A 62,267-nucleotide genomic window follows, 5' to 3' on the forward strand; every position below is an offset into this window, starting at 1 on the left:
AGACAAGCTAATTATATTTCTCTATGAATCCCTCCACAAGGGGGAGGTCTTTCAAATAAAAATACATCTGAAATGAACTTCTCAGAAACCAATCCAAAATGGCACCCAACAGTTAATCAAGTAAGAGAAGAGAACTCTGTTAGTACTCTCTGACATTGGTCCTGAGAGGTCTGCCCCCATCGTTTCAGCATTAGGTACTGGTGCATAGGGGCTGATCTCTGAAGGGAAGTGTATCTTCAGGTGAGGATGAGGGGAATCAGATTTCCCAAATGAGTTCCTCTCCCCAGAGGAGAAAGATCAATGTGCTCACCAAAATCAAATGTGTCACGTGCTTAATTTTTATATATGTGTGTACATAAGTATATATACATAGTTAGATTGTGTATATGCCACACACACGTACATGCACGTATGTATGCGTGCACACACAATGTATATTTTTGTTTCTCCTACTGTTATCAAGTTGGAACTTGCTTTGTGATGACAGTCTTGGAAAATGAAAAGTGCTGCAACTGTCGAAATAAGAGGTAATTAATATTTGTCAGATAAATTGTGAATTGTCTTGCCATCAATAAACTAATGCATCGATGTGTTCAACTAGAGGAAAAACATAGCACATGAGAATATCTCCACGTTATATAAAAATATATATAATATGTACATATGTGTGTGTGTGGATGCACATGTGTGGCTTTGGCTCCATGCATACACATGCTACACACTTTACAGTGGTGCTTGGTGGAAGATCGCTTAGTTACCTCACAATACCTTAAAGGCGTTCATGTCCCTGGATTATAATGTATGGTCTTTTATTTGCAGTGAAGTACTTGTGACCTCTGTCCCAGACAGATTTGCAGTGATCTCCACTGTGTGTATAATGAATGAATGTATGGATTCTTTTTGCATCATAGAATAGCATTTTTTCTCTTGTGACATTCCTGTAAAACAAGCCGAGAAAGACACTTCCCTTTGTGTGTGCACAAAACCAGGGGAACAGGAGCCTGTTTCCATCCGTAGCCATAGAGGAACTATGCTTGGTGCACAGTGGAAGATGTAGCTTGTCTTAGTGTTGCCTGCAGCCAGCCATGGTTTTCCAGGTGTGTACACTGCAATTCCCTTTCTTTCCCTTGTGCCCTTCCCTACTTTTCCCTCTCCTCTCCTTCCCTCCCTAACCCCTAACTCAAACCTTCCCCTTCAATTAGAATGCTCCTTTAAAGGTTAGGGCCTTTATTTCCTCCTATCTTGTTGATTTCCATTCCATGGTCTTGCCCTTTCTTCACACCCTCCTCCTTCCATAATTCCTTTCTCATGGACTGTTGTTCCAGCAATCAAACCTCCTTCACAAAAGTGCATTTCTCCTTTTTCTCCCATCCTAACCAGGTAGCATCACCATGCTCTTGCTTGGAGAACCAGAGTGGAACCTTGATTGAGAACACCCTGGGGTTTAATTCTACCTCAGTGATCTCTTGACTTATCTCGGGACCTGGACCTACTTGGTCCAAGAAGAAAGTGGATCTGTTCCCTAGAGGAAAGCCTCAGGAGAAACCCCTCAATATCCCCAGAAAGAATGGTTTACAAATGCTAAATCCAAATAGGATAGAGAAGGGCAAAGTGGATATCTTTTTTAAAGATGATCTCAAGTCAAGTTGGTGATTTTCCCCTCGTATGGACTAAGGAGAGAGGTTCCAGTTTGAACAGGGTCTTCAGTCTTAGGGTTCTAGGATGGCTAAGGTAGACTTCACAGGGAGTCAAGATCAACAATAATTCCAGGATTATAAAGTTTAAAGAAGTGTTTAGGGAATGAAACCACAACCAAAATTATCTAATAGAACGTACAAGAGCATAGTTGGGGAAACCTATCAAGGGTAACATAAGAAAGTAAGTCAGTAGTCCAAAACATTAGAACTATAGTCATGTACTCCAACTGGGGTGGGGGAGCACTTGACCACCTCGGTTATCCAGTAAGCTTGTAACTTTTTCTTTGAATGGTTTCACAACTGTCATTTTCACCCCTAAGCCAGCCTCTCTGTTCCCTCCATCATGTCACAAGAGTCTTTAATATACATTAAGCAGAAGCTCCTGTCATAGAGCCGCGCCAGAGCATAAGACTAGATCTGTGCTGATGCTGACACGTCACTCCTCCCTCAGATGTATTCATTACAAGTCAGACAACAAAGATAGGATTCAAGCTTCAGGTAGGGTGCTCAGTGATCTCTTAAGGTCCCTCCCTGCTCTGAGATCCCATTGTTCTATGACATATATGGGAACTAGGGAAAAAAAATCAGATCCCCAAGAAGAAAAGAACTCAGAACTTGAAAGCCTTTGAATGATATTCTAATTGTTCACCTACACTGGCCTTGAATGAAAGGTAGCTGGCTTCCAAATACTGAAGTTAAAGACATGGCCATAAAGTAATGAGACCTCCTCCCCAGGCCACACATGAAATTGGTTTCGTTGCATCGCAGCCAGGCATTTTTATGTCTCATCCTATGGGATGAGAGACAGGCAAAAAGGAGGAGATAATGTCGCCTTAAAGGACTGACTGAAATGTTGAAAAGTAGACTAGGTAAAAGGGGAAAGATTATCAGAATATCTTGACCATGTTGGTACATTGTATTCTAGGATAATTCAATGGTAGCCACAGGGTTTGGGGGTTCTAGAATGCCATTCCCCCAAAGAAGGAAAATACTTTACTGTCTTTTATTTAAATGATCCCTCATATATTCCTACAAGAGAAGAGGAAATAGATATTGTAATTCTCCCCATTTTACAGATGGGAAAACTGAGAAAGAAGAGTGAAGTGGACCTGCTCAGAGTTGTATGTCAGAAGTAGCTTTGGTCTCAGAAGCTAGGACTCCTCATTCTTCATCCAGTGCCCTATTTATATGTGTATAATCAGGGCTATGGATTTCTATTCATAAGATGTGTCTATGTGTATTATATACCGTATACATATTTTAGAGCCTTATGCTTGGGGTAATAGGTGGAAATAAAGTCTTATAGTCATTTCTTCATCCAAATTAATAAATAGGAATCTGATTCTACTCAGCACATCTGCATAAGTAGGGAGATAATACAAGAGAGATGTAGACTACTGCATAGGAGGGAGGCTTTCCAGGACCATTCCGATATCCCTGAAGGTAGTTAAAACAGATCAGATGACCCTCAACATTGACCAATGATCGAAATATCTTACTGATGTCAGAGTGAAAGCAGCCTGAAGCTTGTGGATGTTTAAGATTTGGACAGCTTTTGTTTTATGATAAGATGTTTCTAGATTCCAACCATCTTGGAGTGTACAAATTCACCTGACTCTGAACCCACTTTAAGCAAATTAACATAGTTGAGCATAAGTCAGCCCCAGGAGAGGGAGCCAGGGCACCATCACGGTAGTTCTATAGCAGTGTCAAGTCATTGTTTCCCCTAGCATGGACATTAGTCTATACCTTGATGTGTGAACTGAGGAGCTTTGAGTCATCTTCTTCCTTCACTATCTTCTTGCCTCCTCCCTTCATTTCCTTCCTCCCAATCCTCTCCCGTAACTTGGCTGGCCGTTGGAAACTCTGATGGTGGCATGTCCGTCTCTTACTGGCTCAGGAGGTACAAGTGGCCATATTGACTTTCCATAAAACTGTGTAAAAAAAAATGAAGACTTAGCATGTTGGTCAATCAAACAATAAACTGTCTTAATTCTCAATATGTCTCCTTGTCTAATATTCCTAAGAAGCCTAGACACAGAAAAGTATGGTGAAATTTTTAATTATACAGAAGCTGACTTTATTTCCCTTTTCTCCTCACTGTAAAGGAGAAATGGCCCCCCTTTGGCTATCAAAGGGCTTCTGTTAGCCCTCATCAGCACTGAACTCTAGATGTGGGCAGGGGGTAACCTAAAGGTCATTCAAGGGGGTAGCTGGGTAGCTCAGTGGATTGAGAGCCAGGCTTAGAGATGGGAGGGCCTAGGTTCAAATCTGACCTCAGATACTTCCTAGCTGTGTGACCCTGGCAAGTCACTTGACCCCCATTGCCTACCCTTACCACTCTTCTGCCTTGGAACCAATATACAATATTGACTCCAAAATGGAAGGTAAAAGTTTAAAAAAAAAAAAAGAACATATTCAAATTATTTTTTGTAGGGAGCAGCTGGGTGGCTCAGTGGATTGAGAGCCAGGCCTGGAGATGGGAGGTCCAAAGTTTAAATCTGGCCTCAGACACTTCCTAGCTGTGTGACCCTGGGCAAGTCACTTCACCCCCATTGCCTAGCCCTTAACATCTTCTGCCTTGGAACCAATACACAGTATTGAGTCTAAGACGGAAGGTAAGAGTTTTAAAAAATTATTTTTTGTTAATAGTAGCTCTAGTTGAGGGGGAAAGGGGTTGGTTAAAAAGGAAGGTGAAACTTTCAGTTTAGACGAAGCCAAAAGGTTAATTGTGTGTATAAAGTGTTCCCGCTTTCCCCATCAGGCAACATTAAAGGGATTCAAGCTTCAGGGGTGAGCTGGATTTCCTCTGAGGGATCTTCTGGCTTTGGGGTTCTATTATCTCCCATCCCCACAAAGATGCCAGAGTTAGCTGCACCTCCCTTCTTCTAGCATGTCTATAGAATTCCATCAGCAGCAAGAATGTAAGATAATAAGAACTGACAAGCTACCTGAGAGGTAACATGATAGCAGTAACATTTCTATACTGCTTTAAGATTTTCTAAATATAATACGTATCAGTATTTGCAGATTTATACACACACATACAAATAATCTCATGTGACCCTTACAACAACTCTGTGAGGTAGGTGCTGTCGTTTCCATTTAACGAACAAGGAAACCAAGGTTGATAAAAGTTGAGTGATTGAAGATGTTAAGGTCCTAAAGTGTCTGAGGGAGGATTCAAACTCAGATCTGGTTCCAAATCTGGCACTCTGTCCACTACTCCATGAACATCGTAGGCAAAGCCACCCTATCCCCTCAGTCTATAAGCTTAGAAATTGGTCCATTCAATTCTGAGGGACTTATGAGAAAGAACACTCTCCACATCCAGAGAAAGAACCGTGGGGGTAGAAACACAGAAGAAAAATATATGACTGATCACATGGTTCAGTGGGGATGTGATCAGGGATGTAGATTCTAAATGATCACCCTAGTGCAAATGCTAATAATACGGGAAATAGGTCTGGATCAATGACCCATGTAAAACCCAGTGGAATTGCTTGTTGGCTACAGGAGAGGGAAGGGAGGAGGGGAGGGAAAGAATACAAATCATGTAACCATGGAAAAATATTCTAAATTAATTAAATAATTAATTAATTAAAAAAAAAGAAATTGGTCCATTATCAACCCAGAAATAGAGGGTGGGATTCATTATGAAAGTAATCATGGATGGTGTGGGGAGAGAAGAGGGCCGATAATCTGTAGCATTCCTGAGAAATACAGCCCAGCCGCGGGCCACCCTTCTTCTACCTCCAGGTCAGGGCTCTTCTGAAAAGCTATTTTGGACACTAGGATCCACATAAGAAATAAAGCCCTGGGAGAGTCAGTCCCAGGATGCCTTCATGTTCTGATTGTCCTTTTTAGATCGGTGCTTTATCAGCCTTTTGGGGCTCATGATTCAGTAAAAACAATCTTAGGGCACTCCCCAAGATTGCATTTTTCTAGTCAGAATCCACCAACTCCTTTTTTTTTTTTACCTCCCTCTCTCCTTCCCTCCCTTCATTCTGAGAGATCTTCTCTAACAACACCCCTTCCAGGCAACCTGAACAAATGGAGGCAGAATGTGATCACCGAGTCACTGTAAACCTCCCCTGCCATCCCAGGGAGGCAGCTGGCCAGATGTGATGCAAAGGCATGCCAGGGACCTGGGATGGGTGAGAGAAAGAAAGAGCCTGTAGGTAAATTCATCTGGAACCAAAGTTGGCCTACAGTTGCTACAAAATCAAATTAATGGCTAGAGTATATCTAATAAATATTCATGAAGGGTTAGCAAAGTACCAACTTTGGCACTGGGGATATAAAATGACCATCTCTGTGCTCGAGGAGTTTGCATTATATTCAGTGTAAATCAAGGGAAAATAAGACAATAATGAAATGATAGCAATCTTCCCTGAATGGGAAATTAATTAAAATAAGTTTTTAAAATGGAATAAAGAGTTTCTAATCTTAGGATTTATTACCGTAGCTCTGTCTTGAAGCTGTTTCCTCTCCTTTAGGATATGATGGAGGGGACCACATGCCCAAGATGTTAATGATGAAAGGCACCCTATGGGTTAACCCCACATATGTTCCCTTGACTCCAATTCACATTGTATCCCAATGACTCATGGTTTCTTGGGAGCCAGTGTGGCCAGTGTTCCTGCCCTTTACATATATATCTTAGTACCCAGCATGACTCCACATCCTCTGTTCTAATGCCTCACATACTCCAACACAATAATAAAAAGAATCACTGATATTTATCTTGTGCTGCTTTAATATTTACAAAGGATATTAGTTTTTTTATTTAAAATTTTGAACTTAATGAACACCAAAAATAGAAAAAAAAAACCTGAACATTTCCATGTATCAAGTAGAACACAAAAAGGGGAGCATATATGAAACCACGAATTTCTCATCAATACAATTTACTTTTTAAAAAATATGCAGTACCATGGAAAATATTCTAAATTGATTAATAAGTACATTTTTGAAAAATAAAAATAAAAAAAAAATAAACAGTAGGGGCAGCTAAGTGGCTCAGTGGCTAGAGACCCAGGTAAGAGATGAGAGGTCCTTTGTTCAAATCTGGCCTTAGATACTTCCTACTTATGTGACCCTGGGCAAGTCACTTAACCCCTATTGCCTAGCCCTTGCAATTCTGCCTTGGAACCAATACACAATATTGATTCTAAGACAGAAGGTAAGGTTTTTAAAAAAAGAATCAATTAGGAGGGGCAGCTAGGTAGCACAGTAGATAGAAAGCCAGGCCTAGAACTGGGAGGACCTGGGTTCAAATCTTAGATACTTCCTAGCTGTACAACCCTGGACAAGTCACTTAACCCCCATTGCCTAGCCCTTACCACTCTTCTGCCTTGGAACCAATACTGCTTAGTATCAATTCTGAGACAAAAGGTAAGGGTTTAAAATGAAGATATTTCAAAATTGTCTTGCTTGTCAGTGTTTCTTTCTCCACTTCTCTGTGCATTCTTTAAAATGCTCCAATGCCCTTCCACTTCTTTCTTTTCTTTGTTTTAGCTCACTTGAACCTCCCAACAATCCTGGAAGGTAGGCATTTCTGGTGTTGTCATTCCCCTCTTCGAGATCAAAGAACTCAGGCTAAGAAAGGTGAAAAACAGTAAAAACAACACTGGCTCTTGAGCCCGAGGACCACAGTTGAAATTCCACTTTCCATATTTACAGAAAACATGGCAGGATGGGAAAGGCAATGAGAGGACTTGGGTTCCAATCTGGCTCTGCCACTTGCTACCTGGGGAATCATGCACATGCTGTGGATCACATTTTCCCCATCTGAAGAACTTGTTTATCGTTGAGGTGCCTTCTAGCTCTAAATCTAAACCTCTAAGGTCTCTCTTACAGTTCTAGAACTGTGATGAAGAGGCAACTTAATATAGTAGAGGATGACCTGAGAGTACAGAAGACCCAAGTTCAAGCTTCACCTGCACCACAAGCTGCCTATGTAATCCTGGACAAATCACTGAGCCTCTGAATGCCCTGAACTAGTGGGGGCAAACTCAAATAGAAAAGGGAGTCACTGCACTCTATGTAAAGGTTCCTGGAGACCATATACTGACTTGGGAAATGACACATTTTAATATACGAATTTGTTAAATATTTTCCAATTACATTTTAATCTGGTTCAGGCCATACTCGGGAGTGTTGTGGGCCATATGCACCCAATGGGCCATATGTCTGACACCTTTGGGTAACTCTCTAAGGCTAGAAGTTTTAGAGGAAAGGAGGCATCCTACAGTGGTGAAATCATAGGTCCAACTTTTTAAAATGCAATGAAAGTCCATCTCTATTTTGTGTGATCCAACCATTCTGGATGGCAATTTGGAACTATGCTCAAAGGGCTATAAAAGAATGCCTGCCCTTTGATCCAGCCATACCATTGTTGGGTTTGTACCCCAAAGGGATAATAGATAAACATTGAAGAGAATGACAATGATGAGACATCCTACCAAACTCTGTGGGATGCAGCCAAGGCAGTACTCAGGGGGAAATTTATATCCTTGAGTGCATATATTAACAAATTAGGGAGGGCAGAGATTAATGAATTGGGCATGCAACTTAAAAAACTAGAAAGCGAGCAAATTAAAAATCCCCAGATGAAAACTAAATTAGAAATACTAAAAGGGAGAAATTAATGAAATCGAAAGTAAAAGAAATATTGAATTAATAAATAAGACTAGAAGCTGGTGTTTTGAAAAAGCAGAAAAAAAACAAAGTACTGGTCAATCTAACAAAAAAAAGGAAAGAAGAAAACCAAATTGACAAGATCAAAGATGGAAAGGGAGACCTCACCTCTAATGAAGAGGAAATTAAGGCAATCATTAAAAACTATTTTGCCCAATTATATGGCAATAAATATAGCAATCTAGATGATATGGATGAATATTCAAAAATATAAATTGCCTAGATTAACAGCAGAAGAAATAGAATACCTAAATAATCCCTTATCAGAAAAAGAAATTGAACAAGCCATCAAAGAACTCCCTAAGAAAAAATCGCCAGAGCCTGATGGATTCACAACTAAATTCTATCAAACATTCAAAGAGCAACTAATCCCAATACTATACAAATTATTTGATATGATAAGCAAAGAAGGAGTCCTACCAAATTCCTTTTATGACACAAATATGGTACTGATTCCAAACCCAGGGAGATCAAAAACAGAGAAAGAAAACTATAGACCAATCTCCCTGATGAACATAGATGCAAAAATCTTAAATAGAATACTAGCAAAGAGACTCCAGCAAGTGATCAAGAGGATTACTCACCATGATCAGGAGGGGTTTATACCAGGAATGCAAGGATGGTTCAACATTAGGAAAACCATCCACATAATTGACCATATCAACAATCTAACAAACAAAAATCACATGATTATCTCAACAGATGCTGAAAAAGCCTTTGACAAAATACAGCACCCATTCTTATTGAAAACCCTGGAAAGTATAGGAATAGAAGGACCTTTCCTAAAACTAATAAACAGTATATACCTAAAACCATCAACAAGCATCATATGCAATGGGGATAAATTAGAAGCCGTCCCAGTAAGATCAGGCATGAAACAAGGATGCCCATTATTACCTCTATTATTTAACATTTTACTAGAAACACTAGCAGAAGCAATTAGAGAAGAAAAAGAAATTGAAGGTATCAAAATAGGCAATGAGCAGACTAAGCTATCACTCTTTGCAGATAATATGATGGTCTACTTAAAAAATCCTAGAGAATCAACTAAGAAGCTTGTAGAAATAATCAACAACTTTAGCAAAGTTGCAGGATACAAAATAAATGCACATAAATCATCAGCATTTCTATATATTTCCAACACATCACAACAGCAAGAGGTAGAAAGAGAAACACCATTTAAAATCACCCTAGACAATATAAAATACTTAGGAATCTATCTACCAAAACAAACACAGGAATTATACGAAAACAACTACAAAACACTTTCCAAACAATTAAAACTAGATCTAAACAACTGGAAAAACATTGATTGCTCATGAGTAGGATGAGCTAACATAATAAAAATGACCATTCTTCCCAAATTAATTTACCTATTTAGCGCCATACCTATCAAACTACCAAAAAACCTTTGGGGAGTTTCTTGGCAAAGAGTATAGAGTGGTTTGCCATTTCCTTCTCCAGTTCATTTTACAGATGAGGAAACTGAGGCCAGCAGGGTGAAGTGACCTTCCCAGAGTCACACAGCTAATAAGTGTCTGAGGCCAGATTTGAACTCGGGCTAGCTGCTTAGGACTTGCTCTATGTACCATGGAAGGGAGGATTTTTTGGCATTAAAACTGTACATTTATTTATTAGAAGTGAAAAAACTATAAACTCCGCAAAAATAAGACACTTTATGGCTGTGTGATCCTGAGTAAGTCACTCAAGAAGATGAGTCCTCCTGACTTGAGGTCTGGCGCTCTATCCACTGTGCTACCTAGTGGCCCAAATCAGCTTGATATGGCTGCTGTGCCAACAATAGATACAATAGATGCAACAGATCTTGGAAAGGAAAGTACACAAGCAATCCATTCTAAGATGAACCTGCAAATTCAACCTAACAATCTCAATTATATAATTATATTTATGTATAATTTTGAAACTGAGCAGTTAGCCCATTTTAAGAGTCAAACATTTAAAATGGGACAGAGTCCATTTGGAGGAAGCAAATGGAAAGATACTCATTTTTTTTAAAACCCTTACCTTCCATTTTGGAGTCAATACTGTGTATTGGTTCCAAGGCAGAAGATGTTAAGGGCTAGGATATGGGGGTTCAGTGACTTGCCCAGGGTCACACAGCTGGGAAGTGTCTGAGGCCAGATTTGAACCTAGGACCTTCCATCTTTAGGCCTGGCTCTCAATCCACTGAGCTACCCAGCTGCCCCTGAAGATACTTATTTTAGCAAGGTAGGCTACAGCTGCCTCTTTGCTATAGAAGTTTATGTCCTGGGATGCTGCCTCCTAACCTTGCTCTTTAATATTTTGGGAGCAGATGCCATTCTATAAATGGGTGGCTCAGTGGATTGAGAGCCAGTCTTGGAGTTGGGATGTCCTGGGCTTAAATCTGGACTCAGACATTTCCTAGCTGAGTGACCCTGGGTGAGTCACTTGACCCCCATTTCCCTTATCACTCTTCTGCCTTGGAACCAGTACACAGCATTGATTCCAAGATGGAGGGTAAGGGTTGTTTGTTTGTTTTTTTAAAGGAACCTCATTTAGCCTTCCCCCATTCCACAGATGTGTACATCTTTTGCAAATATGGAATCCCCTTTCTTGTTGGGAAAAGATAATTTTTTTAAATGCCCAACCAGCTAATGGGGATATTATTGGGGATGTAGACACTAAATGATAACTCTAGTCCAACTATCAATAATATGGAATTAGGTTTTGATCAATGATACATGTAAAACCCAGTGGAATTATGCGTTGGCTAAGGGGGGTTTGGGGAAGAGGGAAAGAATGAAATATGTAACTATGGGAAAATATTCAAAATAAAATTTTAAATTAAAAAAATTACAAAAAAATTAAAATGCCCAACCAAACTTTATCCCACAGAGACACCTGGTGGTTACACACACACACACACACACACACACACACACACACACACACACACACACACACAAAATGCATCCTGTTGACCCATCAGAATGAGTTGGCTAAAAATTACATTATAAAATAACTAAATGGCTTTACTTATTTAATGCGGTTGACCAATTAAGTGCTAGTGTACACGTGCCCAATAATTGATGCTGAACTGGTCCCTATGACAACAACTAGTCAACAATCTAATGTCTCTTTAAATCTATCCCTAATACAACATCATAAGAGGATGTCATCAGTATAAAGGATAATATTCATATTCTGACTTCTGGGAAAACAAGTAACTAATTCTTCCAACAAAAGCATTACATTTTTTTTTTCTAGATCTGAGGTTTTAATGATATAGGAAACTCCCAGTGAGGAAACGCCTTCCACCAGTGGAGCCAAGTATTGTGTCGTATTATTGATTTGTCCAGTCACATACAACTCATTGTGACCCCGCGGGACCATACTGTCTATGGGGTTTTCTTGGCAAAGACACTGGAGTGGTTTGCCATTTCCTTCTCCAGGGAATGAAGGCAAACAGAGATTAAGTAATTTGCCCAGAGTCACACAGCTAATGAGTATCTGAGGCCACATTTGAACTCAGGTCTTCCTGACTCCAGGTCCAGCACTCTATCCCCTGAACTGCCTCAGGAGGTAAGTAACTATTACACAAGTTATCTTACAATTGCCTAATAAAGGAAAGGTTAAGAGATTTCCCCAGATTCATAAAACCAGAATGTATTTCAGAGGCAGAACTTGAACTCGCATCTTCCTGAATTTTAGGCCAGATCTCTATCTATTACATCATGCTGCCTCTCAGAACTGGCTAGAGACAAATGAAAAAGTAGAGTTTCTAAAACAGTCTGACTTAACACCATTGGAAACTGAAAAGGCATCTAGCACAAAATCATTACAGTTTTAGCAATGGCTTTTGAGAACAGTTCTGGAAAAATATTCCCAGCATGAAATCTGTGTTTAAGTCATGTGCTTATTAGGTTCATGCAGAGGTCCTCTCTATGGATAACAAGGCTGTAGACAAGCTTTACCCCCCCCCCCTTTTTTTTAATGAGATGAGGCAGTCAGTCATTGGGTACCTAGTACAGAGGATTCAAAAAGAGGCAAAAGCCAGTCCCTGTCCTCAAGGACCTCACAGTCTGATGGGGAAATACAATATGCAAACAATTAGATACAAACAAGCTGTAAGTGATAAACTAGAGATAATGAACAGAGGAAAGACATTAGAATTAAGGAGGATGTGGTGCGTAAAATGTCATTTCTTTAAAGAAATAATATTGGATCATTAAAAACATTCCAGAAATAAAAGAAGCCTTTTTGTTCCCCCAGGAATGGAGGATGTGTGTCTCAGCTTTGAATTATGAAGAGAACCCCCGATTCCATTTCCTCTAGCGTGTGGCTTTGAGAAAGTGCCATGTTTACAAGACTTCTTCATTCCTAGGCTCGTCTCTCTGAAGAAAATCGTATGAATGTATCTGCGTGTATGTTTGCACCGGATTTGTTTTCACTTCTTTTTTGCAAAATTTTGATAAATGTTAAAAAGCATTTTTTTTAAAAAGGCTTCTTGTAGAAGGTGGAATTTTAGCTGAGACTTTTGAAGAAAGCCAGTGAAATCAGGAGGCAGAGATAAGGAAGAACATTCCAAGCATGGAAGACAGCCAGCAAAAGTGCCGAGAGAGATGGAATATCTTTTTGGAAGAATAGCAAGGAAGCCGGTGTCCCTGGATTACAGAGTATGTGTTGGAATGTGAAGTGTTAGAAGACTGGAAAGATAGGAAGGAGCCATGTTATGAAGGGCTTTAAACACCAAACAGAGGATTTTATTTTGGATGGGGAGCCATTTCAGTTTAGGGAGTGGGAGGTAGGGGAAGGAGGCATGATCAGATCTGTGTTTTTGGAAGATTATTTTGACAGGTAAGCAGAAGATGGGCAGGAGGCGAGAGACTTGTAACAGGGTCAACCAGTAGGTTACTGCAATAGTGCAGAGGAAAGGTGATGAGAGTCTGAACCAGGGTGGTGTCGGTGTGTCCACTGTGTCAGAAGGGGCATATGTGAGAGATGTTACAAAGGTAAAGTCAATGGCATTTTGGGGGGCACTTATTAGATGGGAAGAGGTGAAAGGGGAAATGAGGAATCCAGGAAGAGCCTTAGATTAAGAGCCTGGATGACTGGGAGAATGGTGGTATCCTTAACAATTATATGGAAGTTGGGAAGACAGGCAGACCTGGGAGAAAATAGAATGAATTCAGTTTCTGGACATGTTAAGTTAAAAATGCCCGTGGGACATACAATTTAAGGTATCCAAGAGACAGATGGAAAAGAGACACTAGAGATCAGCAGAAGTTAAGGCTGGATAAGTAGATTTGAAAATCATCAGCATAGTGATGATAATTGAATCCATGGAAATTGTTGAGATCACCAAATGAAAAAGTATAGAGGGAGAAGAGAAGAGGACCCAGGGCAACGTATTACCTGAATAAAGACCCTCTCCCCCACCCCAAGAAAAGAAGAATGAGAAGGAATGGTCAGATAGGTAGGAGAACCAAAAGAGAGTGAGTGGTGTCACAAGAACCTAGAAAGAAGAGAGTATCACAGAGAAGGCAAATGACTGTCAAAGGCTGCAGAGAGTCAAGGACAAGGATAGAGAAAAGGCGATTCAGTTTTACAATAAAGAGATTATAAGTAAATTTGAAGAGAGCACTTTTGATTGAATGATGAGCTCAGGAGCTTGACTATAGAGACTGAAAGAGAAAATGAGAGGAAAGAAGTGGGGGCACCTATTATAGGTGGCTTTCTCAAGGAGTAGTCAACAGAAAGGAGGAGAGAAATGGGATGATAGCTAGTGAAGGTCGCTGGATGAGGGGAGGTTTTTTTTGAGAATGGGAGACATGGGCATGTTTGTAGGCAGGAGGTAAGCAAGCAGTAGACAGGGAGAGACTGGAGGTAAGAGACCTTGGGAATGATAAAAGAGCAGTCTATTGGAGAATACAGGATGGAACAGGATCGCTTGTGAATGTAGAGGGGTATATCTTGGCAAGGAGAAGGGTGATGAAGGAGACAATTTTGGCAAGGCAGAAAACATTTAGGTGATATGAATTGAGGAGGAGAAAAGAAGGAACTCTTGGGGGATAATAACCTCCATTGTTTTCAGTAAAATATGAGGCAACAATTTTAACAAAGAGCAATAACAATTGCCCAGTTGGTTAAACTCAGTCTTTGAACTTACTAAAGAAAAATTCAACATACCTCTTTGAAGCCAACAAACTCATCTGTGTCTGTTTCAGAAAATGGGTTAAATAATCTTTGGTCCTTACTCAGGAAAAAAAAAAAAGCAAATGCAATTAATATAAGTGAATCATGTTTAGTCATTTTTCAGTTGTGTCTGACTCTTCGTGAGCCCATTTGGAATTTTCTTGGCAAAGATACTGGAATAATTTGCCATTTCCTTTCCTGGCTCATTTTGCCAACAAATACACTGAGGCAAATAGGGTTAAGTGACTTGCCCAGGGTTACATAGTTATTATGTATCTGAGACTGGATTTGAACTCACAAAGATGAGTCTCTTGACTCCAGGCCCAGTGTTCTATTTACATTGCCACCCAGCACTTACCATATGCTGGGCACTGTGCCAAGAACTTTACAACCATTATCTCATTTAATCCTCATAGCAATCCAGATAGTTAAGTACTATTGTTACCCCCATTTTACAGATAAGATAACCGAAGCAAACATGTTAACACAGCTGGTAAGTGTCTGAGTCAGGATTTGAACTCAAGTCCTCCTGCCTCTAGGTCCAGCATTCTATCTACTGTACCACCTAGAGCTCCATATAGCTTTGTTCTGAGGAGAGATTCTGTAGACTTTAAAGGACCAAAGATCTTGTCCTGGGGACTTTATGTTGTCTGATTAATCAAATTCTTTAGCATACAGAACAAGTATGCTTATGCTTTTTGTTTGTGTCATAGACCCCTCTGGCAATCTGTTAAGATCTATGGACTTCTTCTCAGAATAAGGTTTTTTAAATAATTGAAAAAGCTAACTTTCAGCTAGAGATCAGTGAAAATAAAGATTTTTCACATATTTTCCATCCATTGTTTTCCCATACAAGTTCATAAACCCTCTGAAATGTATTCACAGACCCCCTTGGGCATCTATGGACCCCAGGTTAAGAACCCCTGATACAGACGCTCCCAATTGCTTTTGCATTCCTCCAGATTATATTTCTTTTACGCAAATTCATTTACGTACACAAAAAAGTCATAAGTTCCCTAAGGGTAGAAATTTATTTCATTCTTTTCTTTTTATCTCCAAAACCTAGCATTGTGCCTGGCATACATAATATTAGGCACTTGTTGATTGATTGGGAGATTCCTACAATCTATAAAAGATGGAGCGTCTCCAAGGCATAGAAATAGCATAGAAAGTAGCTCGCCCAGTCACAGAGGAATACGTGTGCTTCTACTGTGCCTCTCACATGTTATTATGTAGGCAACCGTGCCCCTAAACTTACAATGATTTTTCATCCCTTATAGCTGAGGCCAATGCCTCCCAGATCTTAACAGAGGTAGGTTGTAGAAGAAAGAACCTGTCCCTAGTAAACCTTTGGGTGGCTTCTACTAATTTCTATTACAGAAAGAATCGGGCGCCGTGAAAGATGAGTGTTCAGTGCCCATGAAACCTTGCACTTCAATTCCAGTGGGCTTCTCTGAAGAGGAAGGGTGGAAATTGCAAGGCAATATGATGATTGCCGTTCAGAATGTAAAACAAGTCCCATAGATTCAAGGAAAAGCCAAGAGGAAAAAGAGATGTCATCCTAGAAAAGAGAGGAAGCTACCAGGTTGGTAGAGGTTTCCATGAAAAGGAAGTAGAGCCCCATAGGAAGAAGGGAACTAGAGAGAAAGCTATTTACTGAGGGCATCACCTGGGGAAAAAGAAAAATGGAAAGAAAAAAAGGCTTATTCAAAACTAAGAAAGACATAAAATTCATAATGATCTTTCAATGATTAAAGTACTGAACACAGAGCTGGAGTTTTTTTTTTTCTTTAATTTCTCTTCATTAAAAATGATAAATATCAAAGCCCAGTGCAGGCAAGTTTCCCAATATGGCCAGCTTTAATTCCCTTTAATACCCTGCTGAAAACCATGGTTTTTAAAAACCCTCACCTCCATCTTAGAATCAATACTGTGTATTGGTTCTAAGGCAAAAGGGTTAGGCAATGGGTTTAAGTAACTTGCTCAGGTCACACAACTAGGAAGCATCTGAGCTCAAATTTGAACACAGAACCTCTCATCTCTGGCTCTCAATCTACTAAGCAACCTAGTTTCCCCTGCCATAAATTTTTTTAACTTTTATCTTATGTCTTAAAATCAATACTGTGTATTGGTTCCAAGGCCGAAGAGTGTAAGGGCTAGACAATAAGGGTTAAGTGACTTGCCCAGGGCCACACAGCTGGGAAGTGTCTGAGGCAAGATTTGAACTCAAGATCTCCTGTCTCTAGGCCTGGCACTCAATCCACTGAGCCATCCAGCTGCACCCCACTCCCACTCCCTGCCATATTTTTTGGTGAGTCTTTTTACTTAAAGAAGAAGTTGACACTGGCCAAAGTGCCTGCATAGTTAACTTTCCTGTCTAATTCACTAAAATGCAAAGCAAATGATTCTGTAAAATAGTAGTAAAAATATTCCATCTTTTATGTTTGTTGAAAGTATTGCCATTATGGTGCTACTGAGAGTTGGGGATTGGTAAAAAGACAACCACCTGTGTGACCTTGGGCAAGTCACTTAACTCCAATTGCCTAGCCTTGGAACCAATACTTAGTATCAATTCTAAGACAGAACATGTAAGGGTTTCAAAAAAAAAAAAAAGAAAGAAAAATGTCATGGGCTGCATCCTCTTCCATGACTCTTCCTTACCAGTTCCATTAATATGCCAGTTACATCATTTAATAATACTTGTTATGATATTTGTGTATTTGTTTGCAATTCAGTTTTGCTCAATAATATGCCTGTAAATTGCATATCTGAAATAAATGTAAGTACTAATTTTTTAAAAGTGCTTAATAAAACGGATTGGTACAACTCAGACCCTGAATAGAAAGCAAGAAAAAAGATCTGTATCTCAAAGAAATAACTAAAAAGTGGAAAGGACCTACTTGTGCAAAAATATCTATAGCTGCTCTTTTTTTTTTAATTTAAATGTTTTTTTAGAAAAATTTTCCATGGTTACATGATTTATGTTTTTACTTTCCCCTTCACCCTCCCTCAATATCCCACCCCCCATAGCCCACGCACATTTCTACTGGTTTTAACATGTGTGATCAATCAAGACATTTCCATATTATTGATAGTTGCATTGGTGTGGTCGTTTCGGGTCTACATCCCCAATCATGTCTGCATCAACCCGTGTTTTCAAGCGGTTGTTTTTCTTCTGTGTTTCCACTCCTGCAGTTCTTCCTCTGAATGTGGGTAGCGTCCTTTTCTATAAATTCCTCAGAATTGTCCTGGGTCATTGCATTGCTGCTAGTACAGAAGTCCATTACATTCAATTGTACCACAGTGTATCAGTCTCTGTGTATAACGTTCTCCTGGTTCTGCTCCTTTCACTCTGCATCAATTCCTGGATGTCTTTCCAGTTCACATGGAATTCCTCCAGTTTATTATTCCTTTGAGCACAATAGTATTCCATCACCAGCATATACCACAATTTCTTTAGCCATTCCCCAATCGGAGGGCATACCTTCGTTTTCTAGTTTTTTGCCACCACAAAAAGCACGGCTATAAATATTTTTGTACAAGTCTTTTTTTTTTTTAATCTATGATCTCTCTGGGGTACAAACCCAGCAATGCTATGGCTGAATCGAAGGGCAGACAGTCTTTTAGAACTCTTTGGGCATAGTTCCAAATTGCCATCCAGAATGGTTGAATCAGTTCACAACTCCACCATATAGCTACTCTTTTTGTGGTGGCAAAGAATTGGAAATTGAGGGAATGTCCATCAATTGGAGAATGGATGAACAAATTGTGGTATTTGGTGGTGATGGAATACTATTTTGCTAAGAAGAAATGATAAGCAGATGATTTCAGAAAAAATCTGGGAAGACCTACACAAACTGATGTGGAGTGAAGTAAGCAGAACCAGGAGAACATTATACACAATAACAGCAATATTGTGGAATGATCAAATGTGATAGACTTAGCTACTAACAGCATTGCAATGATCCAGGACAATTCTGAGGGACTTATGAGAAAGAATGTATTTGGGGTTTGGATTTTATATGAGTATTCTTTCACAATAATGAATAAAATGGAAATGGGTTTTGCATGATAATACATGTACAACCCAGATCAAATTGATTACCATCTCCAGGAAGGGGAAGGAAAGGGAGGGAGGGACACAATTTGGATCATATAACTTCAGAAAACTTATGCAGAAAATTATTACATATAATTGGTCAAACAAAATATCTTTACAAAAAAAAAAAGCAAGAAAAAAGAAGCAATCGGGTCCTTCAGAGCATCATGGACACAAAGGTGACTGGCTGACTTCTAGGATTCCTTTAATGGTTCAAGTTGGGATGACTGCACTGTCAGTGGATCTGGTCATCTGGGATCCCTTTTACAGAAAATTTGACTAATAAAAAATAAGTAAGAAGATGGGAAGTTCACTTAATTTAGTGTTTCCTTTTTTCTTCTCCAATTGTTTTAAAAAATACATTTTTGGGGGTAGCTGTGTGGCACAGCTAGGCTTACAGACAGATCCTGGGTTCAAATATAGGCTCAGACACTTCCTACTTGAATGACCCTGGGTAAGTCACTTAACCCCAATTGCCTCATCTTTGCTATTTTTCTCCCTTAGAACATTGGTTCAATACACAGTATTGATTCCAAGATGGAAAGTAAGGGTTTTTTAATTTTAATTAATTAATTAAACACATTATTATCTTTTGTGTTTATATCACCTACATTTCCCAATGTGTCCTCTCCCACAGAACCATCCTTTACACCAAAAAGTTTACAAGAAAAAAAAATTCAGTATAACCAACCAATGTACTGAAACGTCTGATATTCTATTCAGTGTTTCTTACCCCTAGTCTCCCCACCCATGCAGAGAAGATTTCAGGGAAAATGAGGAAGAGAAACACTATCTCATATTTATTTCAGGATGCCTCTACGATATAATAGGTTCTGGAAAATATGAGAGGAACAAAACTGTTTCTGTTCTCAAGGAGTTTGCTTTGGACTAGAAAACAAATGAAATATTTTAAAATGCAAATTTTTAAAATTCTGCCCACATGTTTTCTAGGTATTAAACCTCTCACATTGTTAAAAAAAAAAACATTGACAGATAGGATATTTATTCATTTAATTTCTAGACACTTGGTGCCTGTTTTTAGGCGAACTGAGAATGCAGCTATTAGCAGGGTATTCCAATTATGAATGCACCAGTGGGAAGAGTTGTTTGTAGAAAGTGGAGAAAGGTCCTTCCTGGCTGCTGCAAGAGAGGAGGGATTAGAATTTTTATTCTTTTCCCCTCTGAAATGCAGTTGTTGCCAGTCTCTTGCAGCCAGATTTTTTTCCATTCCCACTGGGTATGACTTATTCTCTAATGCCCATGTGCCAATATTTCTAGAGTAGAACTGGCCCAAAGCAGCTGCTTGCTCATCTCCTTTACCCTCAAGCCAGAAAGAAACTGCTTCTAGCATCACTTTTTTTGTTTAGGGGAAAAACTGAATTCATGTTTTTACTCTGCTTTGGGAAGTTATGAAATAGAAATCAATTAAGATTCTCTTTCATTTTGCTCCAGAGCCCCAACAGGGACAAATCTCAGTAATTTCCAACAGGGAGTCGATTATCTTAGTTTCATCTCTTTGTGTACCCTGCCAGTCACTAGCCCATCTCTACGGCATCTATCCTTCCCAATAATGAGATACCTGCAAATCAGAAATTGTTGTAGTTTATCATACTTTAATCTTATGCTGGCTTTTCAATATCCACTGAACAAATTAATGTGAACAAATTTTACAGAACAGTGGAGGGAAAAGGAAGAGAAAAAAAATCACCATTTCATATCTGTTCCCTCAAATGCAAAGTATAGCAATAAGCAAAAAAGTCCAGACAGACCTCTTGTCTTGGTCTAAAGTTCTTAGTTGTGGCAATTACAGCAGCTAAGCCTCAATGACTGCTTACACACTAGCCATACCACCTGACCCTCTTCAAAACCGGGTGGTTTGGGGCAGCTGGGTGGCTCAGTGAATAGAGCGCCAAGTCTAGAGATGGGAGATTCTGGGTTCAAATCTGACCTCAGACACTTCCTAGTTGTGTGACCCTGAGTGAAGAAGATACCTAAGTATATTCCTTGACATCACAACAATCTAAATAGTATAAACAAGGCCTCAGAGGTGGGAGGTTCTGGGTTCAAATCTGGTCCCAGATACTTTCTAGCTGTGTGACCCTGGGCAAGTCACCCATTGCCTAGCCCTTGCTGCTTTTCTGTCTTGGAACCAATACACAGTATTGATTGTAAGATGGAAGGTAAGGGTTTTGAAAATAAATAGATAAATAATATAAGAAACAAAACCAAGAAACTTTGGACCTGACTTTGGGGTGAGGCAAGGAGCCAAATGCTACAAACTGGTATTTGGCATGGGATAGCCTCCAATTACAACTGGAAAGCAGAGTTTGTAGACCACCTATATGAGTTATTCTTCTCCCTTCTTTTTCAGGCTCCCTTGAAATAATTAGCCTTCTGCAGGCAGCAGTAGGTAAGAATGCCAAGCTCCTAAGCATTGAGTCTTATACTCAGACCTCAACCACTGGTCTATTTTTTTATGTGTGATAATTACTAGCCCCAAACTTGGTTTTCCCTCACAAGTGCCCACCATCTTACTTTAGCCATTACCAGTCTCAGTTTTTCTTTTTCTCTTAGTCTCTACTAGAAGACTTCCTCCAATGGAAGGAGTAAATGAAAACATTTTGTACCAATGGCCAAGAAGGTGGTAGAAGCAGGAGCTGTGAAGCACTTAGAGTTTGATTAAACGTCAAAGATGAAGTCATCCTCCACATCCCAGGTTGTCACCAGTAGTCCTGACTTTTGTCCTGCCACTGGAGGACTTGGATGACCCTGGAAGAGAGAGTAAAGCTGATGACTTTTTTGCAACTCTGCCACACTTAAATACAATTCATGTACAAGTCAAGACATTACCCTGATATGGGAGAAATATACCTAAGTTGTAGCAAGGTCTCACCCCAAGAATGGGAGACTCAAACTCCATTCTATCCAGAAGTAAGAAAAGAATTGTATTTGAAGTAGAAGTGGTTTAGGGTGGTATCATAGCCTAATAGCTGGAGGACTAGTCTGAAGGCTAATCAGGTAGCATTAGGGATGGTGGATAAGTGCAGGGGCTAGTAGAGTTGCCTCTTTGGAGCTGATAGTATGGGATAGCAGCTCCACTATAGAATGGCAGCTTCCTCCAAGGAGTGGAGCTTCCACCATGGAGTGGCAGCTTCCACTGTAGAGTTCCACTGTAGAATGACAGCTTCCACTGTAGAGTCCCACTGTAGAATGACAGCTTCCACTATAGAGTTCCACTATAGAATGACAGCTTCCACTGTAGAGTGGTAGCTTCCATATCCTGTGGATCAGGGTTGGCATATTTTGGGTCTGGTAGCTTAGCATCTCCCTTTCCAAACTCAGGTGGAGGTATGTGTTGGGGTTTATTGCCCTAGGGAATAAGGAGCATGCACAAGATTGGAGGGTTCTTCTGGAATGCCAGAATCCCCAGTGTGCAGGTTCCATGTTCCTCCATTGTCTACCTTGTCATCATTTGTCAACACAGGAGAAGTCTTGCTGCCCTTCTAGAGTGGGAACATGGCGAGGGGGGGGGTGTTACATTGTACAACCACTATAAGTAATTATTTCTAAGAACTCAAAGCTGATGCCTAGTATAGAATGTTACCATTCCAGTATACAGAATGGATAATTGAACAATCTACGATTGATGCTCGACTAATGCTGAAACTATGCAGTCGATGTTTAACTAGTGCTAACCAGTGAGAAATGCAAGATTTCAGAGTATGAGAATCCCTTTCCTTTTACCACCCCTCATTGCCCACTGTCAGCCCACAACAACCCCATGATATTGTTAATTCTCTTTGAAAATGAAGGATGAACAACGACAGTCTTCAGTTTTCAGTAACAGAATCTTTCCTCTACATATGACCAAGCTGACATTCTTAAGTTCTTCTACTCCTTAGAATCTCTTTAAATTTTTTCCTTTGCCTTCCCAAGAGAGAAAAATGGATTTTATTTCCTCCCTTTATTCTCCTCTTCACCTAGTCCCCAATCCCTCTCACTCTTTGCCCCTATTTTAGCTAATATTCCCAGAACACTTTAGATTCCCCAAAGGCCTTGGCCTCTTCCCTGGGGGCTTGCTCTCCTTTCCCAGGGCTCTTTTCTCCTTCACTTAATTCTCTTTTTTTCAAAACATTTTCTTCAAGTCTGGACTTGTCCCCCAAGACTTGATATCCTTACCTATGGTCTTGCTATTCTCTGAGGATTTGTTCTTATTCTCAAGGGATTTTGTCTCCTGTTGTTTTTTTTTAAACTTCAGAAGTGAGCTTTCATGTTTGTGAAAACACTTTGTATTTCTACATATTTCTAGAGTCCCTAGGACTAAGTAGGTGGAAGGAAAGAGCAAAGAGAAAGACTCCTCTAGGGTCATATATGCCTTTAGTTAGGCCTAGAGGGTCATCTTTATGGGGTTACCCTAAGAGGTAATGTTCTCCCCCTTTCTGGAGGTCTTCAAGGGGAGTCTGGATGACCATCTGGACTTGTACAGGGGATTCTGACCTATGAGATTCCTTTGCAATTTTGAGATTCTTTCATTCTAGGTGGGTTGATATTACCAGGAAGGGTTGGATTAAATGACCTTGAGATTCCTTCCAGCTCTTAGATTCTGTTGTGTAATTAGAATTTTGTCTCCTAAGACTCCATTCCCAGAATTCCTCTTTCATCCCCACCTTACACCCTTACATTTTGTAGACAAAAGTTTCTGTAACTCCGCCCTCTCTTTGCTTCTCCTGCTATTGCGGCTGGGAAAAGTTCTCTTTACTCAGCTTTTTCTATTTCCTCAACTTCAAGTGATTATTAATAAATCTTATCAAATACTATACTTGTAGTTATTGGATATTAATTTTAATCTTACACTGTGACTATGCGATAATTTAGCAACGTATCACTTGCTATGTTATCCTGGGCAAACAGAAATTTGACAATTCAATAACAATTATCTTAGTGAGTCTGTATTATTCTTATTAACTAGTTGCCAAAAACAAGAAGCCTGCTTAGGGGCAAAAACTCTCCAGTGTTAGAGCTAGAAGGGACCTTAGAGATTATCTGATCTAGAGTTCTTAACCTATAGTCCACAGACCCTACCCCCACGGGTCAATGGATAGACGTCAGGGGATTTACGAACTTGGATAGAAAAAAGAATGACATCTTGATTTCTAGTGATATCTAACTGAAAGTGGGTGTTCCCTTTCCTTATTGAAAAACATATTCTGAGAAGGAGTTTGTTGGCTCCATCAGATCTAGGTCCCATCCAAAGAGATCCATGCTATAACAACAGTTAAATACCTATAGTAATAATTAAGCTAACATTTAGATAAATATTATAAATGTGCTTATTATTTTGTGCCAATCACTGTGGTGGGCACTTACTATAATTATTATATCTCCTTTAATCCTCATGACAACCTTGAAAGGTTGGTGCTATTATTATCGCCATTATATACTTACTGCTTGTAAGCTATTGTTATCTTTTTTGTATTAAATGCTATTATTACTGCCATTTTATCCTTACAGGTAGTAAATGGCAGAGGCTGAATTGGAATTCAGGTCTTCCTGAATCTATGCTCAGTACTCTATCCTCCTAGCTGTGATTTGATCCAATTCCTTCATTTTACAGAAGAGGAAAATGAGGGCCCTTTCCAAAGGGAAAAGTGACTTGTATAAGGCCACAAAGGAAAGTTCTTTCAACTCTTCCTGAAAGTGAAGTTGAGCAGAGGTGGATTCAAATGAAACCTTGATCTCAGATTCATGGAAAGTAATAGCTGGAAAGGAACTTGGAGGGCTATTTTGTCCTAGAGGCAGAACCAAAATGGCAGCTTAATCCTTCCCAAAAAATTTAACTTAATTTTTTTAAACTAACAAATTCTATTTTTCCTCACTCCTATTCTCCTCCTCTATTGGAAAAAGATTAAAAAAAAAAACCCAAAACCTTAGGAGCAGCTAAGTGGTTTAGTGGATAGAGATTGAGGCTGGGAGTTGGGAAGACATGGGTTCAAATCTGGCCTCAGACACTTCCTAGATGTGTGACCCTGGACAAGTCACTTAACTCCAATTCCTAGCTCATGCCCTTCTGTCTTGAAATGTTACTAAGACAGAAAGTAAGAGTTTAAAAAAAAAAAAAAAAGGTTTTTTTATCCTTATTAAATATGTGTAATCGAGCAAGGCAAATCCCTACGTTGGCTCTACCCAAAAGATGTAGGTTTCATTCTATGTTCTGAGTCCATCACCCAAGATGTCAAGAGATGAGTAACTTGCTTGCTCACCCTCTCATCTGACCCCACTTTACAAAGGAGAAAAAAGAGAGGCGGTGTTAGGGTCTCTCATTAGGGAAGGGAAGAGAACCCGTTTCTCCTGACTCCCAGTGGAGGGCTCTTTCAGGGAGGTTGCTGAAATTGGACCTGCCCCAGAGTCCCAAGCAGACAGAGTACCGGCCCTTCTGGGTTAGGTTAGCAGTCCTTGGTCTCATAGCTCAGGACAAGTAGCCAATCAGAAAGAGAAGAACTTTTGGTTCTTCCAGGCAGCCCCTGGCCCCAGAGCTCCCACGTTGCCTCTCTCTGCTTTCTGAGAAAGTTTAGATAAAGCCTGTTATCCCAGACTGCCAAGATCTCTTTGAATCCCTTTTCTGTCATTCAAATGTTTATCTGTTTTGCTTAGATTTGTGTCACTTGCAAATTTCATAAGGATACCATCTGTGCCTTTTGTTTAAGTTATTGATAAAAAATGTTGCACACCACCGTTTCCCTTGGCACTGCACTAGGATTTTCTGTCTCTCTGGATTTCCATCAATCCATTAATCACCATTCTCTGAGTCAAGGCATTGAACCAATTAGGAATACACTTAAGGGGATCCATGATATAACAAAAGTTAAAAATCTGTAACACTGTGGCTCAGTGGATGGAGCCAGGCCTAGAGACAGGAGGTCCTGGGTTCTATTGTGACCTCAGACACTTCCTAGCTGTGTGACCCTGGGTAAGTCACTTAACCTCCATTGCCTAGCCCTTACCATTCTTCTGCTCTGGGACTAATATGCAGTATTAATTCTAAGATGGAAGGTAAGAGTTAAAAAAAAACTTTTAACAATAATAGCTAACATTTATATAGCATTTACTATGTGCCTGTCACTGTGCTAGGTGCTTTTGATTTTAAGTTCTTGATAAAAATGTTGAACCCAACCATTTCCCTGCAATTGGAGCAGTGTGGGAGCCTGTTCCAATTAGCTCCCAAGAGCGAATTGTTAAATTTCCAGTCTCAGCATTTCTACCTAGGAAATTGGCAAACACTAAAACTTTGGGCTTGATTTATTGTTCTATTAGTTTCTAGACTTAAATGATGGAGAAAACATTAATAATGCAGATTAAACTAAAAAGCCAGTTGTTAAACATTTACAAGCCCATCTTTGAATCTACCTAATTGTATAATTATCTATTTCAAATCTTTGCATTATGTGAATGTGGAAAGAATGGGAGAGTTTGCCAGTGGTCTTGCCAAAATCTATTGATCTATTTTTAAAAATATTTATTTAATTAATTCATTTAGAATATTTTCCCATGGTTACAGGATTCATGTTCTTTCCCTCCCTTCCTCCCACCCATCTCCCGTAGCCAGCAGACAATTCCACTGGGTTTTAAATGTGTCATTGATCAAGACCTTGATCTATTATTTTTTAAGGTAAAGAGGATTTGTGATTTAATTGATGTAGGGAACTTCCACTGTGCAATATCCCTCCACTAATGCAGATCAGTGACTTGTCTGTGGCTTTTTACAGTGTTGCTCAGATTGAAAAGATTAAGTGATTCATCCAGAGTCATATAGCTGTTTGGTGTCATAAGAAGGACCAGTCTATTTTAGACTTTAAAAAAAAAAAAAAAGAAAGCAAGTTTCATTCAGACACTTGCAATCTATTTGTAAGACATTTATATATGAAGATACGCTTTGGATCTGAAATTTATTTTGTTGCTCAGAATTCCTAAGAACACGTCCATTCCCCACATAACTAACTCTTCTGGAAATGTAATCTTAGAGTTTTGTACAACACTGGGAAATGGTGAGTTTCCCAGGGCCCCATAAGCAGCCAGTGGATGTCAAGACTTGAACCCACATTATGTGGACTGCCAAACTGGCTGTCTTTCCACTGTGCCATGCTGCTGCCTCTCAAGGACCAAGAGAAAGCAATCAATGAGGGCAGTAGATGGCAAACCACTCCAGCATCCTTGCCAAGAAAACTTGGACAGCATGGTATACAGGGTCACAAAGAACTGGACACAACCAAACAACAAAAAAAATCCAACAAACGAGGCAGTTAAGCCTTATATATAAGTAACCCTGGGCAAGTCACATAATCTCTGTAAAATGGGGATAAGGATGGCACCTACCTCACAGGCTGTTGTGAGGATAAAATGAGATCTCTCTCAAGCATTTTGCAGACCTTAAAGCACTAAATTAAAGCATGAGCTATTTGTATTATTACAAGTGAGTAGTATTAAAGGCAATGTGTGTAACGGGGGCTCCGAGATGAAGCAGTTCCTCGAGGGATGCCCGGTGTGTGTCAGGGAAGGTTTCAGAGAGGAAGTGGGACCTAAGTGAAGCTTTGAATTATAGAGAGGCGGTTTGGAAGGGAAAAGGCATTGGCCTTGAAGGGAAGGAATAATGGGAGCAAAAGCAAGAAGGTATGGAAATGTTTTGCGTAATAATATATTTATAACCCAGATTGAATTGCTTGTCAGCTCTGGGAGAAGGGAGAGAAGAAGGGAGGGAGGTATTATGGATCCTATTACTTTGGAAAACTTATGTGGAAATCTGTATTAAAACAAAAAATAAAGACAAGAAGGTAGAAATGAGCAAGATAGATTTGGAGGCTGGTGAACAGAAACATTTCACTGTATATAGGTATAGTAAAAGATCATGCTGAAAAGCTAAGGTAGAGGCAATTGTAAAAAGCTCTATTAAATAATGTTTGGACATTATTTTGCAGGCATCGTGTACCACTAGCACTTTTAATACTTCCTGGCTTTTGATCGTATCAAAGAAAGAAATTTCTCTATCCATTATTCACATTTTTTTTCACAGCTTGAATTATAGTTTTATTACTAATTTTTTTTGTATAAAAAAGCATAATCTTATTTTGGCATTTAAAAGAAATATCTCCTGGTCCTCCCCTGAATAATCTCCTTAATCTTAAAAGTTGTCATTGGCTTCCCAGGTTCCACTATAGGCTTCTCCCGGCACTGGTTGGGGAGCATGAAAAATGCAGGATGGTTTATTTAGGTTGATGCCAAATAGATGGATGGATAATAACTGCAGGTTGAGAGGTAACTTTATGTAGATTTGTTACACAAAAATATCAATAAAAAGTCAGAAACTTCCGAGTCACCACAGAATAATGGAATGAAGACTTTTAAAATGCACGTGTATGCATATATATTCATGAATTTTGTCATTGTTTATGTCATTCAGTTCTCTCTGATTCTTCATGACCTCACTTGGAATTTTCTTGGCGAAGATCCTGGAATGGTTTGCTATTTCCTTCTCCAGATCATCTTACAGATAAGGAAAATGAGGCAATAGGGTTAAGTGACTTGCCCAGGGTCACATAGTTAGTAAGTGTCTGAGGCCAGATTTGAACTCTGGAAGATGAAAACTGTGACCCTTATCTATTACAGTCAGCGAGACTGAGAAAGATCAGCCTTCTAGTCAGGAAGGTGTGGGTTTGACTCTTCCCTCTCACTCAAAAACTTGTTTTATTTCCAATTATATCTTTAATAATTCTGCATGTGTATGCTGGTAAGTGATAGAGGATCCCTTCCCTGGAGGCTGGGTAGTGCAGTGGGTAGAGCACTGGACTGGGTCAGGAAGACTTTGAATCCTTCAAGACACTTAGATTCACAAGCTTGTTTCCTCCTTTGTAAAATAGGGAGGTTAGAGAGGAAGATCTTTAAGATCCCTTCAAGCGCTAAACTGATGATCCTTTTGGGAAGTAAGCTATCAGATGTAGGCTAAACTTAAGCTTTCCTGAAGGGTTTTTCTCAGGGCTATGGGGAATGTCAGGGTGGGAGGTGAATAGGCACAAAAAGCTGGACCAAAAAAATCCCCCCAAAAAACAAACAAAAAACTGAAACCATCTTTAAAAAAACAAACAAACAAACAAACAAACAAAAAACCATGGATAGTAAATAGCAAATTTAAGGCAGAAGAGCAGAAAGGGCTAGAAATGGGAGTAAGTGACTTGCCCAGGGTCACACAGCCAGGAAATGTCTGAGGTAATAGTTGAAACCAGGTCCTCTATCCATGAAGCCACCAAGCTGCCCCTAAATTATTTCTGGTGGCTGGGCTCTCCCAGGGTAGAACCCAGGACATGGGAGCTCAGAGATGCATTCCTAGCTGCTGCACACAGCAGGCACTGAATAGATTCTTGTTGACTATTTTGTTTTTTGGGGGGTTTGGGGTTCTCATTTTTGTATTTGAATACTTGCACTTACTAATACGTGCTTTAAAAACCAACCCACCCTTACAAGCTTCCGTCTCAGGATTCCCCGCAGAAGGGAAGGGCTAGCTACCAGGTCCCACAGCTAAGAAGTGACTAAGGCCACATTGGAAGCAACTCCTCCTGTCTCTAGGCCTGGCTACCCCAATACTCGCTCTTAACAATAGGATTTTTTTTTAAACCTTTACTTTCTGTCTTGGAATCAATATTGGGTATTGGTTCTAAAGCAGAAGAGCAGTAAGGGCTAGGCAATGGAGGTCAAGTGACTTGCCCAGGGTCACACAGCTATGAAATATCTGAAGTCATATTTGAACCTGGGATCTCCCATCTCTTAGGCCTGGCTCTCCATCCACTGAGCCACCCAGCTGCCCCCAAGGATTTTTTTTTTTTAAGGGAAATAGGTAGGCACTGACTAGTTGTGTGTGAAGTGTCTGGTGGAAAAGCTTTCATGCGGGCTGGGTGATGGCTTTTATCTCAGGGAACTGAGCCTTACAAGGAGCTGAGGTGGCTTCTTACACGCTGTCAGAAGTCGTTGGGACCAAGCTTAGCATCCAATTAATAAGAATAATGAGTTCGATTAGGAAACAATCACACGGCAAGCTTCCTTCCCCAGCTGGGCTTCAGCTCCAGATTCCCGCTTCTGCTCCCTCCCTCCCTCCCCATCCCTCCTCCAGGAACCTCCAGGTGCCCCAGGGCTCCCTCCTCCAGGCAGCATGCAGGCAATAATGGCCAGAACAGGAATCAGGAAGCCCAGCCCAACCTGCTGGGTGGGGTGCCCTCTGCGGGCATTTCTCCGCCTCAGGCTTCTCATCTGTAAGAGGATGGTGCCTTCCTGGGCACACCTTTAAGTGCTCTGGGAAGGGGGTCGAGTGTCACAGAAGCTTAGAGGAAAGCGGAGGGGGGCTGCTGGGTTCAGAAGGGTGAGTAGGAGACAGGAATGGACAATTGACTGGGACCAAACAAGTTGGGGAAATTGGGTTTGGCAGTTTGGGGAATGGCAGTTGACAGGAGTGACTGTTGGGCCTTGACTGTCACACTGATCCACCTAGCCAGGGAGTCTGTGAGACTAACAAGTGACCGGGAAGTACAAGGACAAAAGAATGATAAACACAGGGTTTTAATAATAATTGAGGGCCAGGGAGAATGGGTTAAAGCCTACACTGCACTAATCAGACTATTACCGACTAGAAGGGAAAATGGGTCTCTCACAAAGCCATGACCACTTCAGCTCCTCTTGATGGCACAGGAAACGGGTCCACAAGAAGGTAAATCCAGGAGATGCTAATCAAGGAGCTTGGCTCAGCCTGGGATGTCCACCACACCAGCTGGATCTTCTTGCTCACTTGATCTTCCCTGGCAGGTCTTCCTTCTCAGTGGTAACTCCACACTCCTTGGGCTCCTCACTGGGCAGGTAAAGGCATCCACACCCTCTCCCTTTCCCAGCTTGACCAGAGTCCTCAAGGGCAAACAGTTTTCTTCCCTTCATTCCATTTAGAATGTCCATGGCTGACAGTCAAGGTTTTTCTCTAGCCTGCTTGCAAAATCTGCTTCAGTCTATTTACCTATTACACTATATATGCACATCCACATCCACATCTATGCCTCTCCATATACATACACATACACACACATATACACACATATGCATACTTATATGCAATACAACACACGCACACACATATATAGACACACTTATACAAATGTAACATATGTACATGCATGAAACACATATAAACACACATATACACACATGCATATACATGTAACACACTTGTAATATAAATGCACCCCCCCATATATATATATATATATATATATATAAATAAAACATAGTTGGGGAGACAATAATAGCTGGCATTTATACAGCACAGGATTTGTAGATGTTTTATGCATGTTATCTCATTGGATCCTCGCCACAAGCCAAACATCTTGCATTCCATCATGAAGTGCAGTGTGGAGGGCCTGGACCCAAATGTAAACGTGGCCTCAGACACTTACAAGCTGTGTGACCCTGGGAAAGTCACTTGACCTCTGTTGGTCTTGATTTCCTCTACAGTAAAATGGCAATCATTGATTACACCTGTTTCTCTTGGCTCTGACGAGTTTTCATCTTAACCAGGCAAGGACTAAGTGCCCCAGATTTCTCCCTACAATCTCTACATAACTTGGCCTCTAAGCATGGTCCCTACTTCCATTTCAACCCCCCTCAAGGGTCTTCCATCATTGAAAATGCCTTCCTTAAAAACGAAGGCCTTAAAAGCTTTTCTATATCCCTAGTCCTTTTAGCACAGTGTCTGGTACATACTAAGCACTCAGTAAATGTTCTCTTTCTCTCTCTCTCAATATCAGAGGGGTTAACATTAGAGATGAGAGCATGTCTTTCTCTAGGGTTCAAGGAAATCTATCATCATCATCATCTGATTTGACATACCATCATCTGAGAGTAAAGCAGGAAGGATTGGGGGCTTGAGACAAAACAGTAGCTCAACCAATGGAATCCTGCTAAGTTCTGCTCTTCTTTTCATTAATCACATGGGTGCAGTTCTTGCTAATTAGATGGATCATCTGCATCTGTAAACACAACTCCTTATGGATCCCTGGAGGTGGGGACTGACTGGGCAGTTGTGTGAGGGACCCACTTCCCAGTAGTGAGAAACACTTCAGTTGAGGGGCTTACAATGGCTGCCAAATGGAGGCGGTATTTGCTGAGATGCTGAGGGTCTGGTTTCCATCGGAGGCTCTGCAGGCTAGGTCTTCAGTTCTTCATTTTCTTCTGGCAGTTCTCTGCAGCCCAGGAGCAAGGGAAGAAAAAGCAGACGGTAGCAGTGGATCCAGCTAGGGTTAGGGGCTGGTACAAGTAAAGAGTGGCGGTGAGGGCACTTCTGATGTACTGGCCATACAATATAAGGGGCTATGAAGGAAGTCAAGGGTAGCCACAAGGGTGCTAAATGGATGTGTTAGGAAGGCTTCAATACTAAGTAATGGATCAAATAGTATCCTACCTAGACTTGATAGAAGAAAATATTCAGAATTGGGTGAGGATTATATTGAAGAATCTGTTCCATTTGGAACTTTTTCCTTAATAGGATGTGGATTTAGTCTGGAGAAAAATGAAGACAAGCAGTTCAATCATGTTCCCTGATTGCAAGGAACCATCTGTTCTCTGTCTTCATTGAGGACAGAACAAGAGAAAATTTGTCTAAATTGAAACAAGTAATATTCATGTTTTATATAAAATTGAGTGCTAGCAACCATGGTTGGGAAAACTGGAGAAAATGTGGCAACTCCTATTTTAAAGAGTACTATTCACTGTGAACATAACTTTCACAAAAACACTTTAGCCCTGGATACTCCATACTGGCCTTGAGTTCTCCTATAGAAACCACATTACTGTTTAAACCAAATTAAAGTGAAACAAAAGGGCACAACCTAGTTACGTGTCAGTAACAAAGCCACAGTGGGTGAGGTCTGTGAGATTTTGAACCCCATGATTATCTAAAAAGAATTTATATGGAGTTCAATGGCTATGAAATGAAATCACGGACACCAAGGATTTCCCCCATCCATTAACCAACCGGACATCAAAGTCATAAAAATGGAAGATAGTTAACAGACTGTCAGGCCCTTAGCAGAAGGGATGATGGGGGAAAGTGAAAAGTCACAGGGACCCTTTGAAAAGAAACTTGAGAAGGAGCTAGAGAGTGTGGTCCATAGTACTAAGTCGTTTGCAGTCTGCCAAGTGACCCTCCTTTCTAGTAACAGACAGCAGCTACGGACAGACCTAACAAAAGCAGGCAGTACCTCAACCAAGGCTATCTCCCCAGTGTCTGCTCCCTGCTTCATTAATAGTACAGGAGTCAATCTGCACGGAGCCCATGAAGTAATTCCTCTGTACTCTTTTTATGTGGTATCCTGCAGTGGGGTAAGTTGTGTAAGAAACTTGGGTCCCAAAGCTGAGAAACATTTCAATTGAAGGCCCCAAAGTCCACAAAAACAAAAAATGACATTTGGATTTCAGCTACACAGAAGTTAAAACACCAACGAAAAAAACATTAGAATTTTTTTCTTTTATTTTATGAAAAATTCTTTCAAGGGTCCCAAGGACCAAACACCATAGCTATATAGGCTGCTCCAAAACATGTAAGTTAAAGATACAACATATTTTAACAGCACACTAAGAGTCCAATTGTTTGATGCTATGTAGATAATTCTGTAACTCATTCAATTAATATATTTTTTGCTTCTTCCTCTGGAAAAATATGAAGAGTTTTTTACTACTGTTTATAAAATGCTTTCAAAATCTTAGCATGTAAAATCCTAAAAACAAACAACACATTCCTAATGGCAGTATATACTCACTGTAGATTTTCTTTCTTTTCACTGTAAATTGGTTTACGCCATAAATAAAAACCAGTTTCTCTCCACTGATTTAGATAGCCTTTGTTGTGACGTGGGGTGAAATACTGGCTTAACACATAATTAAAAAAACAAACAAGAAATAGAATGAAACTAAATGGGAAATTCTGTAAGGAAAAAAATAGTTTGAGAAAATACACCACTGTACAGGTTTTTCAAATCATTGTTTCAATATGTGTACCAAGCACCTCCTATGTTCAGGGCTCCATGCTAGGTAATAGTGGTCTTTTTCTTTACTGTATACTCAAACATTAAACAAAGAAGTTAAAATGGTATTTTTGACCATGTTTAATTTCTTTTCCTTTTTCTCCCTACTCCTGTTCCCCTAAGCAAAGGCAGTCCACAAGACTAAATATAAGTAGCTGAGAGACTTTTAAATCAGAATGCTTCAAATTGGAAATTTTGGGTTTTGTTCCTCCCTAATAATAATGTTGTCTTTTATATACAAAGCTGGCACTACTGGCCCACCAGTAAGGTACCATCTATTGGCTATTAAGTGGAGACGATTATTACTCCAAATTGAGCCATTTTTCAGTATTGGGGATGAGGTTGCAACAACAGCATAGTCTCTTATTCATTACCTTGGGGAACTCAAGGCATATATGAGGCAGGGGCAGGAGGCAGTCTGCAACTGTGAAACCTAAAGAAAGTCATGGAGAATCAAAGTGACCTTGGCCTTGTCATGCTCTTACTACATGATCTCTGCCTACTCTAAGTCATGCTGGACATATTATTTGCCAAAAATGTATTATTTGTAAGAGCCACAAATTTAAGAAGCCAAGAATTTCATTACAAAAACACAGATATTCTTTAACACTGCTGAGTTTGCACACAAAAGCCTTGCAGAGAATCCTTCTGCTACTTGTTCATCACTTAGTTTTACAGAGTTAAGGAAGCAGAGTAAGATATAATCAAGTATTCCATGAAAGTAGCCCTGAGTCGTTTAGTCACAATGAATTAGGCTAGTCCAAGAATCATACTGTCTTAAGTTAGGAAAAACTGTGAACCACAAACATACAGTTCAGACTGCTTAAGAAAAACCAAAAGCAATGACACAGGGAAAAAAGCAAGAAAAATCTGCAACTAATTAGGCTAGAGTTGATTCCAGAGTAAAGCTACCAGAAAACCCCAAATCAGGAAAGATGAAAACTCTTCTTGAAATAAAAATGCTTATGGTAATGAACCTTCCTACTTGGAGTATGCTGAAGATAGCAAAGTCATTTATCTTTCCTGAGGACAAGATAAACTTTAGTCTCCCTGTTACAGATCCAAAGCAGAAATGAAAACCACAATACCTAGCAATGGGATGATAAAGTAGAGCTGAATTATTTGAAAAAAGAAGCTAGAAGGTCTTTCAGAAACCCCAAGCTGATTACAGTACATTTATCCTTAATATCCTTGCAATAATTTCTTTCCAAAATGAGAGTATTTCCAATCATATTTTTTTATCCCATATCAGCTCACTGCCAACCCACCCCTTTACATTTGTCATCAGGGTCAGATATCTTCTGTTTTTCCCCTCTTCCCCATTTTCAGGCTATCCGGGCCAGCCACTTCTCAAAGTCTTGGATGTCAGCCGAGCCATCATCCCCCGAGGCTCCCTTGGCACTGCACTCCAAAAATTCCACCTTCATTGGCAATTGAGAGAATTCAAATTCTTTGCCCTTCTTTCCAAGTTGAGCGATAACAGCACCTGAGCTCTCCAGTGTGCTGGGGGCAGCAGTGCGGGTTACTCGCAAGGTATTACTGTCAGACCAAGGAAAGACAAATTAGAAAATGTAGCAAGGTGTCCAGTCCAAATTCCTCTGAAGACACAAATACAGATCTTATGAAGAATCTATTACAGGTTATTCTATTTGTCTTCTCCCTCCCCAACAAAAAACCTTCATGCTTATCTCTTACCTCACATGATTGCTATGAAATAATGAGAGTGAATATTATTTTTACAAATGAGGAAATTGAGGCATAAAAAGATGAAATTACTTGTCTGTATTTGCAATTCTAGTCTTGCCCTTTCCACTAGGTCACACTTGCTTCTCAAATTTTCTAAGTACCCCCCTTAACAACCTTTTTCTCTTACAAATATTAAAATTTTAGAACATTTAAGTTTTCTTGAAGTATCATGAATATACTAGCTAACATCTTAGGCAAAACTGAAATCTCTTTTAACTCTAATTCTATGATCCTAAGAGTCTTCATTTCTACTATTTCTTCAACCAGATTATTATTTTCAATTAGATTAAGAAAGTCCCAATTTAAAGCATCTTAGTGCCATCTGCTGGCCATTAAGTGGAGATAATTATTACTCCAAAATATTCATCTGAAGAGGTACAGTTGATATTAAAAAGCTTGTCATTCTTTTTCCTAACATGATTTGCTTATGATCAAAGAACTGGCACACTGATCTACAAAAATCTTTTATGAATAAATGAGTGAAAATGACAAATGTTGGAGAGGACGTGGAAAATCAGGGACACATATATGTTCTTGGCAGAACAGTGAAATGATCCAAATTTTAGAAAACAATCTGGAATTATGCCCAAGAAGTTATAAAACAGTGTATACTCTTTGATACTATTATTAGATCTGTTTCCCAAGGTGATAAGGAAAAAAGAAAAAGAACTTATATGTTCTAAAATATTTATAGTAGCTCTCTTTGTGACAGCAAAGAACTGGAAATCAAGAAAATGCTCATCAATTAGAGAATAACTGAAAAAGTGGAGGTATACGATTGGAATACAACTTTGGCCTAAAAAATGATGAGCAGCTTAATTTTTTTTAAAACATGAAAAGACCTACATGAAATTATGAAGAGTAAAATGATTAGAACCAAAAGAACATTATACACAGTAAAAGGAATATTATTTGAAAAATAACTATGAATGCATACCTTCAAAAAAAGGAATATGAAGAATAAATATTAATATATATTAAACCAAAAATTTTTTAAATTTAAAAAATTAAAATAAAATATAAAGAAAAAATAAAAAGAAACATGCATAATATAGTTATACATATATTTTGTTGTTTTGTCAAACAAATGATACCTTCTCTAAGTGTGGGGAGAGGAGTAAAGGATATACCTGGGAACTTTAATGTAATAAATACATTTTTTTTAAAATGAATGAATGTTTTCCATTTTTTTTTTTGCCACCACAAACAGTGCGGCTATAAATATTTTGTATATGTCTTTTTCCCTATGATCTCTTTGGGGTACAAACCCAGCAATGGTATGACTGGATCAAAGGACAGGCATTCTTTTAGCACTCTTTGGGCATAGTTCCAAATTGCCATCCAGCATGTTTGGAACAATTCACAACTCCACCAGCAATGCATTAATGTCCCAATTTTGCCACATCCCCTCCAACATTCATTACTCTCCCCTGCTGTCATTTTAGCCAATCTGCCGGGTGTGAGGTGATACTTCAGAGTTGTTCTGATTTGCATTTCTCTAATTATTAGATTTAGAACAATTTCTCATGTGCTTATTGATAGTTTTGATTTATTTATCTGAAAATTGCTTATTCATGTCTCTTGCCCATTTATCAATTAGAGAATGGCTTGATTTTTTTGTATAATTGATTTAAGCTCCTTGTATATTTGAGTAATTAGACCTTTGCCAGAGTTTTTTGTTATAAAGATTTTTTCCCAGTTTGTTATTTCCCTTTTGATTTTAGTTGCATTGTTTTTGTTTGTACAAAACTTTTTAAATTTAATGTAATTGAAATTATTTTGCATTTTGTAATTTTTTCTAATTCATGCTTGCTTTTAAAATCTTTCCTTTCCCAGAGATCTGACAAGTATACTATTCTGTGTTCGCCTAATTTTCTTATAGTTTCCTTCTTTATATTCAAGTCATTTGCCCACTCTGAATTTATCTTGGTGTAGGGTGTGAGATGTTGATCTAAACTTAATCTCTCCCATATTGTTTTCCAATTTTCCAAGCAGTTTTTGTCAAATAGTGGATTTTTGTCCCAAAAATTGGGCTCTTTGGGTTTATCATACACTGTCTTGCTGTATATTGACATGATTTGGATGTAGACTCCTTATTAACACCCTAGAACAATTATCAATGATATGGAAATAAGTCTTTATTGACAGCAAATGAAGAAACCAGTGGAAATGCGTGTCGGCTACTGGGGGGGGGGTGGGAGGAGAGAAAGCAAGACCATGAATCATGTAACCATAGAAAAAATTTTTCTAAAAATTAAAAAAAAAATGAATGAATGAATGAATGAAAAGCACTTAATACTATGTGCCAGGTGCTCAGTCAAGGAACATTTAGTAAGCCTCTACTATGTGCCAGGCACTGTGCTAAGTGCTGGGGATACAAAGAAGGTCAAAAGATGGTCTCAGTCTTCGAGGATAACACAATCTAAAAGGGGAAGACAGCATGCAAACCACTATCTACAAACAATCTATTATTGTGGATAAATTAGAAATAGTTAAGAGGGAAGACGTCAGAATGCAGAATTTTAGTAGGGACTTGAAGGAAGCCAATTGGCACAGATGAAGAGAGAGAACATTCCAGGCACAGTGAAACTATCTGGAGTTGGGAGATGGAATACCTTGCTTGAGACAGACAGGAGGCTTATGTTCCTGGCCTGCAGAGTATGTTAGGGCTGGGTGTAGGGAGAGGGTGATGCTCTAAGATGTAAAAAGACTTGAAAAGATGGGGGGAAGGAACAGGTTACGAAGAGTTTTGAAGTATTTTATATTTGATGTTGGGGGTGACAAAGGTCACTGGAGTTTATGGAGTATGGGGGTGATATGTGATCAGATGTGACCTTTATTGTGGAAGGCTACTTTGACAGCTGAATGAAGGATGGTCTGGAAAAGGGAAAAGTCTTATGGCCAGGGATCAACTAATCTAAAAATGCTGGGGACACAAATATGAAAACAAGACAGTGCTTTCTCTCAAAGGTTTAAAATTGGAGGAAACAACTCCGAGTCAGGGAATGGTGAACTCTTGATCTGATTGTTCCCAGAGCAAGAAGTGGGAAAGGGTTGGGGAGAGGCAGCAGGGGATATAGGGTGGAATTGGCAGCTAGTGAGACAGAGGATGGATGGATGGATGGGATGTAAAGAATGGTCTGTCTGAGCCTAGCTGAGGAGAGCAAGACTGTGAATTTGCTCTCATTCACTCATCCGTGAGAACAGGTCAACTTCAGAGAAGGAGTTCCAAAACTCAATGGATTAATTCTCCTGGGATATGGTCTCTGGAGATTTAGTCCAGTGGGGTTGGTGGCACCCAATCAATTATTTCTGTATTTATTCTTAAAAGTGTTTTACTTTAAAACCCAAAGAAAATAGGACATAATTTCCTGGCCTAGAGACTGAAAGCAGTAAGATAGGAATATTTTTTTTTTTTCTTAAAACCCTTATCTTCCATTTTGGAGTCAATACTGTGTATTGGCTCCAAGGCAGAAGAGTGGTAAGGGTGGGTAATGAGGGTCAAATGACTTGCCCAGGGTCACACGGCTGGGAAGTGTCTGAGGCCAGATTTGAACCTAGGACCTCCCGTCTCTAGGCCTGGTTCTCAATCCAAGGAGCTACCCAGCTGCCCCCAGTAAGATAGGAATATTGTAATACTGTAAAAGAACTTTGGTTTAATGAGAGGGAATGCAGAGTATCCAGCACAGGGAGTTCTCCTGGGTACTGATGCTTACTGTCACCAGAGGCATCATCTGTTTAAGAAAGTTTAAGGAATGTTTTACTCCGTTTTGGGGGATGAGATTGGGTGACCTTGGTTCCCTTCACCACCTCACTCTTATGATATGTAATATCCAAAAGTAAGGAGAAGATAACAGAAGTTACAAAGTGTTAATATGTCAAACTAAGTGCAAGAATATGTCTATGCCCTCTTATCACAAAGTGTAAAAGTTTACTACTGACGGAATCTAAATAGCAACTGATCAGGGAAAGATTGGTCAGACTGGCCATGTTCTCAGCAGCCTTTAAAAAGCTAAGCCTGACAGCCAAAGGATAAGACAAGAAGCTATCAGAAGCAGGGAGCAGCTGTGTGGAGTATAACCACCATCCTGTACCAGAGCAGGGAGGGAAGGAGGCTATCTTTCTTCTCTGTTCTCCAACACTATGGCATCTGCCGCTCACCTAAAGTAGAAACACCACAACCAGTGGAGAAAGAGAAAGACAAAGGAAGAGAGGGAGATGGAAGGAGAAGGAGGAAGAAGGGGAAAGAGAGAGTGAATGAGTGAGTGTTGGGGTGGGACAGGAAGCAGCTCTAAGAGGCATGACTTTTGACAGCAAGGAAAGCCAATTATGAATTGAAGCACATTAGGGGTAGGGTGTGGTAGAGAGGAAACCATTAGCTATAGCTTTAATGTACCTTGAACCTGATGGTAGCAGCTACCCTCTTGGGAACCCAACCAATGAGTATAAGTGCCAAATTGAGGAAATAGCCCTGAGTGGGTTATAGTATTTGCAAAAACATCTTCAGACTAGTACATTTTGTAGATATCCCTACATAACTGGATTATAGTTGGTATATAAATTGCTCATTTAATCATTTAAATCTTTAAAATCCTACTGTGATGCCTTCCTGTGGCCCAGAAGAAACCCTGTTTTCTTGGAGCTATTCCAGTAGACTGATAAAGGCTTTAAGTAGAGATAGGCTGACTCTACCTCAAAATCCAACCTGGATAAGTACAATTTCAACACTAGAAGATTGGATACCTGGTGATGACTTCTTTGATTCATGATGCCTCATAGGACTTCATGTGCAATTATAATCTAAGTCAGTAAGAAAGAGTACTCAGACTAATATAAATAAAAGTATCAGAATAACTGCTTGATAACCTCCTTTATTTTTTTTTTTTAGCTCATAATGTCAACATCTGAATCAACTTTCATGTTAATTTATATAATAAAAGAATTAAGTTGGGTTTCAAGACCAAAAGCAGTAAAGTTCAGTGAAATGAGTTCTGAATTTGGAATCAAAGATTCCAATTCCTGGCTCCTATATTTACTAGCTATGTAAGTATGGGAAAGTCACTTAACCTGAAGCTCAATTTCCATATTGGTTAAATGGGGATAACAACACTTGAACCACCTACAGGTGTACAGACAGTACAGTTTTAAAAAAATAAAAGCTAATATTTTCCATAATCATTTCTAGTCAGATGAAAACATCCGACTGAATGGCCATATACTACACAGCATTTAACACCAGGAAATCCATTCCGACAATGTTCCTCCTAGGCTCTAAGTACTCTGCCATCTAAGAAAAAAGCTGATCCACATCAGCTAAGTCATCTCCTTTCCAAGCCTTAATTTCTCCATTTGTAAAATGAGGATAACAATGTGCTACCTCCTTCACAGGACTGTTTTGGGGAAAAAAAACCAGTGTGCATCTTGAACTCACACCCACACACACCCACACACATACACACGCTTTTTTTAAAGTCCTCACAATTTCTGACCCCCAATTTTAAAACGTCAAGGAAATAATTAAAAACTATAGAGCCATACTTACAGTTCTTTTTCCAGCTGCTGCTGAATTAACTTGGCAGATTTTGCCATTGTGAGATCTAGAAAGATAAATATGTTATCACTGGTTTAAACCAGGAATATTAGTAAGCCCTTCTACACAGAGGTACTGTTCATGATTTGACTAGTCTTTTACAGGTTTTGGGTTTTTTCTTTTAAAAAAGGATAACCTTTATCTTTCTTCTGTCTCCCTCACAGAACATCTATATCTGCCTCCACAAGTTGTTTCAAATCAATTTTCTATACTAGACAAAAATTAGGACAAAATTTTAAATTTAAAGTGAAAATAATTTAGCAACTCAGAAACATCTATTAAAATAAAAATGATCTAAAGGCATTTTCCTTTGTTAGTCCTTAAAAGAGTAATTAAGATCACCGAGGCAGAACATGACCACAATATGAGATAGCTATAATTGAATTTATCCTTGGATATTCAGAGTTGCTATGTCTTCTAATATTCAATGTTCCTCCTAATCACAACATTTAATAGGCTTTTGTGTCACTCAAAATAAATTGTCAAAATGTATGAGAGGAGAACGATTATGCCAAAATGGTATCACACCCAGAAATGTGCTGAGAGAATTTTACCAACATGATGATTACCTTGCTTATTGCAGGCTATCAATAATGATGGTGCGTTCTTCAATACCATGCTGTCAATAAGGACCTGATAAAGAAATTCAGCTACATCTTTCACCTCCCTCTGGAATGCAGCACTATCCACAACAAACACGATTGCTCTGAATAAAATGAAAAACAAAACAAAGTGAATTGTTGTAATGAACTATGACCTCTGAACTAAATAATTTTTGATGATTTCAAAGCCTATATCCAGATTTATATGTCCTCCAGGCTTCTAATCCAGGCTTATATTCTGGGCATTAACCAACGATACAAGTGAATGTTGCAGGTGGAGAAAAATCAGAATCAGGTTTAATACTTCTGTCAGTACATTTGCAGGTGCTAATTCGCAATCATCTTTTTCAGTCAAAAATGACTGTAATTCACAGGTAAATTCAAAAGCAACATGAGATTTTCCACAGGAAATTTTCTCTATTCCACTCAACTCTTATAGATGATTTCATACTGTTAAAGAATAACTTTTTTTTTCTTTTGAGAGGGGAGACATAAAAAGGAGAAAAGTCACATTCTTTTTAATTGGAAAAGTTTTTAAAAGATTTTTTTAAAAGAATACAAGAGCTCAAACTTTTGATTACTAGATGGAAGAATAGATAGTAATTATGAATCTCCTCAACTTCTGTTAATAGAACCAATATTTTCCAAGTCACCCAAGTTTAAAAACTCAATCATCTTTTGGTCTTCACTCTGCCTCCCTCTAGTGTTCAAGTCCTATCAATTCTTCCTTTACAATCTCAAACGGCATCTGCCTTTTATTTTCCATTTATACTATCATCCTTGTTCAGGCCTATATTACCCTTTACCTAGACTTTTATATTGGCTTCCTAACTAGTCTTCCTGCCTTTAGTCTTAGCACACTTTCTCCTGGTCTGTCCTGCACAAACCACAAAGTTCAATTTTCCAAAGGACTCCTTGGATCAAGTTTCTTCTTCTGCTCACTTTCAAAGGTTCACCACTGCCTACCACGCAGTCACAGAATCATAGAAATAGAGCTTGAAAGGACCCAGCAAACATTTTTTGGCTAACTCTTTCATTTTATAGATGAGAAAAAAAGAGATGCAGAGAAGTTACCTATTTGTCCAAGGTCACACAGGTAGTAAATGGCAGAACTGGGATTCAAACTTGGGTCTTCTGAGCTCCAAGTCTGGTTTTCTTTTTATTTCCCACAGTATTATGAACATTATCTGTTATGTATGTGATGTTGTGCCATGTGAGGGATGGTCTCCTTTTGGAAAGGAACCTTATGATAGCACAGGAATTAGATGTTCTTGGGGTTCGGAATAAGGAGAAATAATTTCTGATTGGGATAATCAGAAAAATATTTTTGCAAGTGGTGGCATGTTTTGAAAGGTAGAGTTTTAGAGAATGGATAGTTTCATTAGGTTGAGATGGGAGAGTGCATCACAGTGCACATCCCTGAAGTAAGGCAGTGTTAGGTGCACTCAGGAAATAGCAAAGTAGCTAAGCTTAATGTAAGGATATAGGAGAATAATGGGAAATAATGCTAGAAAGACTAGGGCCAAGCAGTGGAGAACCTTGAATGCCAGCTAAAGAAATTCTCAGAGCAGTATGATATAGTGGAAAGGACACTAGATTTGGAAGAGATTTATAAAAAAAATACAGAAAAGCACAGAAACATGACTATGAACTGATGCAAAATGAAGTAAGCAGAACTGGGACAATAATTGATAATAAGGACTACAACGTCAGTGGAAAGAGCAACAAAATGAAGTTGACCACTGTGAAAATGATCACACTTAGCTCAGGAGAGAAGCAGAAATGGACCTCAGCTCTGTTCTTTGCAGAGGTGAGGAATTAGGAGTGTGGAATATTGTATACACTGTCTGGTGCCTGGGGTAGCTTTGTTAAATGGCATTTTTTCCTCCCTTACTCTCTGTTATAAGGGATGGCTCTCTGGGGAGGGGAAAGGAGAGGGATATTTATGGAACTGAAGTTAATGTAAAACTAAAAGACATCAATAAAAATGTGGTAAAAGAGATACTTTTTAGAAAGAACCAAGAAGATTCTTCTATAAAACAAAGAGCCCAGACTAGATATCTCTAAGACCTCATCAAGCTCTTATGTTGTATGATTCTAGTTCTAGAGTACAGGAAGCGTAATGAAAAAGGAAGCTAAGTTTTGGAAGAAACCCTTGAGAAAAAGAGAAAAGGATGGGGATTGGTTTGTGAAAGAGAAGAGATTCCTTTAGCTTGGGACTAACAGCAGGTCATCTAAATGGACATACACAGTAGAAGAATAAGACTGTCATTTGTTAAGATAGGTCTGAAAAAAGAAAAAAAAAAAAGACAGGACCAAATAGAAAAATTTGAAAAAAACAAAGATTTATTTTACATATAACTATGAGTTACAATGGTGAGAATGGATAAGGTATGATACTCTGAAAACAAGTCAGGAAAAAAATGACAAAAGGAATAAGAGAAACATCAAAAATGAACCAACCTTCACATTTGATCATTTCAAATTATGGCTAATACCAATCAACCTTTCTCAATAAGCAAGGGATAAGTTCCAACTAATTCACTTAAATCATTTCAACCACTTACTCTGTGCAAGGGACTGTGGCAGGATGTAGAGCCAGAAAGACAAAAACTAAACAGTTCTTGGCTTCTTAGTTTTCTCATTTCATACAGAATAATAGCATTCCATTACATTCATATACCATTAATTTATTCAACCATTTCCCCAGCTGATGGACACTGCCTCCATTTCTTGTTCTTGGCCACTAGTTTTATATATGTGATTCCTTTTCCTCTTTTATCTTTCTGAGGCGTAGTTAAGGCAGTATTGGATCTGAAGAGTCCCTGAGACCTTTCCGAGAACTAAGATTCTACTTCAAAAAATTTTTTTTAAAACTTTGGTTCTTCATTGAGTTATTTTCATGGAGTGAATGTAACATTAAAATAAAAATACTAAATATAGTAGCATCCAAAATGCCTTCAATGAAAATCACATAAGTCCTGTCAATTTATGTAGTCCCTATAAAAGTGTCAATATTATTTCTCTACTACTTACCTGGCTGAAGCCTTAAACCGTTCTAAGAATTGAAGCCTCAAGCTCTCATGGCCAGGGAGATCAATCAAAGTCAAACTATTACCCTAGGAATCGACAATAATAACATAAAATTAATGTATCAAAAAAGACATCATTTTAGAAATTCAATATTTGGAAAAAAGCAAATTTATTTGCAAAAAAGCAATAAGGACAAGATACCAATATGCTATTTTAGAAATAACTTATTTTCACAAATTAGAATAATTATTTTAAATATTTAAATTATAATATGTGGGAAAAAGACTAAACAAATATGGATTCAATCAAGACATATTTACTAAGTGACCTGTGGATAATTTTAAAAGACCATGTTCTCTCTTCAAGAAGCTTGCAATTTTTTGAAGAGAGAAAAAAAATATATTAAGCAACAGAAAATAATCAAATGCTCATTGTTTGGCATAAGTTCTGAAGAAAGAGAGATCAGGAAGGATTAAGTCAAGAAAGGCTCTACATGGGTCCTGAGATGGCTCTGCAAAGATGGAAAGGATCTAGATGGAGGGGATGGGGGACCAGGGGGAGGCTGGGCAGGGACTACAGGAGAGGAATAGTAATGGCATTTCATTTGAGAGAACTTGTTTACATTTCAATATACTCAAGTATTTACAAAAGAAAAAAAAGAATTGATTTCCAGACCCAGGCTATAAAGACAAAGGAAAAAGAAATTCAAGATACCTACAAAATTAATCATTAAATGATATTCCAATGTAAGTCTTGAAGCACTGGTCCAACCATTTTGTATATTAATTTGGAACTGTGAGAGAAAAATGACTAAAGAGTCCATCCCCCTTTAAACAGTTGTTCACTCATTATTAGACATTTGCCAAGGCAACTAAGTTCCAATATAGAACAAAATATTCAAGCAGCACTTTCTCTGAAGTGGCAAAGAACTGGGAAAACAAAGACAAAAAAAAAAGCGAGTGCCAATCAATTAGGGACAGACTAAAAAATGATAGTATATGAATGCAAAGAACTATTATCATATAGTAACAGAAAATATAAAGAATTCAGTTAAACATGAGGAGATTTGTATTAACTGATGCACAGTGAAATAAGCAAAACCAAAAGAACAATATACATAGTGTAAATGAAAAGATGCTATCAGGAAGCCAGAGAAACTAAAAAGTCAATGAAGGTCAAAGAGGCCAAAGAAATGGAAGACTAAGCAGAATGTAATATTCACTGATAGATGTGGTCATTAATGAGATGGTTTTGCTTATTGCTTTTCTTTGTCACAGAGGAGGGTTCAATCTGAAAAGGAAGAAAGGATCCACTCCCCTACAGAAATGACTGATCTAAAAATGAAAAAACATAAATAAAATGTTCTTGTGTTTTAAAATGAAGAATGGCTTTTGAATAAGTAAAATTGGTTCCTGTAAGTCAGTTTGTATAGGTAACCACTATGTAAAATCATTTTTATGGGAAAATTTGTTCTAAGTTATAAACAACTGACTTTTAAGTGAAACCCATTTGTAAGCTCAGATCCTCCAGTATGTTCAGCAAATAATAACATGGGTATTATAGACTCTGATGAATTCTTACCCTATCATTGTTGACTCGGTACATAGCAGAGCTATCAGTAATAGATGTTTGGGTATTTCTGTAAAGTCCTGTTAACAGCTGTAAAACAAGACAAGAGATCAATTAATTTAATTTAATTACTAAACAAGCATGAAATTCTTTTGGCTCTCCAAGATCCAAGCCTAGCAAACTAACACAAAAATGAAGTATTGAAATTATTCTTTTTAAATTGTATATCTTGTTAGAGTCATCAGAATAAGACATTCTTGATTCCATACCTCCAAAACAACTTGACACAAAACTTCCTTACTCAGTTCATGAGAGAAACAAAATTACATTAAAAAAAAATAAGTATTAGATCTGAACTTGTTGATGTTTCGCAAATGCTATTTTTATGATAAACCAAATGGTGGATGGACTTTTTCAAAGAAAAAGCTAGTGATTTCTATTTCAAGAGGAAAGCAAAAGAAAACAAAATTATTTTACCCTAGTTCTGTAAGTAGCTTTTTTGAAAATAAGTCCAACATCCCAGAAGACCAAAGAGAAAAGCCATCTTAAGAACAGGCTCACCAACTTTCACTGAAGGGTTTGCCATCACTATAGTTTTTAACATTAACATTATAGCTTTTAGCATGGTTAAGGGAAGAATTTATGACCAAAAAGACATAGAGAATATAGTGAAAAAATGAAATGGATAATTTTGATTACATCAAATTTCTGCTCCAACAAAGGAGGCCTAGTCATTACCAGATTTCAAACTATACTATAAGGTAGTAATCATCAAAACAATTTGGTACTGCCAATGAAACAGAGTAGTTGAATTGATTAGGAAATCAATACCCATTAGTTAACCTAGTGTTCGATAAACCCAAAGATCCAAGTTATCAAGAGAAGAACTCACTTCCTGACAAAAACTACTGGGAAAATTGAAAAATAATATGGCAGAAGCTAGGTATAGACCAACATCTCACACCATACACCAAGATCAAGTCAAAATAGATACTTGATCTAGAAATAAAGGGTGGTACCAAAAACAAATTAGGAGTATATGGAAAAGTTCGCCTGTCAGACTTATGAATAAGGGAAGAATTTAAGACCAAACAAGATACAGAGAACATAGCAAAAAACAAAATAGATAATTTTTATTACATCAAATGAGAAAGGTTTTGCACAAACAAGATTAGAAGGGAAACAAAAACTGGGTGTGGGGAATTTATAGCACATGTTTCTGACAAAGACCTCATTTCTCAAATATATAGAGAACTGAGTCAAACTTATTAGAAGACAAAGCTGCTTCTGTCACAGCATGGAGAATATGGAAAATATTGCATGAAAGCACGGGTATAACTGGTATAATAGACCATTTACTACCTTGGGGAAAGAAGGGGCGGGGGGAGGAGAAAGAGTCTGAATCACATGTCAGAAAACAATTGTAAAAAAGTATTTCTACTTGTAATTGAAAAAAAAAAAAAAAAGGTAAAAACCAAACCCAAACAAAAAATATTTATGCTCCTTCTGCTTCTTTTGCAAAAGGAAATGCTAAGCATATTTTCTAATAGTCAATAAGTTGAATACAGTTGTGGTAACTAACATGAAAATTAAAGTAGCCCAAAGTTGGCATTTTCCTTCTTTCTAAGACCTCTACCAAAGAGGGTAGGAAGTATCCAGATTTATCAGAATTTATATATTTTCACAAAGTAACCAAGGATTCAAAGGAATATTGCACATCTTTCATATTTCAATCACATTTCTCTATTACATGCCAGTAAAAGTATTTACCCTAACAAAAAGGAGTGTTTTCCCAGAGTCACAAAGTCCAACCAGAAGTACTGCCCTTCGACTGCTCTTTCTGCTCCGAATGAATTTCCAGCATACTGTGAAAATGAAGAGAAAATAGTTAAGATATTGTTACTATGCAATTTTAGAGATGGAGAACACATTAGAGACCGCTAATCCAAATGTCTCATTTTTCAAAAAAGTAGAGCCAGGAGAAGTCTCCTTATCTGTAGTTCATTTCACTACAGTAGTAGGGCTTTTAAGTCAGGAAAACCCAAGTTTGAATCTTGCCTCAGACACTGATACACTATGTGCATAAGTCACTGTACTTATATCTCAGTCTCCTCATCTATAAAATAGGGATAACAGGGGGCAGCTGGGTGGCTCAGTGGATTGAGAGCCAGGTCCAGAGACAGGAGGTCCCGGATTCTAATCTAGTCTCAGATGCTTCCTAGCCATGTGATCCTGGGCAAGTCACTTAACTCCCACTGCCCAGCCTTTTACTGCTCTACACAGTATTGATTCTAAAATGGAAGGTAAGGGTTAAAAAAAAAAAAAGGATAACAATGGCACCTACCTCAAAGATGGCTGTGAGAATTGAATGAGTAGACATCTGTAATGTGCTTTTGCAAATATTAAAGCACTATATAAATGCTATAATTATTACTCTTATTAATAATGCTCACCAGGTGGAAAAGGTTTTTGGAACAGTAGGGGAATGTATACTAACGGCATTTTAATCAATTACATTTACTGTGAAACCAGTATGAAACAATACCTCACAGAAAAGTAAATGTAAAATATAAATCAAGTAAATGTAATTTGGGAGTGAAGAAACACCATCAGCTAGGAGAAAGAGTTCAGTATAAAGCACTTAAACCGAGCTTTGATGGGAGCTCAGGGTTCTAAGAGGCAGAAGGGTGGAAGGAGTACATTCCAGGCCCTGCAATGGTACAAGCATGTGAAATGGGCTGTATACAAGGAACAAGTAAGTCAGTGGGTAAGAACACAAAGTAAATGAAGGGGCTTACTGTGTAATATGCAAGGAAAAGTGGCTGCAAACAGATAATGAATAGTTTTAAATGTCAGCAGAACCTGTATTTGGTCCTAATGGTAACAGGAAGCTACCAGAACAAGGTTCTTAACCTGGGTCTATGAAACTATTTTCTGAAATATTTTTAAAATTGTGTTTCAATGTAATTGGTTTAATTTGCAATTCTATGTATTTTACTTTATGTATTTAAAAACATGATTCTGAGAAGGATCCACAGGTATCACCAGACTGTGAAGGGGCCCATGTCATAAGAGGTTCAGAATCCACACACTAAAACATTCTTAGGAGGGGAGGCAAAATGGACAGGCCTGTGCTTTAGGAATTTTAATGTGGCAAATGTGTGATGGATGGCTTGGTCATGGGAGATGAGGTAGGGAGCACAGTTAGGTTACTGCAATAGGCCAGACAAGAAGGGATAAGGGACTGAACTAGGGTGGTTATGGCGTTTTGGAGAGAAAATGAATAAGACTGAGCAAGACTGGGTATGGGAGGTGAGGAAGAAGAGAACTGCAAGTTTTTGAATGTGAGTGATTAGAGGGATGGTGGTGCTCTCAGCAATAAAAGGTTAAATTAGGGAGAAGGGTGGGTTTTGCGGGAAAGATAATGAGTTCTGTTTTAGGTATGTTGTGTTTGAGACATTCAGTTCAAAATGTCCCACAGGATCTAAACCAAGGTCTCCAGATTGAAAGACCAGTGTTTTTCACTGTGACATGGACACAGGGATTAAAGGTCTGAGGGGGTGAGTGACGCTAAAGGTAACTCCTAGATTTTGAGCATGGGTAACTAAGAGAAAAGCAGTACTACTGATAGAAACAGGGAAGTCAGGAGAAGGAGCAATTTGGGGGAAAAGGTGAATTCAGTTTCAGCCATGCTGAATCCATGTTATCAATAGAATATTCAGGAAATGCCAAGTAAACAGGCCTAGGGTTCAGGTAAAGAAAAAGATACTGGAAATACCTGAATAGATGTCATAGCATAGTACTGGGGGAAGAACACTGACTGGAATCAAAGGACCTGGGTTCAAATCTCACCTTTGACACTTTCTAACTGTGTGACCTTGAGCAAAACCACTCAACCTTCCTGGGTCTCAGGACCAAATTCTGCAGAGAAGGCATGGAGGCCAAAGGCAAAAAACAGTGCCGGAAGACTTCTGGTCAAGATGGTCATCTGAATGGAGGCAGGCAGCTAAGTAACCACACACCTACTGCAACAAAGACCTAAAATCATTAATAGACTGAATAATAATCAAGAAATCCAGTAAGAAACTACTGCAAAGAACAGCACAAAAAGTCAAACAGAAGTCTATAAACAGGAAAGAGGCTTCATCTAGCAAAGCCAGTGCTAGCTAGCATAAGTAAACAAGCTAGAATAACTTTTGTATTAGAAGTTAGATTCCCAGCCCTCCTAGAAACAGGCCAGTGGATCTAATGGGCTGTAAGGCCATATTCTGAGGCCAAGAATAAAGGAGTCTCCCTAGAAAGTCCTAGGGTAGCCAAAAACATACAATGAAGTGAAGCCACTAAGAGTGGCAGTGACCAGTTCAGATGATCAGTGTTCATAAGTTAACACCACAGGTTAGGGCTGCCAAGGCCCCAAAACTCTGTCCTAAGGTTCCTGAAAGGTCCAAGGGAACCTAATACCAGGAGACAGAGGACAACATGGATGATCCAAGTTGAAACTAAGCAGAGCTTGACAATCACATTCAAAAGCACAGGAGGAAGTAGAACTATATCTTGATACAAAAGTTCAATTAATACCTAAGGCTAAAGAGATAAAGAAACACAAAAAGAAATTAATCACTTTTAAGAATTATAATTGATCTGGAAATTCCCCCAAATCCAACCAACAGGCCTAACTCCTTAACAACAGCAAGCAGTCACACAAAGGAAAAATAGATTTTCAAAAAGAACTATATGACTTTCTAGAAGAAATGAAGTAAGAGTCAAAAAGTGAAATAAAAGCTCTGGAGCAAAGAATTAGAAAAAAAAAATAAAGAGCTGAAAAGTGAAAGTAGTAAACTCTACCCAAGTAATTTCCTCAAAATTAGACCTAAAAGAAATTAATGATTTCTTAAGAGTAAGAAATATTAGAACAAAATAAAAAAAAATTTTTTGAGATGAAGAAAATGTAAAGTATTCGATATCAAGAACTGAGCTGGAAAACAGGTCAGAGAAATAATTTTAAGAATTACTGGACTCCCTGAAAACGTGATTTGAAATAAAAGCCTGAACACTCTATATTTAAGTACGTCATAATGAAATCTGTCCAGATCTATTAGAACCAGAAAGCAAAGTGGAAACAAAATTCACCATCACCTCCAAAAAGGAACTCTGAAATGAAAAATGTAAGACCACCACAGCCAAAAACTAGAGCTTCTATGCCAAAGAAAAAAATTCTACAGGCAGCCAGAAACAGAATTCAAGTAACAAAGAACCACACTCAGATCACATGAGAAATGACAATTTCTACTATACATAAGAGGTCTCAGAATGTGACATAAAGGACTCAAACATTCATGATTGTGATAATTAGATTATGTCTACACTGCCCATCTTTAGATTTAATCTCTAAAGGTGAGAGCACCTCTAATTCTGGGAGGTCCAGTAACCCACAAGTGCTAGAGTGAGTGAAGAATCAGAATAAATTGCCCTAGGCAGTACTATGAGAAGTGTCTATTGTGATTCTACATGTAAATTAGGAGGGAGGCACAGGAAGGGATGAATAAGTGACCCCTTTAAAAAGAGGGAGTTGAGTGAGTGAGAAGTCTTCTGTGGAAGAGAGCATCTGGTGATGGACCTCTGCTGGTTCATGGAGTAGTGTTGGAACGCTGAGACTGCTTTAAATATTTTCTTTGAATTCCACGTGGTGAGTTTAAAGACTGACTGAATCTTCCTGAACTTCTCTTAAGAAATTTCTTTTGGTAGACTCTGTAAATGAAGTTTGCTCCATTCACCTCCGGGCCTCTGGCCCTCTGACTCTCCGCTGAAGGATAAGATCTACCTGGATTAATTAGAGGATTGTAATAAATTACCTACTGGATTAGATTCTTATTTCCTTATTTCCTCCCTCTCTTCTTAATTGTAAATAAACTTCCATAAAAGTCAATTTTGACTTGAGATTATTCTTAATTGAGGATTGATAATAGTTCAATCCTCTGGCGACCATCTTTTAATATATTGAACCCCAAGCCCCTTTTTCCCCCTTACAAGATGAAAAGACCAGAGGTGAATAGATATTATAGCACAGTATTGTGGGAGGAGCACACTTGAATATATAATCAAAGGACCTAGGTTCAAATCTCACCTTTGACACTTTCTACCTGTGTGACTTTGAGTTCAACCTTCAGAGTAGGAACTTTGAAATGCGTGTAATTTAAGAAAAGTCTAGGAAGGTAAATTTAATTCAAAGAACTGAAGAGAGTGGATGAGGATGATGATGATGATGAAGGACTAATATTATAATGAAGACACAAATGTTCCTTCAGAAGTTTCATCTCTCTTCAAAGTAAGTTAATTATCAAAATTAAGAAAAACAGAGGACCTGGAGGTAGATTGGTTGTGGTCTGAGGATTTTTAGAAGTGAAAGAAAAGGGAGGGCAAAAGGAATATAGAAGGAGCATAAAAGGGAGGAAGAAAGGGATAGAAGTTATTGTGATTAACAAAAATAAGAATTAAAAATAAGAAAAAAGAGAAAGATCACAAATATTTTCAAATGCAGAAGCAAATTCAGAAAATGGACAATTTTGAAATAGATTTAAGTTGTTATATACATTTTTTTTAAAGCAGCATGGAATAGAGATTCATTTATATGTAATCTTTTTGTCTTCTATTTTGTATATGGAAATGCTCTTTTCTGGGTATTTATAATGTTCAGAATGAAAAAAAAAACTTAAATTCTGAACCTAACAAAAACCTACATATGTATACATGTGCATAAATGTGTTCTACATATATATGTACACACATGTTTACATGTATAAAGAAATAGAAAACAGTGCTGATCTAAATGGAGACCAATAAGTCCTGGGTTTGAATCTTACCTCTGACAGCCAAGTCATTTTATTAGAAGAATCAGGTATGGCAACTGACAAAAAAAATTGCCTTGATCCTTCAGGGTATTTTAAAATTCTGGTCCTGAGTCTCAGCTTCTTTATATTATACCCATTAGCTGTGGATGTTCCAAGCCTCCATCCTAGGCCCTCTTCTCTTCTCTTTCTAAACTCTCTGACTTGGTGATCTAATCAGCTTCTATGGGATCAATTATCATCTGTATGCGGATGATTCCTAAACCAATTTATCTGGCTCTAGTCTCTCGGCAAAGTTCCAGATGTACTTGGCCATTTAAAATGAAATATCTTGTAGACATCTCAAACTCAACATATCCAGAACAGAATTAGTTATTTTCTCCCCCTCAAATACACATTCCTTCCCCAGAATTTTCAATTAATGTCAAGGATACCACCATCTTTCTAGTCACCCAGGTACAAAACATCTCTTACTCTCAAATCCTCACTCTTATTCCCCTTACTCCCCCATCCCACGTATTTCTGCCTTCATATATCTGACTAAATCCTCCTCCTTTAATTTGTATAACTACCACCCTAGTTCAGGCCCTCGACCTCTTGCTGGACTTTGGGAATAGCTTTCTAATTGGTCTCCCTGCCTCAAAGGTATCCGCTCCACTTCAAACTATCCTTTCTATAGCTGTCAAGTTGATCTAAAGGATTAATGTCTGACCATATCACTCAATAAACATGTGTAGATGCCTATTACCTATGTAATCAAATTGAATTTCCTCTATTTAGCATTCAAAACTCTTCCTAACCTGGTCTTCTCAGTTCTTTAATACATTACTCCTCTCTATACTCCCTACAGGCAGAAGGGGAAGAGCCAAGATTGTCTTCAGGAAACCACAAGGCCTCTTTAGTCCTGTCATATTTCTTCCAGAAGCAAGTCACTATTTAAAATTCTGTAACACCAATATTATACTAGTTTTGTCATATTTGCATCAGGTCATTTTATATAGAATACTCTTAAGAACTGATAAAGAATATCACACACGGAGGTAGGTGGGCTCGGTGGATTTTGAGCCAGGCCTAGAGATGGGAGGTGTTGGGTTCAAATAAAGCCTGACACTTCCTAGCTGTGTGATCCTGGACAAGTAACTTAACCCCCAAAGCCCGCCCATAAACAATCCTCTACCTTGGAACAGATACACAGTATTCTAAGACTTAAAGGTAAGAGTCTAATGGGGGGTAAAAAGCCTATCATACAAAGGGCAATGGAGAGCTCTGCACGTGGAAGGTGTGAGCAGGAGGACAATGGAGAAGCAGGGCAGTGGAGAGGTACGTGGCAGGTGAGAGCAGGCTTCCAAAATTAATAAATGAACATCTTCAAAGAACAGGAGGCAAAGATGGCAGCAGGGTAAAGTGTGCTCGATAAAGATGGGCCGGTCGTGTAGCAAACGGGGTGGCTAGAGAACAACCGGGGAAGAGCCCGTTGGCACTCTCTAGGCGTCAGGGGAGGGTGGGGCTGCCAGGACAGGGCTCCAGCTACGTGGGTAGGGGGTGGCACCGGAGGGATCGAGATCTGCATTAGGGAAGGGACTATCTCACTGCAAGGGTTTACAGATAACTTGGAGTATCCACACCCACCTCTCTCTCCTAGGGGGAAGTGGGCAGAGGGGAGAGAAGGATCAGAAAGGCACTGACTAAAGGCAGGGGACTGGACTAGTTGACCCCTTGTTTTGGAGTAGGGGTGTAAAGAGGTAGACTTCCTGGGGTTTTTTTTTTTTTGTAAATAACAGATATAGGGATGGACCACGCGGATGCGAGAACACCCAGAGAGGAATTCCGGGGGCTCCATCTGGTTGCCTCCCCCACCCCCATACTCCCACCTCATGCTCTCAAACCCCATAACTATCCGAACGGACCCTCCCAGCCGCTGTGGCTGCCCCTCACCCAGCGTCAGCAGCACGACGAGCACTGCCACCAGCACAGAGAGCATCGCTGGTTGTCTTTGCTGCAGCTCCTGTCGAAGAGAGTCCAGATACGGTTGGAAGGCACCCCCTCCTTCCCCCATCTGCCCAGCTTCCGCCAAAAGCATAATTGAAGTGTTGCGGCCGCGATAGAAAGACGTGTCCCTCTAAGCGCTACGCAGTTGTAGGAGAGCGGAGCATCATGGGAACCGTAGTCTTCCGGACCTGCTAGCCCAAGCCTGTTGAGACCCAGGCACGCTTCCTGAAAAAGCCTTCTGGGAGTTGTAGTTTTATTTTCCTCCGCCCCGACCCACCTCCACTTAGTATCGGACTGTGGCTGTCTAGGGGACATCCAGACTAGATCTGATATCTGGCCCGAGTTGCCAAAATCTGAAGTATTAGAATGGTTCCCAAATATCCCACCTTCGGTCTTCCAAGTAATTTTTCACACCCCACTTAAAAATTGAACCCTTAAATCTCAAAGCTTTCTCTGACCCTCTTAAAAAATGCAGGGTCTTCAGGTCTCTTACCTTGAGAGTTCCTATACAAACATGAAATTATCAACCCTAGTAAGAGCTTATGTTAAACGCTGATCCCTCTGCTTTGAGTTTTCTACAATACAAAAGATAAGGTCCCTGTCTATGAGACTATCATACTTTTCCAAGCTGAGACCTTAGAAGTAAGTTTAAAAAGTAAAGCACTTTGCAGATCTTAAAGATCTATATAAATGCAACTGATAATGATGCCAAAGACACATATGTAAAGAAACTGTGATGCCGTGACAAGTAGACCTTGGAACAGTTAAGCCCATTTTTTTGGAGAAAGGATTTTATTTTAATCAATTTCAAGTCCAGCTTTCTGATTAACTGGAGGAAAGAAACCAGCAAGCTATAAAAGGAAGGGGATATGTATCCATAGATCGATAGAGACTATTTCTTTTTTTTAAAAGCATCCATGTTCTTAAGGTTTTGTTTTGTTTTTCCATTTTCATACATGTATAAATGTTATGCCAATAATCACCAGCTTTATACTCTTACCTCCTCAGAATACCACCCATATTCCATCATTGAAAATAATGTGATACAACACTTGCCCATAGATTCTGAGACTATCACTGCAAATCACTGTCATCTCTTCTAAGTCCATCCACAGTTTCAAAAGTCAATTCTTTAGAACTGCTCATACTATAACCTTTTCCTTGATCCCTTTTCAGGTCTCTCCAACTTCAGGATGTCCTAAGGGTCACTTTCTTTCTCTTTCCCTACACCATGAGTTTCAAGAATTTTTTAAAAATAACTTCCCAAATTATTTCCTCTAATGTGGCATCAGCGAGCCCCTGGGAACAGTGAATGTCCTGGAAAGTTTCTGACTCTTAAAATATATCTGCCTGGCCCTGGAAAGGAAAACCAAGTTATGTTATATAATGATTAATGAAGTTGAAATTTTGTTAAAGAGACATATATTTTTGTTTTTATAAATACTTACATTTTATAAGTACTTACATTTTAAAAATTATCCTTAATTTTATTTCCCCTATCCTCTGTCCCAGTCATTCTTTTTGGTTGTGTCTGGGCATGATTTAATTAGCATAACAATTCAAAGTAAGGAAACTTCTCCAACTTATAATTTTTGAAAATTGCCCAGGAAATTAAGAGGTTAAGTGCCTTGCCCAGGGTAATGTGGCCAAATTGTCAAAAGGATTTGAATTTCATCTTGAATCTCTCTACTAATGCTATATACCTCTCAGCTAATTCAGTGTTGAGAAAATGTCTTAAAGGTAACATTTAGCTGGGCCCAGTACTATATTTCATCTTTTAGCTATTTGTACCTATGGTCAACATAACCCTTGGGATCCTGACTGTGGAGTTAATTTTCTTAACTGTGCAGTCATACCAATGTTGCCACTGATTTCATGCCTTTGATGTCTCCTTGCCCCTAACCCTCATCGATATGTCTACTTAAACTTGGAACTTTTGACAAAAATGGCCAGAGCCCAAATAGAAGATTTGTGGGTTAGGATTTTGTTACAGTTCTCAGGTAATCTTCTGCTGTAATTCAAGATAATCTGTTAAAAATGTTGTAGGAATTGGATTACTTAAGGTAGATAAACTTCGATGGCCCTTCCAACTCTGAGATTTTATGAATCAAAGGATTTCATCACACTTCTTTGAGCTTAACAACTCTGGCCATCCTTTATATTCTTATCATAGCCACTAATTAAATTTGAGGATTCTCCCATTATCTCTTGCTGCTTGCAGAAGCCACAAGTGTTATCCCTCTTTGAATTTTCTCTATTGCTGCAGTTATTTCCAATGAAGATAACATGGAATGGATCTTGAGGTTCAATGGCATAGTGGCCCTTGGACTAAGGAAGCCCTAGAGTTAAAAGCTACCTCTCCTATATACTAGCTATGTGATAAAGAAAATTTCTTAACCTCTAGATGCCACAGGCTACATACATATGAACTCTGATCAATGCAATGATGAAGAATATTATCCATCTTCTGACAGAGGGGGACTAATTATGACATATTTTTGGACATAACCAACATAGGAATCTATTTTGCTTAACTGTTTTTTTCTTTTCCAATGGATGGGAGAAAAAAAATACAAAACATTTAATTTAAGGATATAAGTTGAAGGAAAGATACCAGTCTGCACAAGTAGAAGGTCCTCACTTAGAATATCCTACATATTCAACAAAATGACAGGTCTAATAAAAAAAAATTCCAAAAAGAAAATTCTTGGATCTCCAAAGTAGAAGTAACTTCAGAGGTCATCTAATTGGCTTAATTTTACAAACAAATAAACAGAGATGCCTACAGGATTGTCTTGTTCAAGGTCACAGGAAATAGGCAACAAAAGGAGAAACTGACTGCAGGGTCCCTGACTACAAATCTAGGACTCTTTCCCGCACTGCTTCTTTTCAAATGGGTCTACAAAATTCCTTCACATGCCCCACTCAACTACCCCTGGGCAAATAAATGCACAGATATACTTTATTACAGACAGAGCTGGTGAAAATGTAATGTTTTTTACAAACTAAAGAATATTCAAAATTGGTCAAAACTTTAGTTTTTGTTCTAGTGGAAAATGTAAGACTAGATGTTGGGATATGTGTTATAGTTCCCACTGTACCACTACCTATATATCCTTGGGCAAGTTCCATATCATATTACCTGAAAATTGGAGCTCTAGAGCTGGAACTTCAGAAGCTATCTTAAGTCTTCATTTTAAAGTTAAGGAAACTTTAAAGCCCAGTGAGGTTAAGTGGGCCAAATGATTTGCCAAGGTCAATAATATTCTTTTTCTCCTTTTCCCTGAGCTAAAAACATGAATACAACACAAAGAAGGAAGAACTAGGAGACAGCTAAAGAAAGGGACAGAGATTTTCCTATCCCCTTTCAATATTGAATACACACACAAAAATGGTACTAAGAGAATTTTAATCACTTTATTCATGGCTGGGGTTTACTCATCATCATCAGGTAAAATTATCTTCTTGGGGTCAAAATAGTTGGAATCCATAAGAGGAAGACCTTGGGTCTCCCTTATCTTCACCAATATTTCTGCCTCCCTCCGGGCCCATTCTTTCATTCTGTCGAAGGAGGACAAAGAGAAAAGAAGAAAGGGAGAGTGAAGACTAAAAGAAGTCATTATCTGTACTACTACTAGATGGCAAGGGCAGATATGATCAGCTTTTTTTTAAAAAAAACATGTTAGAGAGAGACTGGGACATACTTAAGGCTCCAGAATTCATAACTTGATGGAGAAGGAACCTGAACTAGAAGCTAGGGCAGACTCATCCCTTCCCCCTCTTCCTTTGCCCAAGCAGCAGATGGTTCTCCATTCTATACTCACTTGTGATCAGGGAGATATGCCACAAAGGTAGAGCCTAGAACAATGGCGACAGAGACTCCCAAGAAGAACACGATTCTCATGTTCCAGAGGTCTATGAAAGGGTCTTCATCAAAACCGTGGTAGTCTGGGTTCTGCATTTTGAGAAAAGATTAAAGGTTAGAAGGCACATAGTAACATTTAGTCCATCTAAGAACTAAGCTGCTTCAATTGTCAGAGTGCATTTTTAAACAAATCACTTTATTTTCTAGTTATGCCCGACTCTTCCTGATCATTTGGGGTTTTCTTGGCAAAGATACTTGGAGTGGTTTGCCATTTCCTTCACCAGCTCATTTTACAGAGGAGGAAATAGACAAAAGAGGTTAAGTGATTTCTCCAGGGTCACAGTGTCTGAGGCCAGATTTGAAGAGGGATGAGTCTTCCTGACACCAGCACACCATTTTATTCACCTCTATCCACTACGCCACCAAGCGCACCTTAATCATAGGACAATGAACACAGAGGATGAAAATTTTTAATTGAAATCAAAATTACATGTGCTCATAATCATTGGATTTAAAATACATTTACAGATAGAAGTGATAGTATATATGGTAGCAAAATCACAAAATTTGTTTTAAAAGTAAATGTCAATTTAAACATTGACACGCTTAGTCCTTCTAGTATAAAAAAATTAAGAGGGAAAGAACATCTGGGGATGGACAGGTGGGAGAGCAGCAGCCACTGGCAAAAGGCTAGGGGGGTGGGGAATGGGGAGTAAGACAGGGGCCCTTCCCTCCCAGACCCCCATTTGTCCCACCCCCCGGTTCCTTCCGGCTTCCCGGACCCGCCCCCTCACCTTCTCGTAAAGGTTGACATCTTCGGTTTCGGGGTCTTCTTGCCAGAGGACGTCCGGTGATTTGGGTGGCCGCTTCTCTACCGAAGGCGGGGAAACCACAGCTCCGGTCGTGGTGGAGCGCCAGCGTAGAGCAGTGGCGACCGGAACACTCCGGGCCGACCCGAGCAACCGCCGAGAGCAAATGCCTAACAACCCCGCCGCTGCCATTGCAGCCGCCATTGCTCCCGAGCTGTCAACCGGAAACAGCACACTGCGCAGGCGCCCTGCTCCTACGCGACTCTAACGCTACCGCTTCTCGGGAGCCTACGGTCCTGGCTCACAGCTAACTGATTTGACTGAGAGTTTGATGGACACCGTCAGCTAGCACGTGGTGGGAGGTGGGGCCGAGCAGAAATAATCACCTGTTTCTACCAATCGCTGCGAGAATCCAGTGCTCTTGTTGAGCAGGGCGGGTTTAGCGGAGCCGATGAGCTGGTACTGCAACGGAGGAGGAGGGCTCCTGAGTATTTTGGGCCCTAGATTGGCCAGCTGGTCAGAAGTAGCGTGGCTTTCTGCGTATGGTGGGGACTTTAGCAGCAGTCTCCTTCCAATCGGGCATTCACTCTGAACACACCGTGATCTGCGCCTCATCGTCCCCACCCCATAACAGCAGCAGGGGGCCGATAATCACAGTGAGAGAAACTAGTACGTTCTGGGTACCAGTCACTGTGCCAGGTGCTGTAAAGAATGAGATGATCCCTGCCTTTAGGAGGCGTGTGTATACACATACACATGTATTTGTGTAGTGACTGACTTGTGTATATATGTGTGTGTGTGTATATATATATATATATATATATATATATATATACATATATATGTACTTTATTTGGGTATATATGTATATACTATGTATACACATACATACAAACTTGTTCAGTTGTTTTTCAGACTGCCTGACTTCATGACCCCATTTGGGGTTTTCTTGGCAAAGATACAGAAGTGGTTTGCTATTTCCTTCTCCCCATCATTTTCCAAATGAGGAAACAGACAAATAGGGTTAAGGAGTTTGCTCAGGATCACACAGCTGTGAAGTGTCTGAGGTCAGATTTAAACTGGAAGATGAGTCTTTGTGACTCTAGGCCTGGGGCTATATACACCGTATGTACATAGGTTATGTTTGTAGTCACTGAAACAAATTATTTCTGAGGATGGGGTGGGTGGGGGTTCCTTCACATGCCTGGAGAATACATCTCCTGGATGGGTATGAGACCTGTCAGTTACCCTCAACCTGGTTTATCCTGGCTGCTGAGATGGATTTATGGTGATGTGGGCAAGCTACAGCTTCTTAGAGCCACAAGTGAGAGTAGGGTGAAAGATGGATGAGCAGTCCTGAAAAGGCCTTGGCAAACTCTCCCACTGGAAGTGCTAGTCCTCATCAAACACTCCATTTATGGAGTACCTAGAGCAGGGGTCGGCAATGTATGGCTCTCCAGCCATATCTGGCTCTTTTGAGGGCCAGATATGGCTCTTTCTGTAGGAGCCATAAAGTTAATTTTTTTTTCAGGCGCTGTTACAGGAGCGCGCACTGTGAGCACTGTACAGCTCTCACGAAATTACATTTTAAAAAATGTGGCGTTTATGGCTCTCACAGCCAAAAAGGTTGCTGACCCTTGACCTAGAGCTTGGTCAGACACCAAAGATGCCAAGGTCATCCACTGCATCCCAGGCCATACCTAGTTATCCTGACTTTTGTCTTGTCACTGGACTTGAAGGACTCTGGAGGAGAGAGTGAAACTCTGCTTCACTTAAATCCCATTCACTAGAAAATCAAGGCAGCATCCCATGATGTCATTGGTCTTCCCAAAAACAATACATCAGAATAGAACAGTATATAGGTATACTTGTATATGTATTTCTATGTATATATGTGCTTATATATATATACATATATAGCTATGTCTGTGTATACACATTTACTTACATGTATTCATACATACAGCAGCTAGGTGGCTCAGTGGATAGATAGAGCACTGGGCCTGGGATCAGAAAGACCTAAATTAAAATCTGGTCTCTGACACTTGATAGTTTGTAATCCAAGGCAAGTTGCTTAACTCTGTTTGCCTTAATCCACTGGAGAAGAAAATGGCAAAGCACTTCAGGATCTTTGCCAAGAAAATCCCATGTACAGTATGGATTTGCTGTGATCCACAGGGTCACAAAGAGTTGGTGTATATATATATATGAGTAAAAATAATATATATGAATCAATACAAATATACAGGATGTCCCTAAAGTCTTAGTATAGTTTAAATACTAAGACTTTGAAGACACTCTATATACAAATAATTATATATGAGATGGGAAGAAGTACTAGAAACTCCAACAAGAATGCATTTAACAAATGTCAACTATGCCTATGTTAAATTCTAGGGATGCAAATGCAAAGACTAAAACTCCCTACTTTCAAAGAACTTGT

At 39.1% G+C, this 62,267-nt stretch overlaps 2 protein-coding genes across 3 annotated transcripts; both read right to left on the minus strand.

Moving 5' to 3' along the window:
* Window positions 1–33,201: 33,201 nt before the first annotated feature.
* Window positions 33,202–55,241, minus strand: SRPRB (SRP receptor subunit beta). Its single transcript, XM_044670004.1, has 7 exons — window positions 55,097–55,241; window positions 48,087–48,181; window positions 46,329–46,406; window positions 44,751–44,833; window positions 41,682–41,818; window positions 41,065–41,119; window positions 33,202–35,315 (listed from the first exon to the last, which is right to left on the minus strand). Exons 1-7 carry the CDS (start codon window positions 55,239–55,241, stop codon window positions 35,102–35,104), a joined length of 807 nt encoding a protein of 268 aa, XP_044525939.1. The 3' UTR covers window positions 33,202–35,101.
* Window positions 55,242–58,542: 3,301 nt separating this feature from the next.
* Window positions 58,543–60,066, minus strand: NDUFB11 (NADH:ubiquinone oxidoreductase subunit B11). 2 transcript variants are annotated; one of them, XM_044670005.1, is made up of 3 exons: window positions 59,810–60,066; window positions 58,972–59,105; window positions 58,543–58,738 (listed from the first exon to the last, which is right to left on the minus strand). In XM_044670005.1, exons 1-3 carry the CDS (start codon window positions 60,026–60,028, stop codon window positions 58,585–58,587), a joined length of 507 nt encoding a protein of 168 aa, XP_044525940.1. In that variant the 5' UTR covers window positions 60,029–60,066; the 3' UTR covers window positions 58,543–58,584. The 2 variants fall into 2 exon arrangements, with proteins under 2 accessions (XP_044525940.1, XP_044525942.1); XM_044670007.1 differs by having other exon boundaries at window positions 58,543–58,711; window positions 58,975–59,105; window positions 59,810–60,064.
* Window positions 60,067–62,267: the final 2,201 nt, after the last annotated feature.

This window comes from Gracilinanus agilis, chromosome 3 (genome assembly GCF_016433145.1).
Source record: "Gracilinanus agilis isolate LMUSP501 chromosome 3, AgileGrace, whole genome shotgun sequence".
Lineage (NCBI taxonomy): Eukaryota > Metazoa > Chordata > Mammalia > Didelphimorphia > Didelphidae > Gracilinanus > Gracilinanus agilis.

What these genes read in the sequence shown, in the direction of transcription:
- NDUFB11 (XM_044670005.1), bottom strand. Translation starts at nt 60,028, where the DNA reads ATGGCGGCTGCAATGGCAGCGGCGGGGTTGTTAGGCATTTGCTCTCGG. An exon ending in ATGTCAACCTTTACGAGAAG is followed by an intron (nt 59,106 to 59,809) that starts GTGAGGGGGCGG and finishes CTCAAAATGCAG; the next exon opens with AACCCAGACTACCACGGTTT. An exon ending in TATCTCCCTGATCACAAGTG is followed by an intron (nt 58,739 to 58,971) that starts AGTATAGAATGG and finishes CTCTCCCTTTCT; the next exon opens with TCTTTTCTCTTTGTCCTCCT.
- SRPRB (XM_044670004.1), bottom strand. Translation starts at nt 55,241, where the DNA reads ATGCTTTTGGCGGAAGCTGGGCAGATGGGGGAAGGAGGGGGTGCCTTC. An exon ending in AAACACTCCTTTTTGTTAGG is followed by an intron (nt 46,407 to 48,086) that starts GTAAATACTTTT and finishes CTTGTTTTACAG; the next exon opens with CTGTTAACAGGACTTTACAG. An exon ending in CGGTTTAAGGCTTCAGCCAG is followed by an intron (nt 41,819 to 44,750) that starts GTAAGTAGTAGA and finishes CATTTTATTCAG; the next exon opens with AGCAATCGTGTTTGTTGTGG.